Genomic DNA, 72,089 nt, shown 5'->3' with positions numbered 1-72,089 from the left:
CTGCTGCGGAGAGAGATCTACCCCCAGCTCGTTGCTTCGAGAAGCGGCTGACCATGAGGGAGTTGGAGACGGATGAGCGAAGGGCTCGTGAAGGAAGATATTTAGGAAGAGAGAGTTGAAGGTATTTAGGCCCCAGGCCCCAGCTGGCCTTGTGGACAATGCAGAGGGTTTTGAACTTAATCCTCGCAGCCACTGGGAGCCAGTGAAGAGATTTCAGTCCTGGAGAGATACGGTCCCTGGGCTTGAGGCCAAGGACAAGTCTCGCAGTTCTGTTCTGGATAAGTTGCAGAGGGCGGAGAGTGGAGGCAGGCAGATTAAGATAGAGGCTGTTACAGTAGTCCAGCCTTGAGAGAACCAGGGCTCGGGAGACAGCGAGCTTCTGGGGGAAGGAGAGGAAGGGAAGAATACCTCTGAGGAGGTGCAGCTGGTAGTGTGACTTCTTAGAGACGTCAGATATATGAGGAGAGAAGGAGAGTGTGGAGTCGAAGATGACCCCGAGGTTTTTAGCCTTGCAGGTAGGGGCAGGAAGGGGGCCAAGGGAGGCCGGCCAGAGAGCTGCAGGGAAGGAGGGAGTGGGTGTGCCGATGAGTAGAATCTCAGTCTTACTGGCGTTAAGGCAGAGGTCATTGGCGGCACACCATTCCTGGATAGCAGACAGACAGTCGGAGATGAGGGAAGAAGAGGAGGAGGCCGAGGGTAGCCTGAAAATGAGCTGGGTATCGTCCGCATAGCACTGGAAGTGGGGGCAGAGAGCGGCGATGGGGTGGGCAAGGAGTGCCAGATACTGGTTGAAAAGCCAGGGAGAGAGGTTGGATCCCTGGGGGACACCACAGGTGGAGAAAAAGATGTCGGAGAGGAAGGAGCCCATTTGGACCTGGGAGGGTCGACCGGAAAGGAAAGAGGTCAGCCATGCCAGAGCCTGACCAGTGATACCCAGATTATCACGGAGACGGTTGAGCAGGATGGCATGGTTGACAGTGTCAAAGGCAGAGGAGAGATCGAGCAGAATGAGAACACAGGGAGTGTTGGAATCGAGGTTCAGGAGCAGGTCCTCACGGATGTTCAGGAGAGCAGTTTCCGTGCTTCTGGCCGCTCTGAAGCCGGATTGATGGTCATGAAGATTACCAACATATTCAGCATGGAGGTTAAGCTGGGAGATGGCCAGTTTCTCCAGGAGCTTGCCCAGGAAGGGAGTAATGGAGATTGGGCGGTAGTTGGCCGGGCAGGAGGGGTCGGAAGAGGGTTTCTTGAGGAGGGGGTGCACAAGGGAGTGCTTGAGGGGGGATGGGAAGACTCCAGAGGCGAATGAGTGGTTGCAAAAGTCAGCCAGGGCAGGAGCCAGGGAGTCGATGTGGTCCTTGATGGTTTTGGAGGAACAGGGGTGAACCTGTTTAGACGAGGCTTTCATGGATCGGACTTGTCTGGAAACCTCATCAGCAGAAAAAGGTGAAAAAGCAGAGAAGGGGGGCGGAGGGCCGGCTGCAAGAGAGCAAGAGGAAGAGCCGGGAAGAGAGGGAGGGAGGTGAGAGGAGGAGAGCGAGGACAGGATGCTCTGCTAAATTCGGTATCAACCAGTCTTCAGCGAGTGTTGCTGCTAGGTTCTCTTTTGTCATGTGCGCCGGGTAATGTAACTGGTCTAGTGCTATTTTTAATAGGGCTACAGACATTACTGGTTTACCAGTGCTGTCTTGTCGTCACAAGCTGTCAGAGGGGTTTAAAGAACACCCTCAACGTTTCCACAGGTTCTTCTCTTCCTGTGGCGCCTCCCCTTGGAGTTCCATTGGCTGTGTTTACCAAATTACAGTAACTTTCAGGTGCAGTTTGTGTAACATCATTCGCTTGTTGGCATGGATAACTTCCACTTCCATGATTGTTTCGCTTTTGGATGCCATACGCTTGGCTTCCGTGTCTGCTGCTTGATTCCCACGTGAGATAAAATCTGTCCCCTTCATGTGGGCGTCACATTTCACGACCGCTATGCCCGCTGGGAGCTGTAGTGCCTTTATCAGCCTGTCCAATAAGGCTGCGTGCTGCACTGGCGTGCCGTCTGCTCGGAGGTAGCCCCTCCTTTTCCAGCACACTAAGCCTGCGTGCACTGTTGTTGTCACATAGGCAGAGAAACTGTACACCATTACTTCCTGGTCTGCGTCATTCTCAATGGCGAGTATTAACACCAATAATTCTGCAGCCTGTGCTGAATAATGAGATGGTATTCATGCACTAAGAAACACTCGAAACTCTCCATTCATTGTGTGCTTCATCACAGCAACGCCTGTGCATCTTTGCCCATCATTTTGGTCGATCCTCAAAGACCAGTCAATAAAGACAATCTCTCCTTCTGCCAAGGCATTTTCTTTCACCCTAGGGATTTCATCATAGAATTCTTCATAATTTGCACAGTTATGCATGGGCTCTCCTTCCGTGACTGGCTCTGCTGTGAACATAGCGGGTTTACTATCTTACATCAGACTATTTTAATCGATGGATTTTATTTGATCACTTCATAAGCAGAAGCTCTCTGAGATGTCAATGTGCCCTTTGGTTTCTCTAGAATGGTAAATAGTGAGTGCTCGATGTACAATGTCATTGTGCAACCCATCACAATGGTTGTACCCTTCTCCACGGGGAATGCAGCAGCAGCTAAACTTTGTTTGCACGGGAAATTACCTCTCATTACTAGGTCCAAATTCCCACTGTTGTATGTCAGGGGCTTGCACGCCAACGTGGTTCTCTGTGTGAGTACTGCCTTATAACGCTGCCATCTGTGTGTGAAAACAGGTAAAATTCCTCTGCATAATTGGGGATCACTAGAACTGTGCTGTGCAGATGGCTCTTTTGAGTTCAGCAAATCCTTTCTCCATGGTCTTAGACCATTTGATATTTTCTTTCGTCACTTGGGCCCTCTTTAGGGCCTGAAGTAAAGGCTTGGTGTAAGAGCTGTAGTCGAAGACCCATGCCCTGACATAGTTGCATAGGCCTAAAAAGCTCTGCATCTACTTTATCGTGTGTGGCTAGGCCATGTTAAATATGGCTTCAGCCCTTTCTGGGGTTACTTTCTTTCCCTCATGTGAGATCAGCTGGCCTATGTACAGCACTTCTTGTTGACAATATTGTAACTTTTCTTTGACAACCTTATATCCTTTCTCAGCCAGTATAGTCAATAGCTGAACAGAATCGTGCCTGCATTGTTCTTCTGTTGTGCTTCAAATTAAGATGTCATCCACCAATTGCAAGATGACACTTTCTAGTGCGATATTGCTCAAATCCATCTGCAGGACTCTGTTTAAAATAGAAGGAGACTCACAGTACCCCTGTGGTAGCCTCGTGCTTTTCAGACGCATTTGTCTGAACGTGAATGATGTCAGATCTTGTGAGTCCCGGTGCAACGGGATTGAGAAAAATTCATTTTTCAGGTCAATCACCATGAATTATTTTGACTCAACAGGTATATTACATAGAATTGTAGCCGGGTTAGGGACTAAACGGAACTCGGCCTCAACAATATCATTTATTGGCCTTAGGTCTTGAATTAGCCTCCACGACCCCCATTTACTTTTTTTCACAGGGTACACTGACGTATTACATGACGACTCTGACATCACTAAGATGCCTTGCTCTATCATAGCAGAAATTGTCTTATAAATCCCCTCATCTGCCTGTCTGGACATGGGATATTGTTGGGCTTTTTGTAGAATTGCTCCTGGTTTCAGTTTAATCTTCACTTCTCCAACCCCCTCCAAGAGGCCTACGTCATAGGGGCCTGTAGTCCATACTAAGACAGGCACCTTGGCTATGTCGTCATCAAAATATTCAGGACCATTTAGTGTCATCATCATTCTTTGAGGTACTTCTCTTTTAATCATCTTTACCCCAAAGGTGAGACTCACTTCCACCATTGTCTCTCCCATATCTGTTTGCTCTTCAAACAGATCGTCATCGGTGACGTCACTCACTCGATATCCTTCTTCCATGGCGATTACTGCTCACCATTGTCGGCCCTCGTCGTCATAACCATCAATCAAGGCCACTCTCCCTCGCACTGCAGCCGTGTGTATCATCAAGGGAAATACGTGTCCCTTCTCCTCATGCATTGGTATTCTGGGTCTGAATAAGAACTCATCAGGGGTTCTCATGACTTTGTCTGCAAGGCCTGGCAATCCTGCCATAAGCACACTCATACTATATGCGAACATTTCTGGCTCTAATGGTATGGCTCTCATGGCATGTCTCCTGAGTATGCTCTAATAATTTCGCATACATTTGAGTAGTGCATTCCTGGAGTGGAACATACTATGCCCTCCTCCGTGAACAAGATTGCCATGTTTAATTTTGTCATTAAATCTCAACCCAAAATGTTTACTGGGGTCTGCCGAGAATATAGTAAAGGCACATTCATTTAACATTCTCCTATGGAGACTGGAAGTGCATTTGTGAAGGGAACACGACTGGTAGCTCCTGTAAAACTCTGAGTATCTATGGCCTCGCCGGACAAGGAAAACTTGCCTTCACGTATGCACGAGCGTGTTTCACCCGTGTCAACTAAGAAGGAATATTCTTTATCCCCTACAATGACATCCACCCTAGGTTCCCTGTGAGGGTCTGGTGTCACTGATAGGATAGAACACATCAGGGTTCCCAGTGAACTGTCCTAGTTTATATACAAATTTGGCCCACTGTGTGCTGGTGAATTTCCCCCATTCCCATTGGTACTTCCCATTCCATGGTTCATGGTCTGCCCCGTGTTCATCATCTGCGATAGTTGCAATGGTGCCTGTTGGGATTGCCCTTGTGGAAAATTCCCCATGCTTTGCAGTTGCACCCCTGGTTGTGCTTCTGGCGCTTGTTGTTGCACCGTGTGATTCTGTGCACCACCCTGCTGTAAAACTGCAGGTTCATTTGCCATGCCTGCTCCTATTCCTTGGCCGTTCTGCATCATCCCTTGATTTCTGCATGTGCGCGCCAAATGCCCTGTCATTTCACGCAGCCAACATACTGGCAGTGGTCGGATCATTTGCCCGTTTGACATATCTTGATTACCATTTTGCATATTTTGAAAAACTCCTTGGTTATTTTGGTATCCTCCCTGATTACTCTGCCATCCTCTTCCCCTAAATCCTCTTCCCCCAGTGGTAAAACCCGGTATTGCACTGATTATTCTGATGTGGTTTAGTCACCTGCTGCATGCTTGATTCAGTTGTGCTAGTTATCATGGCTCCCTCAAGAGCATATTTTGACAATTTCTTTTGCACCAATTTCGCTTCCTCAACCATTTGAGCGGCTTCCTTTTTGCAATTCTTTTCCTGCAGCAGTCTACAATAATGTGCTATGGTCAACTGTATTTTAGCCCAAGGCTTGGCTTCAATTCCCACCAACTTCTTGAGCTGTTTCTGCACACCGGCTCTGGCACCCTTTGGCACAATATATGGTAAAACACAGGTATAGATTTTGTCCAAGATTCATGAGTCTCGAGCACTCATGCGTCTTGAAAATTCTGTATGTAAATTAACGGATCTTCAGACTCCTTAATTTTTCGCGTCATTTTAGCTCCCATATCTGAAGTATCTGGGTATAGTACTCGTAGCGCTTTCCATACTGCAGCCCTACAGTTGTTAAATGGAGCTCCGCCATGCACGGAATTAATTGTGGTTACGTCAGGGGAGCCTGCTCGTGGCCACACATTGTCTGCTCTCTCACCAAGTATGGCGATTAGGAGACCCTTAATGTCCCTATAGCTAATGTGTTTCCTCCTGTTATTTTGTCTAACTCATGTATCCGTTTTCCGGCTGCCGATGTCAGCATTGGCACCTTGTTTTTTAAATGTTCTCGATCCATGTGTGGCCATGGAATATATTGTGGTCTTACTCCTCCCTTCTCGAGCAATGGAAATTGGGATGCATAGCCCTCTCTCTCTTCTCTCACTGTTCTTCTGTCTATAGCAGGGGTAATATTCCTGCATCGCTGTCTGCCTGGCAATGTCCTGAGCCTGTCTACATAGGGCGGCGAGGACACCCCTTTTCTGACCATGAAATACTTCTTCATGTCGGTCAGACTGTGTGGCTGACTCTGATACCCTTGGTGCAGATTCGCTAGTGTCTGACCATCCTATTCCTTTTTCCCTTGGGAGTCGTCTTTAGCTCTGTCTATCTTCCTCATTTTCCTTGTGCTCTTCCATTTCTGGGTCGGACATTGTCTGTCCCCAACAAGTGCCTCTCCTTGTGTCCTCCTTACTCCTACTTATTTCTAATCTATCCAGGGATAGGTCTCTATTCCCACTACTTCGGGAGACATCCTAAGTGTCATACAGCTGAGTGTTCTCCAGGTGCTCGTCTTCCCCCTCCCCTTGGGGTGTTTGTTCTAACCCCATCTCATCATATATTCTATCGATCGTTTCTCCTATGCTTCTGGTGTCGAAGTCATCTTCCATATTTGCCATAGACGTTCCTAGTACTGAATCGTATGCAGGAAAGAATTCTTCTATATCTTCCCAATCTACTACTGGATCAGGTTTTTTTACCTCTCTCTCCAGATATTCAGGATTGTGTGCTCTCTGTCTTTGCTTACGTTCTATATCGTCATCTATTTCTTTGCATTTCCTTGCCTCTTCTCTGACCCTATCTTCTTCCTTTCTCTTTTCATTTCTACGTTCATCTGCCCTTTGAATTTCCTCATCTCTTCGTCTCTTTATTCTTTTCTCACGTATCCTTTGCTCTTCCTCTAACCTCTGCTGTTTCTGTCTGTCTTGATCATTGCCAGCTCTTGGGTTGCGATCGAGCTGTCTCTCTTGCTCTTCACGATATAGCTGTTCTCGCCTTTGTCTGACTTTCTTTCTTATTCTTTCGTCTCTTAACTCCTTCTCTTTTCTCTTTCCCTGTACATCCTCTATCCTTTCCCTTGGTTTTGTGTCATCAATGCCTTTGCCATCAAGTTTCAATATAATTTGCTCTCCCATCCATTTGTCTTTTGTGAATTCTCTCTCATCAGTTATATCTTCGTTTCTTTTCCATCTCTTCCCTTCTCTCTCTTTGTCGAGAGATGCACTTGTCTGTGCCTGATCTCTTCTTTCGTCATCACGTCTCCCTTTGTCCTATGGGATTGTGGAGGCAATATTCTTATCCTTATCTTTCCCTTGATTTTCGTCACTACTATGTGTAGGTGACTCATATGCGGTGTTGCTGTACCCCGTGGCTGCTTTGAGTTCTCTCAGTGGGTATAATCCCTCATCCTTACTTTCTTCAACTTTCGTTTCAGGAGGGGCAGGTGGCGTGTTAGGCGTCTTACCCCCCTCTGTGCATACATTAAGTATCCAATCTGTTGGCGGCTCTTCCTCCTTTACCTGCTCATACATTTTCCAAAGCTCCAGGGCAGCGAGGCGTTTTTCTAGCTTTTTGCCCATGTATGTGGCATGCAAATCTGTCGTCATATATTGTAAGCCGGCTATAGATAAGGACCCACCTTATGGCCATGGAATAACCATCTTGTGGTCAGTCCCTTTAACCCACTCTGTATCATATTTCTTTAGTTTGGGTGCGTGTTTGGGCAACTGTTTACATAAGTGTGTCAATGGAGTTATATCCTCCATTCTTTAAATATGTTCCTGTTCCTCTTATATAACACTGGTCAACACTTTTGTGTGTCTTCAACAGTTCCAACAATGTGAGCGAGCACCAAGCACCACAAGTTCCAATCCAAATTTTCACAAAATTTTATACCTTCTGATTTACTCAAAAACATCAATTCATATGCGATTTTAACTCAGCTATTAAATCGCATAAAATTTAAATCAGTTTTCTCTAAGAATTTATTTGACATATGACGTCACAACAAAAAACATGTAAGACAGATGCTTGACAGACTAGACGGACACCAGCTGGTCACAGTTATCTCTGCCTCTAATCATTACCCCTTCATGGAGTCTAAACGTACCCCTTTCACAATGTCTTTAACCGGCGTCGTAGTCTTATCGTTCCCTCTTTAGCTGGGACACTGGGTACACGTTTCTTCTAGCCACTTGTATTAAAAGCGTAGGAAATATGCGAATCCTCTCACTTCTCGAGTGTTGGCCCCGGTAACCTCTCTCTTCTCGGTTGTCCTCCCTGGTAACCTTTACTTATTTAATTATTCCCAAGTCATTATCCCCCTATATATATACAGCCTTCTATACTTCTAACTATATTTATTTTTTCCCGCCTCCCTCATTTACCTTTTCCCGTTACTTTTTCTAGAGCATGCACGTTTGCCAGAACATTCGTTTTTTTCACTCACTATTCACATGGTTTCTCTCTGGACCTTCGGGATTACCGCCTTCGTTAACGCCTTCTTCGGTTTTTCACCCGTTCAGCTACCCATTGGAATGGGAAGGGATGCGTGGGGAACACGGGTCCCTTCAGGCCCTGTCTGCAGTCTCTTTACACTACCACTGTCTACGGGGAGTTTCACGGTCTACTCGGCCGAATGGCAAAGGACACGTGATATTGCCGAAGACCTAGAGTTACTTTATGTCGACGTTCAATAGGTGTCTTATTCAAATCAATAGTCGATAATCAAAAATCGATAACCATCAAATCTCTGCTACCAAGTGTACTCAGGAGACCCCCGGCCGGCCAATAGAGCCAAGGTTTGCTCCGAAGTACTTTAAGACGAGATAGCTGCACCTTGAGATGGATGGGGGTGCAGATTTATTACTCCAACACCAATCAATAAGGACAACTCAATGGTTTGTCAAAGGGAGTCCGTTTAATGACAAGTACAAAAAACAGGGAGTCAATCAGCAGTGATGCGATAGTCCGTCTCGCTTCAACTCCAACAAACTTCATACAGACAGTGACATTTATACTCAAACCTCGTCATAATGACGTGTTACACTTAAACGTTAACATGCAATTCTATTGGCTAGGGATAGGTAACTTTAATATAGGTACTATATCTGTATATGGTAACAGAGTAATGGGATTGGGTAAATACTGTCAGGTGGGCGTCTAAGCCCTTCCTTCAAAAATGACTACTATAGACGTCACTAAAAGTACGACGTCCCATTGGTTCTACCAACTATAGGACCCTAGATTATTTGGTCCATTGTGATTGGGTTGGCACCAACCACGTGCATAACTTTCCACTTTACTTAGGAGCACGCAGAATGGTCAGACAGGTGCAGGGTGCCCCCTCAGCTACCCAGCCTTCCTCCAATTAAGGTTACAATCAATCATCACTTCAACAACTATGTGTCAATTATGTTACTGTGGTTGGCTCCGACACTTCATCTTCTGTCTGGGAAAGTTCTGATATCTCTTCCTGGGCGGATGCCAAGCGTAGGTGTGAACTTGTGCTTCTCCTCGCTCAGGTGGTCACATGATGCAGACACTGTGAATTTGCCTAGTTTCTCTCAATTTGTGCATTTATTTCTTATTCGGCTTGCCACCTGCCTACGCTTCCTTATCTTGACCTTTCAAAGGCAGGATATTCTGTTCTTAAGTTTCAATTAGATGTAGCTACTGTTCGTTCCTTCTATTGGTCTGACCTTGGCTCTCCTGGTGTGAAAACAAGGAAATAATATGAGGCAGGGTAACCAAAAAGGAAACACACCAAACACAGGTTACAAAGGAACATACAAAGTACTTTATTTTATACTGAATCAAGTTACAAAAGAACAGAACAAAATTCAAATAGCTATCGACCCTCAGTACAACACAGCGAACTCCGGCGTGGTTCTGTGTGCTCAGTGAGTGCAAATATTCATTGAAACAGTCAGGCTTTTATACATTTCTCCAGCCTGTTGTCCAGCCTTTCTGCAGTTTAACCATTCCATAAATAAGTTACTGCTCTAGGGTCCCTTGCCAGGTCAAGTCTAGTTCATCTTAGGTTTATACATTAACAAGAAGAAATGGTAATAATGTATGCTCTAGGCCTAACATTACAATGCGGGACTTAGTTGATACAATGTAGTTAAGCAGGTGTTCTCATTCAATTATAGATCAGTTTTGGTGATACAGGTAATCCATTGCACACAGGTCAGCAGAAGGACAAGGTCTCAGCTCATGACCCTAACAAGTGGCCTGCAGGCAAGTTATACATTAGCTGTACAGAGGTCATGACAATCGAGTTCTGTTCTGAATAACATAGGCTACCATTTTAGCTCACATGGTGACTTTATAGAGCAAGAAAACCTAAAATGGCGGCTTGACCCAAAATGACAGTTTACACGGTTTCTAAGGTCAGGACCTTGCAATGCGAGTTTATTCACATGTAGTTTATAAGCAGCTTGTTAGCAGCTTGGCGTAGGCCAATATACATATATTCATAGCAATAGGAGGCACAATATAATTTCTAGTTTGACAAACCCTCCTTTTGGCCTATGCCAAGTGCTAAACTACTTCTGATCTCCCTGCAAATAACTCCATGTGTCATCGTCCATACACCCTGAATAGCTGTCAGAAATATCTATCGCCATTAGATCTTTTACTAAGATCTCTTTCAGTACATACTCCTTAGAGGTTTTATCCGGGGCATACACTTTATGTCCTATTGTACCTATCGCCTGAGCGCAACATCCCCCTAGCATTGAACATATACTTGGTAGACATTGGATACAACAACAAAGAAATAGCAGAATTCCCAAAATAATCAGCAAGACTGAAAGCACTTTCCAACCCCAAGACCGCAAGAAGTCCCAGAACCAAGCGCTAAGATCCCAATTTCCTTCGGGAATATGCACTTATGAACTAAGAATGTGCAGGTTCTGTATTGCCTTAAAAATTGTCGGCGAGGAATCGGTACGAAAACACAGCAAGCGGACCCCACTAATTTGCATACTCCACCTCGTTCTGCCAGAATGACATCTAATGCCATCCGATTTTGGAGTGCTACCAATCTTATTACTTTTTGTTCTAGTGTCATATTGTAGAGTATGTCCGTGGTCCGGTTGATCGTTCTCTCCAGTACCCTTGCTAATCCCCTAATGTTCTCAGAGTTTGTTATTTGTCCCCAAAAGGGCACAACTGATTTTGCTATATCTCCCAATACTTGCCCAGGGGTATCTCCATTCTTGTCCCGCCGTGGGCGAGCCTTAGAAACCTCCAATGTAATAGCTACAAATACCCCGGGTAACAGGATTCCTAAATAACAGGTTCCCTGCCAATCCTTGGGCAACCAGGGAAATGTTAAACTACCACAAACAAAATAAACAGGCCCCCCTACATACAGAGGCCTGTTTTCTCCAGTCAAATTTACAATGTTCATACAACCTTCAAAATCTCCCATTGGCCGAGTGCCATTTCTTTGTACACAAAAGGGGACCGAGTCAGGGCTATGATTTATAGAGTAAGAAGGAGGCACGGCGTCCTTATTGTCTATCGGAGCCATTTTAAAGGAAATTAAAGTTTGAAAAGGAAGAGACAGTTTATCAGACGGCCTAATAGAAGCGACATTAGGTTTACTTCTATTTGCAAAAAGCGAGCATCCCAGGGGAGTTAATTCACGTTTCTCGAAATCATTCAAATTAGTTCCATCAAAGTTCCCTGAGATGCTATCATTCCAACGGCCAAAGAATAGTGCTCTAAGAGAGGCATAGCAAGCAGTCGGTAAAGGTAAAGGGTGAATATACCATCCCAGTCCCTTGTTCCCATGTTGCGGTAAATGAGTGCAAATCCAACAATTACTCTTATTAAAAATGGCATGCGTTGCATTCATTACTATCATTAGAGTGTTATTATGATACTTTTGTCTATGTTGGGAGTCTCTAGGGGACAGAGTGTGAAGGTGTACAGAGGGAGTCAAAGCAGTTGGTACAATCTCGGTCGGTAGTAAAGGTTTTAGAGGATAGATTTCTTCAAAGTACCAAAGTCCTACAGCAGTAATTGCAAAAATAACAATTATCGTTATCAATACACAGCAGTACGTTTTCGGGGCCCAGGCACATTGTTCATTGTCCAAGTTGGTCACCCCCTTATTCACAAGTCCAGTGCGGGGAGCAGCAGTGGAGGTGGCAGGCATTGTAGTTCCTCAATCGACGACCCCAATGTTCATTGCCGGCGACGCTACGGTTGCGCAATTTCTTAGTCCTTCCCAACCTTAGCCAGCAGAATCCCTTTTTTTCCCTTTTGTTCAACAGAAACTTTCTTATACGAAGGAAAACTTTCGATCACTTCTCTTTCTCAAATGCACGGAAAAACCTGTGCCGTAGTTCTATTTTCTTCGTCGAAGGTTGTACCTGGTGGTACCCAAGATTGTTTGGTCCGAAAATAAGGTGTCATCACTTCCTGAGGGAAGCGACGTATCGGAGGCGACAGAAGTCGCAGAGCTTGAAACAGTATTTTCCGGAAGTGATTTTTCAAAAGAGTGCAGAGACGAAATGGACTGTTTCCCAAGCTCCACGGGCTCAGAGAAATTCTCCGACGCACTCACAGCGCTGTTTGCTACTCCAAGATCAGGGACTGTAGCATCAGCGAGGGGTTCTGCTTCTTCTGTAACGTGTGGCGTCGGGTGAGGAAGTTTCTTGACATGCGTCGCGTGGATCCAGTGTTTCTTTCCAGCCACCCGCACTGCTGTCCGAGTGACCAACAGCACCTGGTAGGGTCCCTTCCAACGAGGAGCGAGACAGGAAGACCTTTCGTAGGCCTTCACTAGGACCCAACTTCCAGGCTGTATATCGTGTCCTGGGCCCGTGAACCGTACAGGTAAAGCTGAAAACACCCGGTGATAAATGAAATACAGGTTTTTAGTTAACTGGTTATAGTAGTCGGAGAGAAGTACATTTTCTACATCGCGCAATGCGCAGCTTTTAGGCAAACCCCAAATATTAGCAGGTCTCCCCATTACCACCTCAAAGGGAGACAGCCCAGTCTTAGTTTGAGGGGTTGTCCGCATTGAAAGTAACACGATCGGTAAGGCGTCCGGCCATTTTAGTTTGGTGCCGGCACACGTCCTAGCGAGCTTGTTTTTTATGATACCATTGTGTCTTTCCACTAATCCGGCACTCTGAGTATGTCTGGCCGAATGGAATCGTTTGTCAATTTGCAATGCCGTACATATCTGTAGAATTACAGCAGCGATAAAATACGGACCATTATCCGACCAGATAACTCTCGGCAAACCGAACCGTGGGAAGAATTCCTTTAACATGGTCGTTGCAGTGGTCATGGCTGTAGCATCTTTAACAGGGAAAGCCTCCACCCACTTACTAAAGGCGCAAATGACCACAAGGACATATTTTAGATTGTTACATCGCTCCATTTCAATAAAGTCAAAGTGGATCACTTCAAACAGGACAGAAGGAGGCCCAAAGCTACCTCTTGGAGTTGCTGTCCCCTTTCCCACATTGTGTTGTAGGCAAATCATGAAATTCTGGACATAATGCTGGGCAATTTTTGAAATCTTATCATTTACCCAGACTTTCTCTAACATTCTCGTGATCTGTTGAGCGCACACATGTGTGGGACCGTGTGCCATGGTAACCATCATTACTATATAGGCATTAGGAAGCAACCATTTCCCTTCAACCATGTCCACCCAACACCCATCATCATCAAGTTTCCCCAAGCCCTCAGCCCACCTCTTGGATTCTTCTAATGTGGCATAGGCTTGGATATCCCGTACAGACCCAACACCTTCATCCATTGCATAGGCATCTACAGTCTCCTTTGAAACATACATCTCCGTGAAGAGATCAGAGGCAGTTTGTCTAGCTATTTGATCAGCGAAAGCATTCCCTTTCCCTACATCATCTATAATCTTGCGATGTGCTGCGCACTTAATGATTGCTAACTGACTAGGGAGCGCAAGCGCTGAAAGCAATTGTACTATCAGGGAGCCATGTTGGATCTTGGTGCCATGCGAAGTTAAAAACCCTCTCTCTGACCAAAGTCTCCCAAAGTTGTGAGCCACCCCAAAGGCATACTGGCTATCAGTATATATGTTTATGTTAGCCCTTCGGAAAGCTCACAAGCTCGAGTCAATGCTATATCTCTGCGGCCTGCGCAGAGTTATGCGTAATTCTCTTGGTCTCCACAACCGTACTCAACGTAGTGACTGCATAAGCAGCTGTGGATGTACCATCCAGTAGTTTGAAGCAGGAGCCATCACAAAACAGCTCCCCTTGTGGGTTATCCAAAGGAGTGTCCCTCAAATCAACTCTGCCTTTTGTATCTTGTTCAGTAGTATACAGGCAGTCATGTGACTCTTCGTCACTGCAAACAGTATTTTGCGGGAAAGGTAGGAGTTCAGCCGGATTAAGAACGCAGCACCTCCTAATTTGAATGTGGGGAGCAAACAAGATTAATTCATATCTTGTCAGTCATGCGGAAGTGAGGTGTTGCGTTTGGGTTTTGTTCAATAGAATATCTACAGAGTGAGGCACCATCAGGGTTAAATCATGGCCTAGGATCATTGCCTCACTCTGTTTTATAGACGCAGCAGCAGCAGCGACAGCGCGCAAACATCTTGGCAAAGCGCATGCAACAGGATCAAGGGCGGAAGAGTAGTAACCGCATGGCCTATTCTTCCCTCCATGTTCCTGCGTTAATACAGCCAAAGCACATCCATCACATTCATGCACAAACAACACAAAGGCCTTCTCATAGTTCGGTGTGCCCAAAACTGGCGCCGAACATAATGCAGTCTTGAGCAACTCGAATGAATGTTGATGCTCCCTATTCCATGGCAATGGCGAAGAAATACCCTTCTTCGTCAAGGCCAACATCGGTTTTATCACTAGTGAGAAGTTTGGGATCCATAACCTACAGTAAGAAGCCATACCTATCAAGGCTCTAACTTCCTTTTGTGTATTTGGGACAGACATGCCAGAAATGTGTTTTATTCTTTCAGGTGTCAATCTTCTTCCCTCCTTTGACAGGAGATAGCCTAAATAGGCGACCTCCTGGCAACAATATTGAAACTTTTTGAGCGAAGCTTTGTGACCATGCTTAGCTAGATGGATGAGCAACAACACAGTGCCCTCTTTACAAGAGCTCTCAGAGTCAGCGGCTAAAAGCAAATCATCAACATATTGAAGCAACGTACAAGTAGGGGGCAATCCAAGGGTATCAAGCTGCTCTTTCAAAGCCCTACTATAAATACTAGGACTCTCAGTATAACCTTGAGGTGCACGAGTAAATGTGAATGAGCGTCCCCCTAAGGTGAACGCGAACAAGTATCTACTATCCTCATGTATAGGAATACTGAAGAAAGCATTCTTTAGGTCCACAACACTGAAGTGAGTAGCCGTAGCTGGAATCATGGTTAATATTGTCGTCACATCAGGCACAATTGGAAATTGCAGAGCGACGACTTTATTAATGGCACGTAAATCAATTATAAAACGAAATGGAATTGCATTATCACCTTTTTTGTACACGGGTAAAATCGGACTATTGCACAAACTTCCTGCAATCTCCTCAATCACCCCACGATGCACAAAATCGGAAACAATGCTCTTCAAAGCTCGCTCGCCTTCAACTGAGATCTTATACTGTGGAATACGGGGCAGCTTAATTCCATGTTTCAAAACTATTTTAACAGGCTCAATCTGCAAAACAACAACATCATTGTCATCAACTGCCCACAAACACTCTGGTACATTACTGAATTCTGGCGGCAAAGGTCTAGTCAAGAATTGCGAAACAGAACATTGCTGTGGTGAAATCGTCAAACGCACTCCATCAGAAGAACAATGAATTACCGCATTTAATTCCTTCAACAGATTCAACCCCAGCAAATTCTCTCCACAATTCAAAGTCAAGAGAAATGGAGAGTGGTCCGTAAAGGGACCCAAAGAAATAGGTACCGGTGAAGAAACCGGACAAACAACTGGTGTGCCAGAAAACCCTACAGAAACATTGGTTTGCCCTGACAGTGGAATGTTTGGAACCTGAGAATGAGTGTCTATCAAAAATTGATGTTTCCTATTTCCCACTACCATTTCAACGTAGGGACCTTTCTGATTAACGGGAATAGGTGTAGGTTCCAAACCCTGCTTCGGGCAATCCTAACGAAACAAAATGTCATCAAAAGGAAGCTCTTCAGATAGATATGCAGCAGAAGGATGATCAAATATGTTTCTAGTATCCACACTCGAAGTCTGATTATCCTGTGAAAAAGGTTGTTGGGGATCCTGCGAAAACTGGCCTCTACCAGGGCCCCCTACACCCGGGCGATCTCTGGATCATCTACCCATATTTCCAAATGTGTTATTCGACCTCTGTCGAAGGACGGTGCATTGTGCATGCCAATGACCCTCCTGGCGACAATAGGCACACTGGTTAATATTCACAGGACCCAAGGGCACATTCCCTTGTGGAACATACTGACCTCTAATCTGCGAACTACCCCCTCTGGGGCCTCTAACAATTTGCTGTAACAATACTTTAGTCTTCAAATTACCTTTTCTCTTCTCGACTCTATCTTTTTCATTATTGACACGGTTCTCGTAGTACTGAGCCATGTGCAGTATTTCTGATTGGGATTTCGCCTGCCAAGTGCTCTCAAAAGACATAATTTGTGACTGGATGTCAGGCAGCAATCCACGTACAAATTTGTCCACAAATAATCTTTTCCCAGACTCTGTGCCTGAGTCTTGTCCACTGAAATCCGAGAATACCTGTTCGAACCGATTAAAGAACTCGGTAGCACCCTCAGATTTTCCTTGGACACAGGCCGTAAGCTTGTCCCAAATAATTCTCTTTTCGGGGATTATAGTTTTCAGTTTTGCAATGATTCTGTCAGGCAAAGTAAGTATCACCTGAGGTGGTCTCTCACCAGCTGGCCTTTCCCCATCAAGCCTAACTATGTTAGCCCATGTATCTCCCAACCCTGGTACATCGTCTATAGTTCTAACTTGTTTCCACAAATCTACAGGCAGGAGTACAGGGAATAACAAATCAATGTCGCCTAGGGTAAACACTGAGGACTGCAAAACGGACTCTATCTCTTTATAGAACCCTGTCGGATTTTTCCTAATGTCAGGAATAGTTTGCCTAATAGTATTCACTTCCTGTCGTGAAAACGGGACGTGAACAAACTGCGATACATAATGTGCAGGAATGTCCACAGCAGGTGTACCTGCTGCAGCATTAGCAGGAATCTCAACCTTTGGGACAAATGTCGGAGGAACCTCTCTCATAGGCAACTGAGATGTAGGCAACTCCGAACGCTTACTAAGCAACAGAGCAAGTCGAGCGCTAAAGCAGTTGAAGAAGTGTCAAGTGAAAAAGCTCTCTTATAAATGCTCAATAACTCTGTGGGACAACTAACCTTTCTCTTTAAACATTCATCCTGCAGGTACTCTACCATTACCTGTATCACTTTCCTCTGCATTTCTAGCGTATATTGACTGTATGTGTCATATACCTCAACTGGAGTTATCGATATGTCTGAAATCCATCTAATCGCATCTTTTGTACAAATTCGCGCCTCCTCAGATGTCGATTTACGACACGGAAGAAATAGTTTCTGTACATACATACTCTCTTCTTCGTCATCCTCATTCCGTAACCTTTCCAACTCCTTTCTATACTCAAATATCCTCTCAACATGCTCATGTACCTTCTCCACAGTGTCTCTTGAAAACGCTAAAGTATTCAGGTCCCTCAACCCTTGTGGGAGGTCTGCATTATTTAATTTACCCCACATTACACATAAATGAATCCCTAAACCTTCAACGAAAACATTTTTCTCAGGAAAATTATCCATATTAGAAAGTGTGGCAAGAACATTAGCTCGATCATCTCTCTCCATACAATGCTTAGCCCATGCAAACAAATCCTGTTTCTTTTCTGTAGGAACAGTATTACGAGTAACAATCCTCGACCCCGCACCCTGATCAACTACAAGCGGTACAGAACTACTTGGGAGTGAGGGTGCAGGCAAATTCAATGGAGGTACTATTACTGGTGCAATGGGAAGAGGCAGAGGAGCAGGTGGAGGAACAACAACCGGAGGAATAGGAACAACAGGTTGAGCAGGAAGAGAAGGAATAACAGCAGGAAGAGGTACAGCAGGAGGAAGAAGAACATACGGAGGTGGTGCAGAGGCACCAGGCCTTCGTTCATTTAACAATTTGTCGATAGACTCATCAGAAACATGAAGATCTTTAGAAGGATAGATTTTCTGAATACCGAGTGAGAAAGCCCTGTCCATATTCCTAACCGACTCAGACTGTTTGTCCTGATCATATAACAACGCCTTTTCAGCATTTGTTTTATGACGGCGCACATGTTTTTCCCTACTTTTAAGCTGCTGCAACGCTTCTCTTTTCCAATTTTGCAAAACATCAAATGCTGCAGGTCTGGCCTTCTTTTTTAACAAGACTGACTCTAAATATTCAATACGAGGGATCTCAAAACTACCATTGACTGGCCACTGAAGTTCGGAGGCATGTCTGGTTTGTCTGTGCCAAATTTTATTAAATACTACACTTCCAATGCCATGCTTACAGTACATAGTACATGCCGATGACCCCTCCTGTGGTGCCGGACGGCTAAATTCCAAAGATTGTCTATCGTTGCGGAATAATGCCCTAAAGCAGCTAGACAATTTCCCAGGCATTTCTCAAATACTCGGTGTTACCTGGTCAATAATTGTGTCTGCAGATACAATGCGCCAAATTCAAATTGTCAGGGTTGAATTAAGAGTCGGATAACGACTCACCTGACCAAACCTAAGGAGGACCGATCGGTTTACAAAGGACTTACCTAACGAATTTTACCTTTTGTATGGTGATTTCGGCAAATCTGCCCGCCTCAAAAAATTGACCCTCGTCAAGATGCCGTCTCAGACCACACGGCTATCGTCCAGGGAACGGATCGTGCAGCGCTGTTGAGGTGTTGCGTCTCGTTCAGTCGGGCCCGTTATGTCATGCCGTCCGATCCCGGTCCGATAGCGTGCGTCAACCTTCAATAATCCGGCATCAATCTTGAGGGTCCCTATTCCGGGCGCCAACTGTGAAAACAAGGAAATAATATGAGGCAGGGTAACCAAAAAGGAAACACACCAAACACAGGTTACAAAGGAACATACAAAGTACTTTATTTTATACTGAATCCAGTTAAAAAAGAACAGAACAAAATTCAGATAGCTATCGACCCTCAGTACAACACAGCAAACTCCGGCGTGGTTCGGTGTGCTCAGTGAGTGCAAAAATTCATTGAAACAGTCAGGCTTTTATACATTTCTCCAGCCTGTTGTCCAGCCTTTCTGCAGGTTAACCATTCCATAAATAAGTTACTGCTCTAGGGTCCCTTGCCAGGTCAAATGTAGTTCATCTTAGGTTTATACATCAACAAGAAGAAATGGTAATAATGTATGCTCTAGGCCTAACATTACAATGCGGGACTTAGTTTATACAATGTAGTTAAGCAGGTGTTCTCATTCAATTATAGATCAGTTTCGGTGATACAGGTAATCCATTGCACACAGGTCAGCAGAAGGACAAGGTCTCAGCTCATGACCCTAACAAGTGGCCTGCAGGCAAGTTATACATTAGCTGTACAGAGGTCATGAAAATCGAGTTCTGTTCTGAATAACATAGGCTACCATTTTAGCTCACATGGTGACTTTATAGAGCAAGAAAACCTAAAATGGCGGCTTGACCCAAAATGACAGTTTACATGGTTTCTAAGGTCAGGACCTTGCAATGCGAGTTTATTCACATGTAGTTTATAAGCAGCTTGTTAGCAGCTTGGCGTAGGCCAATATACATATATTCATAGCAATAGGAGGCACGATATAATTTCTAGTTTGACACTGGCACAAGTTGCATCTGCTGAGTTTCGATTCAGCCATTGCTTCTCATTTTGCTAGAATATGAATCTTGTCTTGTTTGGACTTTAGTAACCTTAGTTCGTTCTGTTTTTCGTGCAAAGTGGAATCGCACTAATAATAATGTGCTTCATTTTGAGGTGAATTATGTATAATGGCACTTGCCGCGCTTTTCTTCTACTTAGCATAGCAAGCTGCAATGTTTTCTTAGCTTTCTTGCGGTTCCAAGCATATTTACAGGCGTAAACTGATCGACTGTATTCATTTTGCTTACAGCTTAACTCTCTTACGCTTAGATAGCTTTCTATCACTTTAAGCTCACAATCTCTTTTCCCAGAGCGTTTCGTCTCTTTGTGTCATTCTTGGTTCGTCATTTGTTCTATCTGTGAGTCCGTCCTGGCTCTCGTGACGTCACCATTCGTCTTCCATTAGGCCTTTTTGGTTTCTTACGGGACAGTACTTAGGCAATCTTCATTTCGTCTCATTTGTTGGTAGGGTTTTCTCAATGGATACCTTACTGTCCATGGTTGTCTGGGTATTGGTACTTCAATAGGTGCTGCTCTTCTGGTGGGTACTGGGCAGAGCCTACTGCGGCTCTCTGCTTGTTTATTTGCTCATCACACGTCACATATTTTGGTGTGAACATGCCTGGTACTTCAAAATGGGTGATGGGAGTGCAGGCTTTATTTGGGACCTCCTCTACACCTGTTTCCCATGTAATTTGTATTAGCCTTAACAGTAAGTCTTCCAACTTAATGCACTTTCTTCTTTTTCTTCAACTCTGTTGAATTTCCAGGCATAGTGGACACTAATTCGACCTCTCACAATCACCCCTGGGGTAGAGGTTGAGCTGTGTTCACTTTCCACCAATTGCAGGCCTGTGTAGCTATAAATCGAATGCTCGGGAGGATATCTCAGGGGTGACGTGCTCGTCTTGGAAGCAAGATAACACGGAGCAACACAGATTTGATGCCCGACTCCGCGCTTAGAAACCTTTGGGTATTAAGCGCATTATAAATAACCGATTATACAAATGATAACAATTCTATCCATTTCTGGTTAGATTTGCACTGGTGCTTGCCAATCTATTATTTCATTGATGCTGCAGCCATTTCTTTATAGACTGGAATCCCGTGTCTTGTCGTCCCGCATATTCATTGGAGCAGCAGGTAGCGGTGGTGCTGCCAGTTACAATAGCTAGCAGAGCAGCACCAATGACATGCAGGCTGAATGGAGCAGTGTAGGCACGTCCAGCAAAATCCCCCAGCGCTATCACCTTTTGGCGCATTGTTATTAGTGAAAAGGGAGAACTAGCATTGTAGCACGGGTGTGGCTCATCTTGTTTATAAATAAAGAAGAGCCAGCCCAGGATGCAGAAGAATGGGGCCTGTTACTTATTGTGCCTAAGGGCCTGATCACGAGTTGGGCGGTATCCCGGCTGGGATACCGTTCAACTTTATTGACGTTACCGCCCACTCGTCCAGCAGTATTACATCACAGGTTTGGCATTAACTGACAGTCCCCATTCCCCATTGGGTCCATTTGGGGAGTTTTTGGCGCTGGTGGTAATTGCACCTAAAATAGGCATGAGGTGGGGTAAACACGCCAGACTCGTGATAGGGCCAGCCCTTAAATGCAGCAGTAACACCATTACTGATGCATTTAAGGGCTACCGCCGAACTCGTGATCAGGCCCTAAATACCTTCCTTCTAGAGCCCTTTTTGCTCAGCTAGCTCTAACTCTCTGAGGGTTAGATGCTTCTCCAAGCAGAGAGTGTGGGGGGGGGGTAGATCTCTCTCCTCTTCAGGTACCTCCTTCTGGAACGGCCTCCCTGCCCCTCTCAAACTTGAGCCAGACCACCTGAAGTTCTGAAAGAGGCTCAAGGCCCTCCTTTCCTCCTCTGCCTTCTCTCTCTCGCTTGCTTGCTAACTTACCTGTCTGCTGCGCCGACTGGTTGCTTGGTTACCCCCCGAGTGTCACTGGATACCAGGCTGCCCATGACCAGTCTTCCTGCACTGCCTCCGAGCCTACCGTGCATTTAGGGGCTGTAACTGTAACCCCTACAGTCCCCCTGCCTCCTTGCACTTACCCAGAGCAGCGCTGCCCTGGCTGCACTTACTCAGAGCCATGCTTCCCTGATTGCCCTTCCTCCTACATTCCCAGGCACTTTCCCCCTCTCCCTTCCCCCTGCACTTCTCGTTGTCACACTTGCAGGACCCGAATGACACAAGGCCTAGTAGGATCGCTTCTCTTGTCCCCCCTCTGTCTTCCCTCCCTTGTCTTGTGGCGCCTAGAAACACTTGTGTGTGGGCGCGTTATAAATATCACATCATATCATAATCTCCAGCCCATTCAGAGGTCACTTCTCCACAATTCACCAGCTCCCACATAAATGCCAACGTTGTGAATTCCATTCGAGAGACAGTCCAGTCCAGTACTGGTTTTAATGTTGGATTATGGGACGTAGTCATGGATTTCCTCATTATAACCCCAGAACTACATGTCCCAGTATGCAATATTAACAGTAGGGCTGGATTAGCGTCTAGTGAATGGAATTGATCATGTTGGCATGTAGCCAGCTCTGTTATTGTCCTAGTGGGGGCATGGAAGCCCACAATGGCTGGGTAATTTTTTTTTTTAAACCACACTAACTTTTTCTGGAGTTTGCGGTCTGCTTGCCTCGTCCCCCTCTCCCAGTCCTGCCATGCTAGATAATACACCCCTAAAATGCCTGTTTTAGCTCGAGTCCCCGCTTTCTCCCTCAGCACCAACACCTCATGATTGAGTAAAACGATAAGCGCCCACTTTGTATTTCATCCAGTTGTGTTCGTGCGTGCTCCTTGCTCGTCAGTGGTATGGCTGTCTGGCATGCCAGCGGCCCGTCATGTGCCGGGCGCGCTCTCCTGGCAGGGATGGGGGGGGTGCCCCTCTCTCGCCGCCTCACCTGCCGGGTGATTTATGGGCGCCGTCAGCAGAGAGGCGCCTCACTCTGACAGCCCTCCGCTGGGAACCAAATGGGTTTTTCACGCGAAGGACTCGAGCTGTTTAATCCATTACCGGTCAGAAAGCATCCACGCCCTGGAGCGAGGGGGAAAGCGAATGTGAAAAAGCGTTTCATTTGACAAGCACGAAGGGGCGCGCTTCACCCCAGACGCAGCAGCCAAGTAACACTCTGCCCATGAAATGAAGACTACAGGTCCCAGAATGCACTGTGAAGGCCATTCTGTGTAGGGCAGGGGTCTGCAACCTATAGCTCTCCTGATGTTTTGGACTACAGCCCCCATCAGCCATAGCCAGCATAGTTAATGGTGAGGGATCATGGGAGTCATAGTCCCAAAACTCTGGAGGGCTACAGATTGCAGACCCCTTAGTGTAGGGTGACCAGACGTCCCGGTGTTGTCGGGACTGTCCCAGTATTTGGTGGCATTATTAGTGACTCGCACCCACTTTAGACGCTGTGCATTAAGAAAGAAAGCGATCAGCAGTGCTTCTGAGGCCCGCAGCGCCTATTGGACCGCTGGGAGGGTGGGCATTTGTCTCTCCAGCTTCGCGGCAGGGGGTTGCCAGGCAACAAGTTGCCTCACCAGAAGAAACAAAGGAAAGCCACACCTCGAGGGAGAACAGCCAGTTTTGGAAAAGCTAAGCTTCCCCTTCATCATGCCGGCTGCAGCGTGGTGCTGTCCGTGCGCCAACAGTGGACTGCAGCAAGCTTAGGCACTCTGAGCACACAGCCCACGCTGCAGCCTGCAAGAGGACGGAGTCAACGGCACCCTCGGCACGGGGCTCTATGATCGCGGGGCCATGTGCAGCTCCACAAGCTGCACACGCCTAGCGCCGACAACTGGTTGAGTACGCAGGAGAGGCTTCTGCCTGGAGCTCACACAGCTAATTAAGCAATAAGCCCCGAGCTAGGGGGGCATTACCACATCAGGCAATGCCCATAGGACCATAGTTACAAGGCCCAAGCGAAACGAGGGCCTTAAAGAAGGTCAATGGGCATTACCTGAATCGGTAATGCAGCCTGCACCTGCCCAGAGAGGGGTTTATTGCTATTAGTACCCTAGCCCGTTAGACTGGTGTACTAATAGTGTCTATGTTTTAGTTGCGAAACAGCTGTGTTTCACAACTTATTAAAAAAATAAATGGCTGCTGTGGCGGCCCTGCATAAAGAAAAAAAAAAAGAAAACAAAGAAGATGGCCGCCATGGAAAGGCGAGAAGGGACTACATGTAGTCCCTACTCCCTTTCCATTGTGGCCATTGAATTGTGAGTAAAAAAATAAATAATACGTGGCCCGACAGGGATCGGGGAGAAGGGACTGCACACAGTCCCTTCTCCCTCTCCATGGCGGTCAATCAGAAAAGGAACACTGAGGAACGCGGCTGTGAGCAGAGCTTTGTCGGGTTGCTGAGGATCCGTCAAGGGCCAATCAGATAGTTTGTAACAATCTGATTGTCCCTCGCAGGGTACTAATCATTTGTAGTAGGCTGATCTGTAATTCAGTGCCTGACTGTTTCCCATTCCCTTGGCAGCCGCCCCCATCACAGGCTGAACATTTCTCAAGAACATATGAGGAAGTTGGAATGTTTAAATAGAAGTTCCCAAGCAGCTTCTATAAGCAGCTCATTTATCCTTTCAGCATTGAGATAACTGCTTAGGAAATGTTCACTGACTGCCTCATTTACAGTTTGTGTGACCTATCCATGCCTGGGTAGGGCTTAGTAAATAGTGCGCTCAAAAATATTATTGTCCTGAGGCATCGGGCATGAGTTTTTAAGCATACGTTGATCGATTGTACAAACATTTCCTATGCACCTTACCGTAGTTTTCCTCTTTTCTACACATGCAAAATCAGGCAGCAGGGCGCGGCCATCTTGTGCTAATCTTATCCGTTGCCGCATCACCCAAAGTGGACTGCCCTGGCGGCACTAAATCATATTCCCCGCCCCTGAGGCTGAGATCACTAGACGTGTAGCGCCCATTTTACAGTGCCATGTACGTCTCGTGTCAACAATCTCTGCGCTTCAGCTAATGACGTGTATCCGTGGAAATGGCAGGACACCTCTTTCCTCAATAAGTATAAACAGAGCGCTGCTCGTCAGACAACATCAGATTATCTTTTTGAATCGTTTCACTGTCTTTTTTTGAGTATTCTGTGCCTCGTTTCTGTGCTCTGCTCAGCTACCTTTGTTACTCGCAGCCCGTGCAAACAGATACCCCCATAATGGCAACAATACAGCTCTACCAGTACGAGCCGGAGTATTCCGAAGTGGAATTACTTGGAAGAGAAAGATGCGGAAACGATGGGGCTTCGGACGACAGTTGGGAGGACGATTCAACAGATCAAGAGCCTGAGCCTAGTCGCATGGACAACGTTTCCACCTGGTGTACCTCCAATCGGTGCACGCTAATGCCAACCGAGGAGGAGAACTGCTGCTGCCGATGAAACTCTGGATGCTTGTCCTACATATCGGAAGGCGATACACAGGCGCAATGCGTTACCGAGCTGCCTCACTTCCAGGCAGCCTGCCTCACACGGTCCGAGTTCAGGATTATGATGGTGCTTATGCACGAACTTCACGCAACAGTTCGCCCCCGTAATCCAAGCAACGAGTAAGTGTACTCTAGATGTGGTGTCACTTAGGCCGCTAACATTTCATGTTTGTCTCCTATATTGTCGTAACTTTGATCTATCACTGCCAAATGAATGTAGTCTTGCAATTCTATACATCACTCGCGATTTGGGGAAATCAGAGTGGTCTCCTTATGTTTATCTCATGTACAACCATGAAGCAATATTTCTTTGTGTCCCAAATGTAATGGAATGCATAGTCGTTCAATATTATACAGTGTCTAAGTAACATTTGTACTTGCAACAATGCCATTGGATACACGATGTGTCATTGTCAACTAAGGTTTAATACACTTATCTTGTTCATTTGTTCAGTTTGTATCTTTCTCTTTCACAGGTGGTACCGGCTGGTGTCCTATCGTTCGTTTACATGGTGGCTTCATGGGAAGCTTGGACACCGCGTTTGACGAGTAATACTCGCCTCTGTCGTTGGTGCCATTAGAGAAACTTTCCTTAGTGACAGCGGTCAGTACAGGGGATTTTCCCACACTGTGCTGAAACCAGAAGTTGTTAATGTGTAGTACATTTGTGCCCTCAAAATCAGCAACAAAATAAAACACAACTGAACTTTTGTCAATGGTTGTTTCAATTTTTCAGTGAATCAAGTGTGTCTTCATTCAGCAGTGTTCCGGGCCTTGTTTGCACGCCTCATACCCATCCATCCCCCCTCAATTATCAAAGGCAGTTGGTACCAATGGATGTGCGCTGCCAAAGGGGGCTGTCAGGGGTGGGAACGGCCAAGGTGCCAAACACCATGTACACTTCAAAGGTATCTTACGCACAGAGGTCAATGTTCACATGCCCTCCTTAGACCCAGTGTCTCCAGATAGGCTCCCCTGAAGCAGGCAGCGCCCCTGCAATCCACAAAAGTGTGTCTCTCCCTTCAGCGCTGTTCCAGGCCTTGTCTGCACGCCCAGGCCCATCAATCCCCCCTCCATTATCAAAGGAAGTTTGCACCAGTGGCTGTGCCCTACCAAAGGGGGCTGGCGGGGGTGGGAACGGGCAAGGTGCCAAACACCATTTACACTTCAAAGGTATCTTACGCGCATGGGTCATTGTGCACATGTCCTCCTCAGACCCAGTGTCTCGTGAAGAGGAATAGTACCCCCGGTGGTAAAATCAGGTAAGTCTATGGGGAGTATTCCTCTGTGTATTCCCTTGGCTCACCTTGCTGTTCTTTTCTTCTCCTTAGGTGCTGGAGTGCGGCGGGAACATGCAGGAGGATGCGGTGGAATGTGAAGATGCTGCGAAGGCCGGTGAGTTCAGCGCGGCGCTGCAGCAGGCGAGGCGACGCGCATAAATAGCTTCTTTCTTCCAGCTCGAAGGTGCGGTGGATCTGGAATTCAGGTAAGGATTGAAGGTTTTGCTCTTATTCTAACCTCTTCTCCTTCTGTTCCTCCCTTTTTCTAGGAGCTGCAGACTCGAGGCGGGCGTGGCAGAAGACTGGATGCAGGCTTGCAGACACGGTGAGCGTTACGCTGCTGGATGCAGAATAACACGAAGCCTATGCTGCTCTTCGGGCGTGGTTTAAATAGCCTCCAAAGTCGTCCCAGGTAAGTTTTCCTCCCCGACCCCACCCGAGTAGAAAATAGTCCCAAGGTAAAGTAGTCCCTTTCAAGCCTCTTTTGGCTTGGAGCTCTTGCAGCATGGTCTGCATCAGGTAAGTTTGCAGCATGGTCTGCATCAGGTAAGTTTTAATCTATGAGCCTGGTGCCTGTGGCGCCAGGACTGACTCTCCATATGAGCCTGGCGCCATAGACGCCAGGACTGCACCCAAATGGCCCCTACAGGGGTTGTTGGGCTTGCTTGGAATAACTTGATGCCTGCTTCCGGGGCTGCTGGACTTGACCTGGATCCCCGGGGGTAGGCATCATGACAGGTGCCGACAGAAGGTAGAAAGTGGGGAATCACCCAGGAGCGGGTGGGATGGTAAACATACAGGAATGCCTGTTTTACATGTTTCATTTGTTGGTTTACGACCCGTTGTAAGACTCAGTGGTCATGCGGGTCACTTTTCCTTTGTCTTGAGTAGTATATGACTGAGCCGGACATAGTGACGTGCCTCTTGGGAATTGTAGTTCTGATTAACGACACCCACCCTCAGAACTGGGTGACTTATTGACTTTGAAAGTGTATGTCCACTGGTACCAGCTGCAGTATCTGCTGAGGGATGTGGCTCATCCTTTCTGTCCCGTCTGATTGTGTTTAAAAGCTGCCATGGCGACTTTCTTCAAATGATTTATTTCATAATGGAAACATGCCTTCAGGCTCTGTGTAACTGCAGAGGTGCAAGACTTGCACTTTTCCAAGAAAGCAGTAGTGTCTCTCACTGTATGACTACTACTTTACAGGAGAAGTGCGATTGCCATTAAGATCACTCAGAAACATGCACTTTTCTGGTTATTTGGGAAAAGTCATGCTGAAATGTGTAATTTTGATTTTCAAACCTTGACCCGTACCCACCTGTTCAAGTTCAGACTCCCTCGCTGCGCTTGCTCACTACATTGTATAATTACATTAATTACAACCAACCCCTTTTATGCCCACTAGCACTATCTACCGCCTGTCCGTTTATCAGCCCAACAACCAGCACTAACGACTGTAGGGTTAACTTGGCAAACAGGTAGCTCTCCAGCTGTTGCTTAAATACAATGACCCTCACTATAAGGTTGGCGGAACGGGTTTACCGGCACCGGTAAAGGTGCCGGTGCCGGTAAACCCGTTCCGCCCTATTACGAGGTCTCCTTGCGGGACCCGCAATGGGCGCCTGCAAAAACCAGGCGTCCTTACCGGGTCCCGCGAGGGGACCTGGGAGCTAACAACAGGCCCGTTCTTAACGGGCCCGTTGTGAGCTCCATCCCCATTCCCATTGAGCCCTACGGGGACTCGAATGGGAATGGGGATGGACCGGGTCCGGGTTCCTCGGACGGGGAATTACCGGGTCCGCCAAGGTTGCGATGGCCCGGTAATTCCTCATTCGAGGTACCCGGGCCCGGATTGCGGTATGGAGGCAGCCATGTGCTAATAGCACCATGGCTACCTCCATACTCGTAATGAGGCCCAATGTCTCAATCCACGCCAAGTCTTTGGCTGTCCTGTCCAAAGGCTTTTCTTTGTCTTATAGAACCTCATAAAGTATCACCTGGCAATACTGGATGAATGTTACCTTGGAGGTGGCAGTATAGCTACATGTTAGCAGTACTTTCAAATAAGTATGAGTAGTATATTATGCAATGTTAACGCTTAAAAATGCAATGCAGTGCGCACGTTCAAATGATATAGTTATGTGACGTCCAAACTTGCAATGGGCTCTAGCCCCGGAATTTGCAGAAACCTAGCAACGCCCCTGTCTGCCTCTCAGATGGTTCATCCTCAAAAGCTCCCCAGCCCAATTGCTGCTACAGCGACTGCCAGCATGGTTGTGTTGGGAAGTGGGTTGGATGTGGGTGTAGTCCTTTTGTACATTGCCAGTGGCAAATGGTGTGCAGCTGGGCTAATTTACTACACCTGGGGCCTGTTGCTGCTCACCTGATACTGTTTAACACCTGGTCCATGGTGCCGGTATTACAGACGCGGTGGTCATGGTACCACTGCCATTTTTATGACAGTATTTCCGTGTAGGCAGAACTCTGAATGTGCCCGTACTACTGATGTGCCTGTAATTCAGGGATGTCTGGTGACTCATTCCGCTGTTTACAGTCACAGTGCTACCAGGTGCGGTAGCACCGTGGGGGTCCCTTTGCGGTGACAGTGTTTCTGCACTTGTGACTCAGAATGTGCCGGTCCAGAAAACGTTGCCGGTATGGTGCTACCGGCACCGCTATTTCCCGACCGGCATACTTGTAATGAGGCCCACTGTGTATGAGGTGTGGTAAAGACGGAAAGTGCACTGTTAATCTTTTGGTATTAGCCCTTGTTTCCCTCCCTTGCCCTGTCTACCTGCTCATCCCTTTGCCATTCTCTATTCACTGCGCTTTGCATTCGCATCGTTACACCGTTTTCTATTCCTGTCCCTTTCTGTGCATCAGTGCAGGGATGTCATTTCACCAAAATGCTAGGGGCAGCAGAAGTGACATCACACTAACCTTGGCCTCTGAGGACATCACAGGAAGTGATGTCATTTGATCCCAACCCGAAGTGACATCACAGGAAGCGATGGAACAAGAACTGTCATCCCTTGACAAAACAGGAAGTGGCATTGCATAGCATTGTTCCTAAGTACACTAAGAAAAATATGGTTAAGATATCACTGTAATGTGATATACATTTCACACATGAATGGATCACCACACATATTGTTAATATCAGTGTGTATAGGCCCATATTACCAATTACTGTAAATGTCCAAGGCCAAATTATAATGATGTGTTATTATATAGCACTTACGTGTAAGCACTTTATATAGAACAAATACACATACACTATCACCCAACCTGTGTTGGTACTCATTTATCAACCTCATAAGGATGAAAGGCCGAGTTGGCCTTGCTGGGATTCGAACCTGCAACCAGCAGATCGCACAAACATGACAGCAGTGAGCGCTCAACCACTGAGATATCTTACCGGCTAGAGCTATTTTATCGGCTATAGTAAAATGAGCAATTAAATGTCTGAATGTTCTCAAAGTCAGAAAGCAAATTACACTCTGTAGTGGATACCATTAAACTGGTAACTGAGATTTAACAGAAGGCCAGTTCACCTGCAGGTCTGGTGCAAAGTTGGCTACATGTCAAGCCTGCATGGATCTACTTTCATGCTTCAGACGTTGGCAAAATGCATACCATTGGGAGGGTTCATAATTGTGTATTAAAGAATTTAGAGGAGTGCAGGGAAAGCAGCACACTCACATGGCATCCCGTACTCTGGGCACTCGTTACCTCATACATTCAAGCAAACATCCTGAACAGCATGCCAGGGAGATAGGAAAGATAGACACATTACAACAAAGCATTAACTGTGGCACAATGAAATCAAGGGCTACTTTATGTGCTATGGTCAAACATCTGTACACCGTACACAAGCTTTTAGGCACAAGGATTTTGTCAAATGACTGAGGACACCGAGATGGAATGTCTTTTGATGATCGTAACAGAGACAACGGTAGAAAAAAAACATGCTATAATTGCAACCTGAAAAAAAGCAAAATACATATGGGCCTCATCACGAGTTGGGGGGTAACCCTTAAATCCGGCGGTAGCGCTATTACTGCCGGATTTAAGGGTCCCCCAAATCAGGGCTTTGGCGGATTTCTCCCCAGCTCTGAGCTGGGGGGAAATCCGCCGAAAATTCGTGCTATTACCGCTGGTGGGAAATCCGACGGCAGTAAGAGCGCGAAAATTCCCCATTGAGCCCAATGGGGAATGGGGGATACCCGATTGGGCTCAGTGGGGAATGGGCAATACCCGTTCCGCCAAACCCATGATCCCGCGCTATAAGCGCCAGGGGGTTTGGCGGTAGGGCTATAAACGCCGGCGGTAGGGCTATAAACGCCGGCGCTAATAGCGCCAGCGTTACCGCCCAACTCGTGATGAGGCCCATAGTCCGAAATGGATGCTTATACTACTCTAACTGCTTTTTGGAAGTTGTTGTCTGCATTGTGAATTTGAGGTGTTTAAGAACAGACTAAATAAGTCCCTAACCCCCTGAAGTGTGCCTGAAATAAACCTTTAATGAGTCGAGCAATTATTGTATATAATTCCAGAAAGACAAATTATTTGTTATTCCTATTCTTTCTTATTTAGGGTCACTGCTCAAAGTGTTACATTCGTGGAACCCCCTGTTTTTTTAGGAGGCCTGTACGAGAAAGCCAGCCACTCCAGAAACAAAGAACCACATGGCACTGGCCACCGTCCAGGAGTTTCAATTTTTGAAGAAAAAAAAAAGTTGTTTATTTTGGGGTTTCAAGGGAGACCACAGTGGTAGTAAGGGAGTCCTCAGGGGTCGCAGCTGCGACCCCTGGCAACCCCCCAATGACGGCCCTGCATCAGTCTCCCTTTTCTGTAGCTGCCCATCTACAGCGCTCTTGTTGCTCTTGTCCCTCTCTGTGCCCTAAAGCACTCTGTTTTCCGATATTCTGCCTCTGCGGGTGCCATTTTCCCTTCATTTGACTCCTTCCCTCTCTCGGTTCCCTATTTCTCTGTGCACCTGCCGGCCTCTTTCGTGGCATCTTCGAACCTCCTTTTCTCTCTATGTGCGCATGTCCGTCCCTGGGAGACTGCATCTCTCTCCCCGACTTTCCCCGCACACACACTTTGCATATACACCTCTGCTTGCCTCTGCTTCTGCTCTGCACACCGTGCTCTCCTCATATGTCCGTCTTTTTGTGGGTGTCCCCACTTTCTTTTTGTGGCTGCCACTGTAGAGTTTTGCGCGGGCCCCTTAAACCGCGTAGGAGAATTATCACGCGGGAGCCGGGCTACGTGCGACTGTCTTTATTTCAATACAACCGGAAACTGCCCAACATCCCATAGCCCCCTCCCTAGCCCAACGTCACTTCCCCCTGTCAGGGAGAGTAAGACCGCAACGGCGGTCTGCCCACACAACGATGTGGGCGGGCTGCAGAGCCCTCATGAACAACCTGACACCTCCCCCCTTTTTAGCAAACGAGGTGCTGGCCCCTCCTCACTCCATTTCTTCTATGAGTCTGTGCGGTTTGATGCGGCTTCTCTGGGGTCGACCACTGTAACCGGGCATCCGCTCGGCCGGGCCCTGTGGTGACGAAATGTTCTCACCTTCTGAGGCCTCGCTCTCCTCCATGTAATAGCTGTCCTGAATGTGGTCGTCCTCACTGTCTTCTTCTCTGTCCTGTACGTCCTCCATGTAATACCTCTTGGGTTTGAAGTACGACACATTTCGAGTGACGGAGGATTGGTCGGTTCTCTGGGCCGTGATCATCGTCCCTTTCTTGTGCGTGACCGCCAGCGGTTCCGGTGCGAACGTGGCATCCTACTTGCATTGTTTGGGTTGCCGCAACCACACTTGGTCTCCCAGTTCAATATTAGACTCCTGTGCCTTTCTTTTGTGATCAGCAGTGTCCTTCATTTTGGCTTTGGCTGTGTCGTCCTTGTGTCTGGCCTCCTGTTCAAGGGGCGTGGCCACTGCCGAGTGTGTGTCTTCCGGCAACCGTGTCTGAATTGGTCTGCGAAACATCAAGTCGGCTGGGCATATGCCCGTCGTGCTATGAGGGGTGTGACGATAATCCCTGAGGAACTGATAGAGTGCTTGTTCGAATGGTTTATGGAGTATGGTCGCTATTTGCAGGGTTCTTTTAATATTGGCCATAAACCTCTCGACCATCCCGTTGGCCTGTGGCCATCTCGGTGTTATCTTCCGATGGCGGAACCCCATATATCTCGCGAAGTTCTCGAAGTCCCTGCTTATGAACGGCGCTCCGTTGTCGGATTTTATGATCCTGGGTATTCCGTATGTGGACAACATGCGGTCCAGTACGGGGATGACGCTGGAGGCTGCGGTGCTGTCAACAATTTGTGCGTCTGGGAATCTGGAGTGTTCGTCTATTAACACTAACACATAGGTGCTATCTCTGAGGGGTCCAAAGAAGTCCACCGCTAGTTCTTCCCATACGTGTCTCGGTAGTGTGGAGGCGGTGCTACCTGCGCACACGTCGTGCATTGTCCTATCATTTCCTCCACCATAGTGTCCAGCCTGGGGAACCACACTTTTTCCCTTAGTAGTCTCTTGGTGGCAACCACCCCTCAGTGGCTTTCGTGTGCTACTTGGATTGTTCTGGTGCGCAGCGATTTCGGGAGGAGTACTTTGCACCCTTTTAGTATTACATGATCGTCGACAATGGAGAGTTCGTCCCGGACATGGTCTATTTGCTTGATATCTTCTTGGATCTCCTCCGATTCCTGCTGCTCCTGTTGACGCATGTGTGCCCTTCTGTCCTCCTGTATACAGTGTCGCACGATTCGTAGAGCCGGGTCTTGTTCTGAGTGTGCTATGATGTCTGCCCACCCCACTGGTAAGGGTTGCAAGTGGTGGACAACGTAATTGAGATATTCATCGGCGATGGATGGTTGAGGGTTGGCAGGGCCGGTCGGGTGGCGAGACAGATAGTCCGCTGGGTTGTCTTCTTTTTCCGGTCGATGTTTGATGATGAACTTATAGTCCTAGAAGCGTAGACCCCATCGGGCTATCCTTGGCGGCATTCTTGACTTGGGGTCTCCGTAGATTGTAAGCAACGCCTGGTGGTCCGTTATGATGGTGAACTCCTTGCCATACACGAACAGGTGGAAGTACTCGCATGCCCATACCACCGCTAGGCTTTCCTTTTCGGCCTGGGAGTATGCTTGTTCTGTCAGGGTTAGGCTCCTGCTGGCATATGCGACTATGTATACTTTTGTGGGTTCATGTGGGTCAATTTGTGTTAATATGGCGCCCAGACCGACGGGGCTGGCGTCAACGATTACCTCGGTTAGTCTTTTGGCGTCATAGTCGGCCATGTCCTCCGCTCTCGAAATGGCATCTTGTATCGCCTCAAAAGCTTTCTGGCAGTCTGTGGACAATGTGCAGGGTTGGTCTTTACGCGTCAGTAGGCGCAAAGGGTTGCTGATAGTTGCATAGTCCTTTAGGTACCTGGAACAGTAACTGGCCAGACCTAGGAAGGATCAAAGCTCCGTCGTGTTCGTCGGGGGTGCAGCTGAGTTGAGTGCCGCGACTTTCTCTGGGTCTGGTCGCATCCCTTTGTCGGAGAATATGTGGCCGAAGAACCTCAGCGAGCCTTTCCCGAACTCGCATTTGGCCTTGTTAAGTGTTAGTCCGGCCTCTTGCAGTGCTGCACACACTCTGTGGAGAGCTTTGTCGTGCTCTTCTTTAGCCTTTCCAAACACGAGGACGTCATCCGAGTAGTTCAGGCAGTTGGGCACGTGCCTGATGACTCGGTGTATTTCCTCTTGGAAAATTTCGGCTGCGGAGAATATCCCGAAGCTGAGCCTTTTATACTGGAATAGACCCAGGTGTGTGACGAATGTCGTGATATATCTGGATTCGGGAGCGATCTCGATTTGATGATAACCTTTCGTGAGGTCCAATTTGGAGAAAACCTGTGCCCCGTGGAGGAGGTGGATCATGTCAGTGATCCTGGGCCCCTGATGTCTTTCCCTTTCAATGGCCACGTTGGCTCTCCTCATGTCGACGCACAGGCGTATCGATCCGTCCGGTGACTTTTTGGGGACGGGAACAATGGGGGACAACCAGGGGATGGGCCCTGAGACTGGTTCAATGACGTTGAGCTTAATTAGCTTGTCTAGCTCCTCTTCGACCTGGTGTTGTATGTTTACCGGAATGCCCCGGTAGTGCTGGGCGACAGGCGGTACCCTCGGGTTTATATGCAGCTGTACCTTTCGGTGTTTCAGTTTTCCTAGGCCTTTGAACAGATTAGGAAATGTCTGTTCAATGGCGTCTGGTCTGGCGAAGTATTTGTGGGCCATGAGCTGGTATAATATGTGCACTAAACCCATCTCGACGGCGGTCTTAAAGCTGAGGATGCACCCGCTGTTGGCTTCCGTCTTCAGGATGTGTAGCGGGATCTTTGTCGCGTGCGATTTGTGCACGCACCATGCGGATATAGTCCCTTTGCAGGGTAGCGGGGTTGTAGCTCCGTATAGGTATATGTCCACTGACGCCTTTCGGATCTTTGGGGGGTTGGTGAGTGAGTTGTACGCCTGTTCACTTATTATGTTGACTGTCGCCTCGTATCAATGAGGAATTCCAGAGGCGTGTTGTTGACTTGTAAGGTGAGCGTCGGACTATGTTGGGTGGCTGTGGCGTTGTTGAGTGCCCACACGTACCGTTTTTTCCATTGGTCGTCTTCTGATGACTAAGATTCACTGCCTGATGGGGATCTCATCTCGATGTAACAGACGAACCGTCTTCTTTGTGATCGCCTTGATCCGTCGGATGGCCTTCTGTCGTCTCTGATGTATGAGCTCCTTTGAGGTTTTTCTTCTCTCCGGGGTCCCGTCTGTTCCTCTTCTCCTCTCCCTGCTGGTGGGCTGTGTCGCGAGCTTCTCCTTCTCTCCAGTTGTCTCGGTCTGCTGGGTCCTGGGCCCGGAGGATTCTTGCAGACTGCTCTGTAATGGCCCATTCCGCCACAGGCGGCACATTTTTGTCCTACTGCTGGGCAGTCACCCACGTGTGGATTCTCGAACCCGCATCGGTAGCATGTGGCGTCTGTGCCTTTCCCTCCATGTGAGGGAGCAGCATATAGTCTGTTAATCGCGTCTGCATTCGGTGTCGGGTGTTGAATGGTGACCTTGCCTAGGCTGTCAAGCTGCGACTCAACTGCGGCTTCCATCCTGGCGAGTGCGAGGATTTCCTCGAGGGACCTTTGCTTCTGGAGCAGTTGCTTCCTGAAGGGTTGCGAAATGCAGCCGGCTATGACTTGGGATCGTATAGCCTCGTCATTTGAGTATTTATGGAATTCACAGTACTTTAGCTTGATGCGTAGGCGCATCACAAAGTTGTCGAGTGACTCTCCTTTTTCCTGTCTAGTAGTATGAAAGACATGGCGCTCGTAGTCAATGTTTGTATGGGGTGTGAAGTATTCTGATAGCTTCCCATGCAGTTCTCCATAGGTGACCGTGTCTACGTTCATCAGTTCGCCTGCTATGTCCCTGACAGCGGGGCCTACTGTCATGAATAAGGTGTTTTTTAGCATTGCGTCATCGGTTAAGCCGATTGCCCCCGTGTAGAATTTAAAATCCCTGAGCCATATGACCCATCTGGGTCCTAGATTGGGAGTGTCTCTGACATCGAATGGGCCCGGTATAGGTAGGTTCTGTGAGGCGGTACCTGATGCTGGTGCCTGTTGGGGGTCATCTGCCACGGCTCCAGATCCGGCAGATGATGAAGCTGCTTGGCTCGTTGGGGCAGACATGTCCGCTGTGGCTGTAGTGCTCCGGTGGATGCCTGGCGCGCCTTTGAAATTTTTTGTCGCCGCTGTGCTGCAGCCCTCAGCACGTGCGGCTCTCTTGCAGCGCACGTGTTGTGTGCTGGTGGTAGGCTGCTCTGCGTCCCCTTGGCGGGCTGTCGTGTGCCCCTTTGTACTGTCCCCTGGGTTCCTGGGCCTTCGTGGTGCCTCCCGCTGTGTGCGGGTTGATGTGAGAGGGGGGGGCGGGACCAGCGCCCGCACCGGCCTGCGGGTCTGCCGCGTTTGCCTCGTGGAGCGCGAACGCGCCCACGTGGTGTGTGTGAAGGGCGGCACCCTTCCTCGGCACTTCGTGCCTGCGGCTGGCCTGGCGGGTCCTCGTTCACCTGAGGAGCGCCGATGTGCCACGCCGCTCGACCACGGTCCTCAGTGGATCTCCCGGGCCCCCGGGGCGGAGGTGCGCCAACGCGCTGCACCTGCTCGCCTGCGGGCCTCCTGTTAACACGAGTGGGTACGATGTATCCCTCGTCGCCAGTTGTAGGGTTTTGCGCGGGCCCCTTAAACCGCGTAGGAGAATTATCACGCGGGAGCCGGGCTACATGCGACTGTCTTTATTTCAATACAACTGGAAACTGCCCAACATCCCATAGCCCCCTCCCTAGCCCAACGTCACTTCCCCCTGTCAGGGAGAGTAAGGCCGCAACGGCGGTCTGCCCACACAACGATGTGGGCGGGCTGCAGAGCCCTCATGAACAACCTGACAGCCACCATCTCTCTTTGTTTGTCTGCATCTGTAACTGTAACATCTGTATACCTCTGTGAAGCGCTCTGTTATTTTATTTTTTTATTTATTTAACATTTGTAGAGCACGCCTAACCTGTGGGCATCTGTTTTATATCTGTATTGGTGTATACCTCTGTAAAGCGCTCCGTTGCTTCTCGAAGCTAGGTCTGTGCTCAATGCATACAATAATAATACTAACTATTGTGATTCCGAAGGTGGAGCTGAGCTTGGATGAATCTACATTTGGAGGCTCTGGACATAAACGATATAATAGCACATGAATATAAATACACTTTCATGGGCATATACACGCCCCAAAACACCTTGGGGCTGTGTCTGAGGAGAATTACTGAGTGGTAATTCTGCTGATTTTCCACCGGTGGTAATTCTGCTAAAACATGTTATTTGGCAGAGGGGGAAAAATGGTAGTAACTATTTTTTTTCCTGCACCGAGAAACTTGCAATACGGACTGGATGGAGAGGTGCTGATGGAGAGGTGCCAGGGGCGAGGGGGTCTTGGAGTGGGGGGCGTGGATCCGTAGAAGTACAGAAGCAGAGAAATGAGCTGCTAGGTGGACAGAGGCCGAGGGCGCGGTGGAACTTTAAGGTACAGGATGTTCAGCCACGCATTATGTGTTTTTGTTTCAGGCGTGGTCTTCCAATATAGACACCGCTGCCATCAAAACCTGGTGAGGAGGCCCAGTTGTTTCCAGCCAGTCAGACCCAATATCACAGAAAACAGTACAAATAGTAAAAACATGAAATATTTGTCCCTAAAGTTCCTCATGGTATGCTCACGATCGCCATTAACGTCTCTCAACATAAGCTCCGCCCCATGACGCACCCACCTGGGGCCCTCGGTCAATTCTGCCTATGGGCCCTTTTCCTTAAATCTGCCACTGGTTGTAGGCCTTAAAGTTGTACACAAAATGCCAGTATTTTAATACTTGCCGGAAAGTATTGCGCAGCAGAGTAAGAAACGCCAGTGGCATGCCAGAAGAGGACTCAGGTGGCAGCCTGGATAGGGAAACATTGAATAAAGCTGCACCAGTGGTGTGGGGCAAACAGACAAGCAAGCCAGGCTCCGGGCAGATCAACAAGCAAGGCTGGGTGGGTAAGGCACGTTCAGGGTAGGAGAAAACAAATGGGGTTCTAGGAGAGACCTTCAAGTGAGCCTGATGAGGGGGAATTCTGGGGGAACGTGTGCATGAGTGCAATAGTTTGTCGCCCTTGCCCCCACAAAGATGTGGAGAGCGGGTGGTGTGGGGGTTAACACAGGCATGCCGGCAGCGCACAGACCGACTTGGTGCTCCCAGAAAAGCTCAACAGTGCCATGAATAATGTCAAAATGAAGTGCCACCCTTATTTAGCAGACATATTCACCTACATCCATGCAGTCTGGCCTGGCTGACCTTGTTCCTCTTTAATCGACCTTCCAGGTCCAGTTTGGGTCCTTCCTTTCCACTGTCTCTCTCTCTACCTGTGGTTTTCCCCAGGGGTCTAGCCTCTCCCCCTGGCTGCTCAACCAATACCTGGCACCACTCGCCCACCACATTGCCGCTCTCTGCTCCAACTTTCAATGATATGCGGTTGAAACTCAGCTCGTTTTCAGGCTCCCCTCTGCCACCTCTTCTCCTTCTCTCATCTCTGACTGTCTGTCTGCTATCCAGGAGTGGTGCGCTACCAACAATCTCTGCCTTCACGCCTTTAAGACGCAGATTCTCCTCATCAGCACACCTGTACCCTCCTTTCCTGTCACTCTCTGGCCTGCCTCCCTTGGCCCTCTTCCTGCTCCCACCTGTGAAGCTAAGAACATCAGGGTCATCTTCGACTCCACACTCTCCTTTTCTCCTCAAATCTCTGACATCTCTAACAAGTTAAACTATCAACTGCACCTCCTCAAAGGTATTCTTCCTTTCCTTTCCTTCCCCCAGAAACTCACTGTCTCTAGTGCTCTGGTTCTCTCTAGGCTGGACTACTGCAACAGTCTCTTTCTAAATATGCCTGCTTCGACTCTCCGCCCTCTGCAACTCATCCAGAACAGGACTGCAAGACTTGTCCTTGGCCTCAAGCCCAGGGATCTTATCTCTCCAGGACTGACATTTCTGTATTGGCTCCCAGTGGCTGCAAGGATTAAGTTTAAGACCCTCTGCATTGTCCACAAGGCCTTCTGGGGCCTGAGTTCTCAATACCTCCAACTCTCTCTTCGTAAATACCTTCCTACTCAAGCTATTTGCTCCTCCACCTCCAACTCCCTCAGGGCAATTCGCTTCTCCAAGCAACGAGTTGGTGTAAGATCTATTTCTTCGGCTGGGGCCTCCCTCTGGAACAGCCTCCCTGCCTCTCTACAACTCAAGGAGAACCATCTCCAGTTCCAGGGGCACCTCAAGACCTTCCTCTTTGCTTCTGCCTTCTCTCTTCCTCTCCCCTGCTGATTTCCTGTCTGATACTGCACTGGTCACCTGGCTACCCTCTGATTTTGGGCCCAGGTCCCTACCCACCCAGTCGCACACCCGCACTGCCTCCCGGCAACACTTCCACTTGAGTCTGTATCTGTAACCCTGCAGTCCCCCTACCTGCACTTTTGGACACCTGCTGTCTGCACTTACCCTTGCACCTGCCATCTGCTGGTGGCACTTCTTTTTATTATTTTGATCCCATGTACAGCACTGCCCCCTCCTCTTTCCCCCATGCACTTTTCCCCTTCCCCCATCACTGCACTTGCACAATCTCAATGTTACTTGGCCTTGTAAGATCGTTGTCTCTGTCTTCCCTCTGTTCCCCCTTCCGTGCCTCGTCGCGCCTTGACACACTTGTGTATAGGCGCATTACAAATGTCATATCATATCATATCAGTCCAGGTGGCAAGGTAGGAATCCTACTTAGAAAAGGCCTCACACACATCATGCACTGAAAGAAGTATATCTGTGGGAGCAGGGCCAGCCTTAGAAGATGTCATGATAATGATAATGATATTTTATTTATAATGTGCTCGTACACAAGTGTTTCAGAGCGCGACCAGGCAAAAAGGGAGGGGAACAAGGGAGAACAAAAAAGAAAACTGCGATCCTACTAGGCCCAGTGACATTTAATAAAGCGCAAGTGCATGGAAAAGGGAAAAGGGGGAAAGTGCATGGAAGGGGGGAGGGGAAAGTGCGAAGCATAGGAGAGAAAGCAGAAATAAATATTTTAAAAAACAAACAAACAAACAAATAAATAAATAAATAAATAAATGCGATAAACCATGGTAGTGCAGCCAGCAAGTGGCAGGTGAAAGTTAGTCAGATGAGGTATATCTGATAGGTGCAGGAGAAAAGTGGGAGGGGGACTGTATGGGTACAGATACAGAACCGTAGTGCAGAGAGTGCCTGGAGGCAGTGCAGGAGGGTGGCAGGGTGAGCAGGTACCTGGGCCTGAATGAGAGTGGGTGGCCAGGTGCATGATGCCAAGAGAAGAAACAGATCAACAGGGGAGAAAGGGGGCAAAGGCAGAGCCAAAGAGGAAGGTCTTGAGATGATTCTGGAAGCAGAGATGTTTTTCCTCTAGTTTCAAGGTGGCCGGGAGGCTCTTCTAAATGGAGGCACCAGCCGAAGACAGAGATCTACCCCCAGCTCGTTTCTTTGCAAAACGACTAACCCTGAGGGAGTTAGAAGTAGAGGAGCAAAGGGTTCGAGAGGGGAGGTATTTACGGATGGATAGTTAAAGGTATTTTGGACTCAGACCCCAGAAAGCCTTGTCGACAATGCAGAGGGTTTTAAATGTATTCCTTGCATCCACTGGGAGCTAATGAAGGGATTTCAGGGCTGGAGAGATAAGATCCCAAGTTTTGCAGTCCTGTTCTGGATTAGTTGTAAATGGCGGAGAGTGGAGGCAGGTAGATTTAGAAAGAATGTCATAAAAGGAGGTGAGGGTGGATATTGGCTAGATGTAGTTGTAGAGCACTGCCGTTTGAGACCAGGACTGACACCTTATCCATGAACATAGCTAAGGCAGCTTTGGGGGATGCCAAAGGCAGAGAGCCACCAAGTGACAGTACAATAACACCCACAGCAGTGCCTTCAGTGGGATAAGAAATTGAGGAGGGGTGCTTATGTGTCGTTATGCAATATTTGGGTACAGGGACTAAAAAGGGTCTCACACAGCCTCAAATCCCAAGTTGCTAATAAAGCTTTAAAAGAGGAGTGGCCTGTATAATTAAAGGAGTGACCTAACAGAACCAATAATGTTTACACATGTGCAATAAAAGGGTTTAAAAGTTGTATTTAAATATGGTTAATGTGTGTACAGAGAAGCTGTATATCTCTGCTGGAGACTCCACCCTCCTCCCTCCCATATGTTGGAGAAATGAGACTGTGCCGTGTTTGATACCTGCCGTTGTGCCGATAACACAGCATGTGTTCTAAAGAAGATACCCATTGAGACAACCCTACTGAATGTATCCCTGAAGTGATGACAACCTAAGGGAGGAATTCCCTGAGGGAATATGACAAAGAACAAAGACAGAAGCTAGTGATGTCACAAGGGGCATACATGACGTCCCCAGATACTGGCTGAAGAGAATGTATAGATTCTAAAGAAACTAATGAGGAAGTAAAGAATCAAGTGAGCTTTGAACTACGAAGAAGATTACACTTGCACAAAGTGCTGCAGAAAATTAACCGTTCAATAATTGTCCAGATGCTGAAACGCAAGCTAGACTAAGTCATCATAGAAGCTGGCTATATGTAGTGAATAGGACGCAGGGGAACCTGGCATTATAGTATGCCCAGACCCATGAAGCAGGAGGGGAAAACTTTGTTGCAGCAAGAATAATCAGAATCTTGGAGCTGCATGGCGAGGTTGTCTGGCCTGATGTCAAGACCGAAGCGGCTACGGTCATCTATCTATTCTGGAAAGGAGCCAACGTGTGGTAGATGAATCATCCCTTGTTAAGGTGCAAAGAAAGAACACCAAGAGTGCCAAGTTTAATTCATTGAAATCATTTAAAACCTGCAAAATTTGACCAAATCTTGATCTCCTGTCATGTTGGCGAAGGATGAAAATAGAGTTCGAACTTGGAGTCCTCGACACGATAGTGAGTGCTATCACTCCTGTACATTCTCAAGACAAGGATACTTTTGCAAGGCCAAGTACAAAAACAATCTTCATGGCAGAAGGCATGGGTGATGAGAGATGCTGTACAAATTGTGTGTGGAGCTAGTGTCATGCCCTTCTTCTTGCACCTGGGTCTGGGCTTATGTGCTGCTATGTCAACCGAATGTTCCAGACCTGGCACAAGCGTGCCAACCAATTGTAGTAGTCCACATAACGAAGGACCTCATAGTTTGAAGACCAAAAAGAACCTGTGTATCTAATGTTTCTGAAGATTACATGTTTTAGAAGTAGGCATATGTTGCCACCCTGATAGTGGTCAGCCAATCACAATCGTAGTTCCTATAGAAAGAATACTTAGATGATCCCCTTAGCCAATCGCTACCCTTGATAGGTTTTCCATTATTGCCACGTTGTATGACATCACCTCTGACTTATTTTTGATATAAAAGCTATTGTCTGTGTAAAGATCACTGATGTTCGTTGTAAACTCCCTGTTTTAGATACTTGTTAATAAAACAGTACATTGCCATCTTCCTGAGTTGGTTCGGTTATTTGGACTTGGAGTTATTCTGTGTGATCCCATCCATTACATGCATGTTCCTAAAGGGCCCTAAACTAATGTGTAATAATGTTGATCAAAATAAATGTATTCAAATATGAAACAGAACATCAAATCAAAAGGCGTCAGTACACCATGCAAGCCCACAGTTCTTCTGAACAAAATGCTTTATTCCTACATACTAATTAATGTCCTTTTAATGATAATACTTCAATACGTGTGGAAAAAAAATCAAACAATTTATTCTCATATAATTTCCCTTTCCTGTTTGAAAAGTAACTAATTTCACATTTGTTTAACTGATGTTGTGTTTCTAAACATTACTAAAGGCGACATCCACTGGCAAAGAGCGGTAGTGCCACTCATATTTTTTTAATGAAATGTGGTGAGGAAAGTCAGTTTGGAGAGCCCTGGCAGAGCTCTGGCTCACTGGCAACATTTGGAGACTTCCATGGCTGAGCCCTGGCTAGCCATGGCTCACTTAAAACCCTGGCTCACAGTATGCTGTGTGCAGCTCCATGGTCCGAAGGAGACCAAGGACTGTAGTTCAAGACTAGTCAGAGTAGGAAAGGATTGGGGATAGGGGAACTGATAGCTCTGGCTCTGGCGATGGCCTCATAAACCGTCAAAGCATTAATTTGTTCCCATCTTCTTGGACGGGCAAGATGGCCGCCAGCGATGTGGCTCCAGACTCTTTCAAGAGAAATGGCCGTTGAAATGAATGAAATATGCTCTCAGTCAGCGCTATCACAGTGGACGCGGAGTCCATCCAGGCTGCTGCATCAGGCCCTATTTATAAGCACTAATTGGAAAAGCAGCACTTTGATAGAAGGGCTGTCCCCAGGGAGCTAATTAGCAATTAAGGCAGGTTGTTCCTCCGCAGTGCGCCTGTGCTGTGTTTCCTGTGTCTGGAACATGAATCCAGAGCCATTACCAGACAGGTAGGCGGATGGGAGAAAGCGTGGGAGATATCCACAAGGGTGCGCCTGCCTGAACGCACTCCCTGAGTGATAGGGTCACGGAGTCAGCAATCATGGCGGCTGCTGCCACAACAGCTGGCTGCATCAGTCCCAGCTCTCCCTCTACCTTCTGCCCCCCCGCCCCCCCAAACCCCAGCTGCCTACCCCTGCTTCAGTAACAGTGCCAGCTGAAAAGGTATTTCTTGTTGCTGAAATGTATAATGGAATAAAGTGAGCAGCTGAGTCAGCGGCTGGGAGCGCGTGAGCATGATGTACGCGCCAAGGAGCCGTAGGGTCTAGGCATAGGGGAGGAATCTCGGCTGCAGTGCCAATGTCACCTATTTATGATGATAAAATGCCAATTATCTCACACAGTGCCTGGTTGAATGGAGCACGCCTTGCAGGGATGCCTGATGCCACCTCGGGCCAGCTGCCATGCTGGCATCCTCCAGGGTGACCAGACGTCCCGGTTGTGCCGGAACTGACCCGGTATTTGGTGCTCTGTCCCCCTTTCTCGAGATTATGTTTCCAATGGAAACTGCAGTGGTCCCGGTGTTTTGTAGTCTGTCTTTATTGCTGGCAGCCAGGAATGCACAATCTCGCACAGAAGAAAGGTTGCATTTTTCAACTTAAGATAGTGTTTGTGATAAATTAATTATAATAAGTGTTTATTTGTACAGTAACATTTAAACCCCCTTCTCATCCAAACGCTACTCAAGTGCAGTGGCTTGACGACCACTTTCAAGAGTTAGTCCTACTTTTATGTTAGTTGCCTTGTCTCGGTTTTTTGCTTTTTAAATCTGGTCACCCTATGACCTCCACTCACATGCAATAGTGCATGATTTTACGTTTTTAAGACCACCCACGTGACCCTACCATCACGTGGCTGCTTCCCTGGTAGGTAGTTGACATAGAAAGCGGCATGTCCCCTCTACGCTCTAGCACCCCATGGTGATGTCACTCTTGTAGTGGGCTGCCTTACTGTACAATCCACTTGGTCAGGGGGGCGTTGGGAGCTTGGACTAATATGGGTGTTTATTTGGGCTTGGGAGGTTCGTCAAAATGCGCAACTAAACCTGTGTTGCTTCCTTGATATGAAAGAGGGGTCGGCCTGTTGTGAGGGAACAGGAAGTGGTAAGTTATGGAAGACCTTCAGCGTGCTGCTCAACCCTTTTAGTTCCCGGGGCGGGTGAAAACTGAAAATTGTACTTGGTTATTTATAACGCGCTTAATACCCAGAGGTTTCTAAGCACGGACCCAAGGATCGAACCTGTGTTGCTCCGCGTCGTCTTGCTTCCAAGGCGAGCATGTTGGCCCAGGGCTATCGAGTAAGGGGCTTGGCGGGTGAGTTCCTTCCTTGCCTCATGCCTCTATTGATGCTTTTACGTGGTCGCTATATTTCTCGTCATGAGCCGCTAGACTTGCACTAGGCGTTCACTTGTTTGAGCTCTTTCCTAGACCCAATGCTCAGATGCCCGGGCCCTAATCTTCCCTTCTTAGCAAACTGTCGTAGGTTGCATCCAAATCGCCCGATGCCTTCGAACACTGCTGAGTCTCCTAGTACAAGATCTTTCTAAGTCCTTGTGTAGCCTCCTAAAGGACAGAACTGTAACCCTACGCGTCTGACAAAAGTCCAGTCATTGGCAAACACTACCTTTGATCCCAGGCCCGGGTGAAGTTGTGTAGCTTATCTGGGTCCAAGTCCTTCATCGTCCCTGTATGCCATCACCCAGTCCTCTAGTTTATTCCGTGCCAATGTCATCGGCAGAGGGCCAACACCAGTCTGGCAGCTCTCTCGCTGTCGTCGTGCGTTCAAGCTTGGGAGGCGTGGAGGGCAAAGTCAGGCATGGCTTTCAGAATGCCTGTGTTGGTGTGAAGGATCAATAATCCAAGTAGGCACGGTCAGGTGGTTGGGAAGGCCCAAAATGTGAGCTCCCTGATAATGCCAGGAAAACGGGCAGCTCTTACCTGGTTCTACAGCGGTCGCAAAGGCATACTCCTTCTCTGCACCCTGTCTCAGGAACAGGTTACCAGCACATCTGAGACCGACCCCCTCCACCCTACACTTCAGGAAGGACTTGAAGACCATACTCTTATAAGACTATCTTGCCAGTGGCTGATCACTCCACTCAACCCTACCTCTCCCCATCTGCAGTCCCCACCTGCCCCGCTCCTGTGGTTCCTCACACACCCTGCGTGTAACCCGCTGGGTGCATCCCCTGTGTACAGTGCTGCATTGCTTCCCAGATGGGCTGTTCCAAAGCCGTTCTTTCCTCTATCGGGGATAGCGGCAGCTGTTCTGGACGCGGGTTTCCTGAGATTGAGGCATATCATGGGGACTTTGTTCTGAATTGGTGGCTCAGCGTGCACCCATCATGGACAGGATGTCACGTAAAGGAAACACTTGTGTACAGTCGCGTTATAAATATCATATCATATCGTATCGAGGATGACATTGATCGAAACGCGCTTTAGAGAAGCAGCATAGCAGCAGGCGGAGCATTGACACAACACCCCGTCACTGCCCCTCTGTTGTATTCCTGAGACATATGCCCAGAAGTGCCTTGCTTCCAATTGCACCCTACAGGGCAGGAATTGAGCTACATTTTCCCATTGCGCAGTCCTGCTTGGGGCCAGATGTAATGAGCTCTGTTCCCTGGCGGACAGGGCAACGTGCTGCGCGCAACGCACTCTGTGCGGGTCTTTTTTTATGTAATGGAAGCGTGTGCCTTTGGTGGCAATTGTCAATGCGCCAATAGACACCACTTGCTGTGTGCTTTGATAACGTTTCCCTAGTTATGATATGGGGATTTCTATGGTCATTAGACAAGCTCTTTTCACGGAGCACTTCAGGGAAGTTCTTTTTATTCTCCGACTCACACATTGGCCCGTCCTCCCATCTTTCCCACACTCTTCCTCTCTGCCACAGAACCGCTACCCAGCCTTTGCTCTGCCAACCCATCTGTGCTCCACTTGACCCACAAATTGAAGAGCTTGCAGCAGTTACCGCTGCTCACCTCTCCGCCTTAGTCAACCCATCTCTCTCAGCTGGTGTCTTCGCAGCCGTTTACAAAACAGCCACCGTCATTCCTCTCCTAAAGGAACCAACAACCCCTCATTTTACAGACCTGATGCTCGCCGTCCCTACCACTCTGAAATCCACAAGAGGGTGTGATATGATATGATATGGCATTTATAACGCGCCTATTACACAAGTGTTTAAAGGCGTGTTTCAAGGGTTGTCTTTATTGGCATAGTTTACTATCTTGAGGTGCACTCATTTGCTGCCCCCTCCAATCTGGAGTCCGCACCAAGCCCTTCACCGAGACAGCGCTCATCCATGTTGCCAATTCTGTTACCATGACCGCTCACTCTCCCATCACCTCCATTATCATTCTTCTAGCTCTTTGACACTGCGGATTATACCTTCCTCCCGCAAATTCATTCCCTCCTTCACTTCAAGGACAGCATACTCGACCGGTTTTCCTCCAACCCTTCTGACCGCTCCTGCTCCATCTCATGGGACTCCAGCACCTCCTCCCCACCCCCCTTTCAGTGGGTGTTCCTCTTCAAACTATAAACCTCCTTACGTGGCAAAATTATTTCCTCTTTTTTATCTTGAACTCTCACCTCCTTGCCGAAGATATTCAGCTATTCTTCTCCTCCTTCACCCCCCCCCTCGCAATCTCTAGACACATAACCAACTGCCTAACCACCATCCGCCACTGGATGGCTTGACGTTGCCTCATGCTAAACTCTTCAAAGACAGAAGTCCTCTTTCTCCCTGCCTCCAACACCAACCACTCTCTCTTCTCCCATCTCCGCCTCCATGATCTCCTGATTCCCTTGCATATGGCTCGCAAAATTGGGGCTCTCTTTGACTGTGACCCGGTACTCTACCTGCTGATCATGGCCTCTGCCCCCACAGCCAGATTCAACCTCCTAAACATTAGAAAAATCCACCTAGACCTCATGCACCAATCAACTAAAACTCTTCTCTCTACTCGTGTGTTTATCGGATTTAAGTACTGCATGAACCTACTTTTTGGACACCTGCAATAAAGCCCTCACCATTGCGACACGCAACCCCTTTTCGTTCTATCCAGATCCTCCCCCATCTCTACCTACCACCACCACGCCGGACGGCTCCCCATGCAAAATCACTCTCTTCAAATTCCTGCTACTCGTTTATAAATCCAACCATGGTCGTGCCCTCCACTACCTCACTGAGTGCATCTCATGGTACTCTCCCTCTCAAACTCTCCACTCGTCTCTCTACAACCTGTCATTTCTCTGCTCCTGTGCCTCTTGCCATTTTTCACTCCTTTTCCCGACCTGACGCACAACACTAAAGCGCTCCCCCCAGACATCAAAGCCATCTCTTCAGTGGAACTCTCCAAAATCGGGATTCAAACTCTACCTGCTAAAATTGGAAGTGGCCCCCATGAAATAACCCCACCCTCCTATTCTAACCATCAAACCCACCTCTACTGCCTTCTGCTTTCCGAACTACTCTATCCAATTTCAGAATATATTATATCTGGCCACAGGCTGTTAATGTCAAAGATATTTGAATGTCCACCAATCACTGGCACTGGTGTATGCTCCTAGTCTCACCCTTTCACCACCCGGTACACCTGATTCAGTACCCCCCTGCTCTTCTGTAAAGGCACCTTACCCTAGGGCTGCCTCTGCTCTCTGTTACTGATGTCTTCTTAAGCCATTTGTATGAAATGGCGTCCTTTTCTTTGATAAACACAATAAAAAAACATTTTAAAACAATTTCTGGCATGATTTGTACCTCAGTCTGCACCCTTTTCAGATGGTGCTAAAATTAGGGCATATGAACTGGCCATGCATCTCTTTTATCTTATTAGCACTTGCAAATCGTTATTGACATCCTCTTAGCCAATCCAAATGTTTGGTAGCAGTCAATAACTACTGGTATTGACCGCATCCCTAACATGCTGCCTTCAGAAGCAGCCATCCAATGAACAGAAAGTATGTTTGGTAAAAAGAAGAAAAAAAATCAATGCATTTTCCAAACAAGATTTCTTTCAGAATGACAATAAAACCTTCCTTAACACACCAAAGTGAAAGCTAAAACATGAGATTTGACTTTTTCAAAGAAAATATGTTCACTTTAACATTGCACCTAATGCAAGCTCCTTCTAAAAGTATTCTAGTTCAACCAAGTTTGCATTAAAAATGATTACCCTTTAAAGAGAACTTACATATTTAAATATTACAACATAAAACTGCATTTCATTTAATGTTTTGTGTGCTTTACTCATTACTAAACTGACATATTTTACTTCACCTCGCCAACTCCAAAACCTTTATTGCTACCTATCCCCCCTCGGCTTTGCTTCAGGCAATAACATGGTGGCGGGGAATTATCCCGTGATAATGACCCTTCCCGCAGTCTATAAGGCTACAATAAACCTTCTATGGTGTGTTTCTTGTAAAACCAAAGTAACTACTTTCAGAGTGTCCAAGAAAACGAAAAATGACCCACAACTCTACCAGCATGCTTTATAAATACTTAAAGTTGGCACCAAATTAATCTAAAACCGAATTACCTGCAGATGCTTGCGGGCACCTTTTAAACATCATGACATGACATTTTTTGGGGGATAAAATAAACACAGTGCTGACCCCTGCTCAGCGCTGTCGATCACTGCAATCGTCACCCTGCCCTCAACCAACCGGTGCCCGCCAACCTGTCTCCTTGTCAGTGGCCTGTTCAGGGAGTGGCCTGGGGTGGTACATGGTACCCCCTGAATCTAACTGGATACCTTAGGTGCCACCCCAATATCCTAAACTATGGAGAAAGAGAGAGAGAGAGAGAAAGAGAGAGAGAGAGAGAGAGAGAGAGGGGAGAGAGAGAGAGAGAGAGAGAGAGAGAGAGAGAGAGAACGCGCGCGCTCGTGCGTCATGCTACCCCTGCATAAATCAGCCCATTTAAAAGAGCCTGGACACGCCACCGCTTCTTGTGCGCCTCCTAATTTTGCAAATTGAGGTAAACAGCCAGCACTTCACCTGGCTTCCTACTATGATCTTTATTAAATATGTGGCAGTCTGCAGCCCCAGATAAGGGCACAGCGCAATCTGACAGCGCCCCACGCAATGTCTGTGCCCATTAATTCTGCCAGCCTCTTCTGTGCACATGCAGGTGTTATGCAGATAGAAGGAAGCGTTGAGCAGAACATTCCTGAATATGCCACCCTGCCTTCTTCCTGCTGAGTCCGACACTTTTGAAAGCAATTTTTTTAATGCAGGTTATTTGCGTATTATGATTGTGCACAGTGATCAAAAAAGACCAACCATGCTTGTGAAAAGCCAATAATGAGAGTTCCTGGGAATAGTGCGTGAAAAGGAGCAGAGATGCTTGTGCAAAACCACGGACATGAAGAAGGCAAGGTCCAGGCGGGTGAAAGTGATGGCGGTAGGGGAGAATGCGGGTGAAAGTGATGGCGGTAGGGGAGAATGCGGGTGAAAGTTATGGAGGTAGGGGAGAATGGGCGTGCAAGATGCTTGTGCAAAACCACGGACATGAAGAAGGCAAGGTCCAGGAGGGTGAAAGTGATGGCGGTAGGGGAGAATGGGCGTGCACGATGCGTGTGCAAAACCACGGACGTGAAGAAGGCAAGGTCCAGGAGGGTGAAAGTGATGGCGGTAGGGGAGAATGGGCGTGCACGATGCGTGTGCAAAACCACGGACGTGAAGAAGGCAAGGTCCAGGAGGGTGAAAGTGATGGAGGTAGGGGAGAATGGGGGTGCACGATGCGTGTGCAAAACCACGGACGTGAAGAAGGCAAGGTCCAGGCGGGTGAAAGTGATGGCGGTAGGGGAGAATGGGCGTGCACGATGCGTGTGCAAAACCACGGACTTGAAGAAGGCAAGGTCCAGGCGGGTGAAAGTGATGGCGGTAGGGGAGAATGGGCGTGCACGATGCTTGTGCAAAACCACGGACGTGAAGAAGGCAAGGTCCAGGAGGGTGAAAGTGATGGAGGTAGGGGAGAATGGGCGTGCACGATGCGTGTGCAAAACCACAGACATGAAGAAGGCAAGGTCCAGGCGGGTGAAAGTGATGGAGGTACGGGAGAATGTGCGTGCACGATGCGTGTGCAAAACCACAGACATGAAGAAGGCAAGGTCCAGGAGGGTGAAAGTGATGGAGGTAGGGGAGAATGGGCGTGCACGATGCGTGTGCAAAACCACAGACATGAAGAAGGCAAGGTCCAGGAGGGTGAAAGTGATGGAGGTAGGGGAGAATGGGCGTGCACGATGCGTGTGCAAAACCACGGACATGAAGAAGGCAAGGTCCAGGCGGGTGAAAGTGATGGCGGTAGGGGAGAATGTGCGTGCAAGATGCGTGTGCAAAACCACGGACATGAAGAAGGCAAGGTCCAGGAGGGTGAAAGTGATGGCGGTAGGGGAGAATGTGCGTGCACGATGCGTGTGCAAAACCACGGACATGAAGAAGGCAAGGTCCAGGAGGGTGAAAGTGATGGCGGTAGGGGAGAATGGGCGTGCACGATGCGTGTGCAAAACCACGGACGTGAAGAAGGCAAGGTCCAGGAGGGTGAAAGTGATGGCGGTAGGGGAGAATTTGCGTGCAAGATGACAAGGTCCAGGAGGGTGAAAGTGATGGCGGTAGGGGAGAATGTGCGTGCAAGATGACAAGGTCCAGGAGGGTGAAAGTGATGGCGGTAGGGGAGAATGTGCGTGCAAGATGACAAGGTCCAGGAGGGTGAAAGTGATGGCGGTAGGGGAGAATGTGCGTGCACGATGCGTGTGCAAAACCACGGACATGAAGAAGGCAAGGTCCAGGCGGGTGAAAGTGATGGCGGTAGGGGAGAATGTGCGTGCAAGATGCGTGTGCAAAACCACGGACATGAAGAAGGCAAGGTCCAGGCGGGTGAAAGTGATGGCGGTAGGGGAGAATGTGCGTGCAAGATGCGTGTGCAAAACCACGGACATGAAGAAGGCAAGGTCCAGGAGGGTGAAAGTGATGGCGGTAGGGGAGAATGTGCGTGCACGATGCGTGTGCAAAACCACGGACATGAAGAAGGCAAGGTCCAGGAGGGTGAAAGTGATGGCGGTAGGGGAGAATGGGCGTGCACGATGCGTGTGCAAAACCACGGACGTGAAGAAGGCAAGGTCCAGGAGGGTGAAAGTGATGGCGGTAGGGGAGAATTTGCGTGCAAGATGACAAGGTCCAGGAGGGTGAAAGTGATGGCGGTAGGGGAGAATGTGCGTGCAAGATGACAAGGTCCAGGAGGGTGAAAGTGATGGCGGTAGGGGAGAATGTGCGTGCAAGATGACAAGGTCCAGGAGGGTGAAAGTGATGGCGGTAGGGGAGAATGTGCGTGCACGATGCGTGTGCAAAACCACGGACATGAAGAAGGCAAGGTCCAGGCGGGTGAAAGTGATGGCGGTAGGGGAGAATGTGCGTGCAAGATGCGTGTGCAAAACCACGGACATGAAGAAGGCAAGGTCCAGGCGGGTGAAAGTGATGGCGGTAGGGGAGAATGCGGGTGCAAGATGACAAGGTCCAGGAGGGTGAAAGTGATGGCGGTAGGGGAGAATGGGCGTGCACGATGCGTGTGCAAAACCACGGACATGAAGAAGGCAAGGTCCAGGCGGGTGAAAGTGATGGCGGTAGGGGAGAATGTGCGTGCACGATGCGTGTGCAAAACCACGGACATGAAGAAGGCAAGGTCCAGGAGGGTGAAAGTGATGGCGGTAGGGGAGAATGTGCGTGCACGATGCGTGTGCAAAACCACGGACATGAAGAAGGCAAGGTCCAGGCGGGTGAAAGTGATGGCGGTAGAGAGAGAGGACACGGGTCTGAGAAAGCAGAGGAGTGGGAGGATATGGAGACCGGATGAGGGGAGTTGACACGGGTCTGAGAAAGCAGAGGAGTGGGAGGATGTGGAGACCGGATGAGGCGAGAGGACACGGGTCTGAGAAAGCAGAGGAGTGGGAGGATGTGGAGACCGGATGACGGGAGAGGACACAGGAGAAAACAGAGTAGTGGGAGTAGTGGGAGGATGTGGAGACTAGAGACCGAATGAGGGGAGAGGACAGCAGGAGTCTATGTGCGCAACGAGAGAACAGAACGAGACGACCAAGGCTGTCATTTTAAGGGGCCAAGGGTGTTTGTCCTGCCCAACTTTCGTGGCACACCATTTTGTCCCCCTCATTTGGCAGATGCACCTTTCTTTAGATGTCATGTCCCCCACTGCCCTCAGTTACTCCACTGTGAGGGAAAACACGGAGAGAATGCAGTGCAAAGTGGGATGAGAAAGAGAGAGACTTAGAAGAGAAATACAACATAGACAAAGGAAAAGATGTACGGGGAGGGAGGAACCCTGCACTTACTTGATACACATGTAAGTTGGGGGAGAAAAACACCAGGGTATTCGGAGCTAGGAAGTCGTGGACCCTGGATGCACAGCCAACACCAAAGGCCCATGAAGGTGCCACACTGAGCATTACCGGGGAGCAAAGGAGGCCATTGCGTACTGTGCAAGCTCAGCATATAGTACTGAACAAGGAGAGGCGGGTGTACACACAAGTGGAACCGGAAATGTGCATTGCTGATGGGTAAAGATGTCTATCCAAGTCTTGTGCATGCACTGTGGCTGACTGCACAATGCCACCATGCCCACGCGCATGCGCGGTGATCCTTCATCCTGGCGCATGCTGCTATGTCCTCTGACCTAGTGAACACTATGGTATGCCAAGGCCGTAATAAGTGTCACAAACATGTCACCAGCCTTCACCAGAAATATCATAGCACAGAGCAAACCCCCCCCACTCACCGGAAGGAGGCCGCTCCAGCCAGACACCCACCCGAAGCACAACTGTACCAAAAGCCAGAAGTTCCACCATCTTCAACCTTTCCTGTGTCACTACAGAAGGCGGTCAGCCTAATAATCCCAGCTCACCCTAAAATGCGCTGCCTGGCCCTCAACCTCTAGACCATGTCCAGTCTTGGCGAGACAACAAGAAGGTCTAGAGATGTCTCACTCTTAGGGGGTCCCTCTGGGTGAGCTGCGCCTCCAGCCTGTTGCATTGGTATTTATTTGAAGAACAAGGTTGTCAATTTCAATCAGAAATGACTTACAATCACACATTTTACAGATGGCGGAAGCATTGCCAGGATGGAGGCCTGTACAATAGCACAAAGATGAGAACAAGCCGTTAGCCCGTTCATGAGGGTGTAAAAAAGTGGCACATATACCAGGGACAAAACTAAACAAACAGAAACAAAATGTATATAAGAAAACAGGTGACTTACAAAGGTAACATTAAACTAAGGATAACACATAAAAACAAAATAGGTGGAGGTCCAGCCTTGTATGCACGGGATTTATAAGGCATGAAGCTAGTCGGGACATATGGAACGCACCCGCAGTGTTGGGATAGCATAGGAGTGGGCAAAGATAGAGGGAACAGGGGGAGCCGGTGGGGTGCTCTGGAACGGGAGATGTAGCGTTGAGAGGAGTGATCAGGAGCGGCGGTACACTCCTGAGAGGGCATGCATCGGAGAGTGACGTGTGAAAGAGACCAGAATAGCTAAACCGCAACGTGACGTAAAGGTGTAGTCGAGGCAGCCCTAGACAGTGCCCTTTTACTTATTTACGTTATATATATATACATTTGCAATTCGAGACACAGAGACATAAGGTGATTTGCCCTGAATCACACAATTTGTTAGTCGTGTGCAGAAGCCGTGATTAGAACCCAAGTCGCTAGGTAATCTACGAGATGTTAGACCGCAGCAGCTGTCAGAGTGAATTAATGAGAAGAGTAGTTGGCCAATACAGGACCGTGCACTATATAATGATAGAGATGTGTTATTTATATAGCGCCTTTATCTAAAGCGCTTTACGGAGCACATATTTACATACAATATCAACCAACCGAAATTGGTACTCAGTAGTATATCTAGTCCAGGAGCAGGGGGAGGTGGGGAGGTCTACGTTTTTCATGTTGTCGTCCTCTAGTTTGTAGGAGGTAGGACATGGGGTATCCAGTCATTAAAACAGCCATCATTGGGTAATTGTACATTTGGTGGACTCATTTGAGTGAGTTGACCGAACAAATACATATATTTTCATTGGTTTTAGTGATTTATAGCGGTTGATGGCGAGGGTTGGGAGGAGGTGTGAGTTCGGGTCAGAGACATGAGAGGACCTCCCATCACAGGAAAAAAGGGAGGTTGACCAAGGTGACTCAAAGTGAGAAAAACAAACGGTCATTGACCTACTGGAGGTGGTTTTAATCGCATAGGGCCGTCTTTGGTACTTGTTATAAGGCATGGCGCGAGGAGGCGCCGCCAAGATATCGGGAAAAAGTTGGGGTGAAGACTTGCAAGGAATGTGAACGATCCAGAGACGGGTTTGGTGCAGGAAGGTTTTAGAGCAGTCACGACATTTGGATGGGAGAGCATATGGTGCATGTGGGGATGGAGGGTGGCAGGCTTAGTAGTAGGAAAGAGACAAAAGAGGAATATGTATTGGTGAGGAATTTACCACGAGATTTGTAAAGGAGTCTTTGATGCAGACCGTCCTTGCACCTGAGGGAAGAGGTGAATCTACACCTTGGTGGGCTATAGAGGGAGCGGGTGGGGAACTTTAGTACTTGGATGGGTTGTTGCAGAGGTCCATGGGGGTGCCAAGCCCATGGGACTCTCTAGGTGTAGAGCGCTACAGTGCACTCATGCTAGCTGCGTGCTATAACCAACAACATGACAAATACACCATATGCAGACACTGGCCACCCGCCACAAGGAACGATTTTGATTCTGTTGCAACATAACACTTTTAGTTCATTAGCACTGAACAGTTGAAGGGCAGGGCACCAGAGGTGTTGCTAGGCCTGGAAAAGATCCGGGCTACGCTAATGTCGGGTCTGTTGGGACTCGAGACTAGGTAGCCTTTTGGCTGTAGCCACTGAGCTTCTAGCCCGGGCTACGACCAAAAGATCCAGGGCTATATCTCACTCCCTCCCCCACCAGCAACGCCTCTGCTGGGCACCACAAGAGATGGCCTCGCAAAGTGTACAGAAGGGAGCAACCACAAGTGCGCACTTTGACCCACAGTATTGACCCGGTCTCCATAAACAATATTAAGTGATCGCCTACCAGAGGAATCAATTATTTAAGACACAAGGGCCGTTTCCTTCCTTTAACATAATTCCCTGCGTCCCTCGAATGCAGGCCTCTATGGGGAAGAGTTTTCAGGGGAGGAGAGACCCCCAACGCAACGGGCAGAAGGTCCCCTACTCCTCTGCCTGTAGGGCGGTGCCACTGCACTTGACCTGGTCAGGCAAGCCGCTGTGTTGCCGGTGTGAGAGCTGGTCCATTATGCATTCCAAATAAGCAGTTGGCAAGGAATTACACAAATTGACCTTTTACACTTGACCTTTTGTCCCAATTGACCCAATTATAGTGGTCCTAATTGACCTTCTGCAGAATTGCCCTTTATATTATTGTAGTTATTTTATATATGTATTGGGTTGGTTTTGGATTATAAATAATATAAGGGGTTCGGGTGGGGGGTTGCAGGGGTTTTTGGATTGGGAGGGGTGTTGCGGGGCGTTTCCCCGCACATATATGTCCTAATTCACTTTCTAAATTAAGTCCATTCTCCCGAGATTAATTCTCCCGAGGTGAATTGTGAAAAGGTCAATTAGTATACATCCTTCAGCAAAGCACCCACCTCCCCTGAGATGGCTGAGGGCAATCGTTGTGGAGTGTTAGAAGAAGACCATTAAGGTCTCCCCGAGATTTGTTGAGGGTTTCAGGAGTTTTGTGGCTGATGCTTTGTCTCGCTGTCAAGAGGAAAGGTTCCGGAGATTGGCACCAGAGGCAGAAGAAGAGATGACTCTGTTCCCACCCGACCTTCCAGTGACCTCACATCAAAAGCACTTTCTTAACCCCTTACCTGCTGAGCTATTATGCATGTCTATGCAAATAGGGCGAGCATACTCGTCCTCAGGACGCCCCACATATGTGATACCAGGCTGGTGTCTAAGATTGCAAGCATCGGTTTGATGTGGAGGAGCACTGCACAGCTCACAGGCTAGAAGAAGAGACAACGGTGAGTTGTACACACTATTGGCAGGCAGGGGAGACGCGGAAATATGGGGCTTGAGTGGCAGTGTCATTCATAGCAAAGGCTGGGGGCAGAGAACAGTATCTTTCTTTTGTCTCGGGAGGATAGCTCAGGGGCAACGTGCTCGCCTTGGAAGCATGACGACACAGAGCACCACAGGTTCCATCCCCAGGTCCACGCTTAGAAACCTCTGGGTATTAAGCGCATTATAAATAACCAATCATATCAAACCCTAGATGCCTCATGAGTTCCTGGTGAAACCAAAGGTTTAGGTCGAATTGACCGAAAATAAAATGTCGAAAGGACCAAAAGTTCTAAAAATGCTACCACCAAAGGTACGAACACCAAAAGTTCGATCCTTCGGTGGTAGCATTGAAAAAAAATGGGGGCTGCGGGGGTGTCCCCTGCATTGCCCCGCTCACTATACTTTATGGTATAGTGAGCGGGGTCTGTGGGGGACAACCCCGCTGCCGTCTGTTTTAAAAAACAAGAAGAAAAGAAAAGGACCGTGCTGCGCCGGTACCCAATCACGGAAGTGAAAGGGAACTTGCGCTGCAGGAACCAGCGTGAAGGTGAAGGTAAGTGGGGTTTGTTTATGTTGGTGGTGAGGATGGGGGTGTGCTGAGGGTGTGGGTGGGGGGTGTTATACGTGTGTTGTGTGTGTGTGAGAATGTTTGTTTTCACAAAATATCGGGGCTGAAATGTCCGAAAACAAAGTGTTCGAACTTTTGGTCATTCGAGCACTTTGTTTTCGGATATTTCAGACTCGATAATTTTCCCTTCGGTAAAATCACTTGGATTCAAACCAAACATGGGTGGGGGTGGGTGCTGAGTTTGGCAAGGGAAAACAGGACACGGGACGGATATCCATGGCACAAGCTACAGGGAGTGTGACGGATGTTTTTGCCATGGTGTTCACAGAACAGCTATTTGCTGGCATTGCTAGGGGCCACACGGGCAAGCGCGTAGGCACATTCTAGGCGCGAAACTGACTGCATCAGGTTGGCGTGGGATAGGAAGTTTTTGCCGCAGGAGATTTCATCAAAGTAGAGCTCATCAAAGTTTGTTTTATCAGATTTTGCCCCAAATATATGTGGGGGTTGGGTTTTGACTAATAACTCACGTAGGAGGGAGCGGGGTGCGGGTAGTCTCCTCCCACATATATTTGCAGCAAAACAAATGTGATGAAATGTTTTTGAGCAGATCACATAGAACCGGTTGACGCAACGAGACAGTTTTGGATAGAGAAAGTCTGGATGTATTTTAAGATCCCCAGTCCTAGACTAGGACAGGCTGGAGTGGTGGGGGCTCTGTAGTTTAGTAACCAACAGAAAGGAAGTTTCTTGTCCAGTGATGTCAACTAGAAACTAGAAACTGTCAACTAGAAACTGGACACCTCGAGGTGGAGACGTTTGATTGGTTCACGAAGACAGGGTTTTGCATTCGCATTGGTTTGGAAAAAGTCAATTGTGAAACTGACTTTTTAGTTTTTGTTATTGCGTAACACTTTTGCCACCTATGAGCCAAAACTATTGCATTAGCGTGTTGATAGGCAGAAATGGCATATGAGGAGGGACACACAGCTTGTAGGTGTTGTTTGGTTTTTTACACACCCATTAACTGCACATGGCCATGCTGATCCCTATGACCGTTCCCACCCAGTTCTTGCCCTCTTCCCACCCATAACACATCCTCCTGGGATCTCTTTGAGCTAGCTTTATCAAGCCTTACCATCAGGGACATCATTTTGACCCCTGGCACTGGATAGGGTATGGTTAGGGTCACTGGTTAGGGTCACAGAGGCAGAGCACCGAAAGTAAAGCGGACTCAGATGAGAGCCCTTTTCTCGTTCACTGGCACCCTTTGGCCCGCTGGCACATGTCCTACGTGGTGGGGATAGGAGCACTTCAAAAATAAATATTACTTTTTTATTTGTGTATAGTTTATTACAAACCTTTCACATTTAACACAACTCATGTTATATTTCATCATGTACTAAGTATACAATGGAAAATGTGTATACAATTGTTCAAAGAGACAGTAAAAGTGAACAGGATTAAAAGATTGACTGTACAACAATTAATTATTTAAAATTCAACATCCAAGATCTTATGCAGGTAATTAATAGCTATGTTTATTAACACTGTTTCATTACCGTTCAGAATACATACTTTGCCAGAATTAATTTGATTGAAGGGTTGCTTGGTTGTGGACAAAAAGCTAATACGAATTGAGTGCAAATCAGTGCAGTCTATGAACAAATGCTCCAGGGTTCCAATATCTAACGAACAACCTCTGCAAAGCCTCAGATCTCTGGGCACCTTTTGGTGGGAGTACCAAGTCAAAAATGTTGGCTTTGCCAATGCTTGTTTTTAACAGGGCTTCAGTGAAGGGCACCCAGAGTGCTTATAAATGGAGTGACTGAAGGCAGACCAGGAAAGACATTTCTAGTACACCAGTAACACGTTTACTGCTCAAATTAAGTCATTACCTGTCAGAAGATTTCTTTAAATAAACACTGGCAGGCCCTTTGTAATATAATACAATGTGATGTGTAATTTGTCTTGTGTCTTTGCATTATAGCCAATATAGTGCTATGGAAGGGTGGCCAAGTCCCTGCTAGCCACCCATGTCTAGTTGGCATGTGGATGGGTGGAGAGAGGTAGTCTAGAGGGCGTATGTGAGAGGACAGGTATCATGTGAGTAGCTACAGTTTGAATGTTTCTCCTGAAAGCTAGCTGCATTTTAATGGCAGAAGTATTGTGCAAAGTGTCATTCGAGTTGTGTATGAAAGCAGATGCGTGCGGAATGGCGGCTGTGTAACAATAAGAAATTATTCCCGTTACGGAAATTCCATAAGCATGGAGTGAGAAAGGGGTTAAATACATTGGCTACACTCTAATGAATGCCTAGATTTCGTGCATTCACGATATTTTTTCATCAACTAGGGCCAGATTACAGATACTTTGCACCAGTGCAAGAGCAACACTTGCACAGTATTAGCACTAGGGGAAAGTTTGGCCTATTTTTTAAAACACTGGGACACATAAAAAAAACATTGCACCTTGACAAGTGCAGTTTGCCATATTAAAAGCACCAGGGCTAAAATTGCCGTAGCGCTGATTGGGGAAGTTTTGAAGTTCACTGGTCATTTGAATACACTGAAGCCACCCACGTAGGCGGAGAGGGAACAGTGCGGCCTTGGTTGTGGTCCCTGCCCCTTTTAATCTTCACAAAAAGCACTGAAAACCAATTTCCACTTACTGTGTTCCTCCATCAGTTACAATTTTAAGGACAGCACGAGCTTGTTTCCAGAAAGATCATTGGCCAATATCTCATTCCCGTAGAAATTGAGCAGTACAGCAGGAGAGTGGAATCCAGAGATTTGTCAGTGTTTTTTTTTCCTTCTCCCTCTCTATGTCTGTATTTTACTATTGACTGTTCTGATTGGCTGGCTAATGAACAGTATCTTCATTGGTCAGGGGTGAACAGGCGCACTAGATAACTATTGGATGCAGTGATGCCTGGTTTCTCCTCTGTTGAATTGCCTCTCAGGTGCCCTTCTCATGCCATCTATTTACTGGTATCTATTGAACAGAAGGTTGAGCACTTTTTATTTAATTTATTGTGCATTTGTAAGGCGTTTATACATCAAGTAAATTGTGTTGCAAAGCGTCCACAGGGCAACGGGGAGGGAACATGGGAATGAAAAGCAAATATAATAACAATGAAGAGAACGAAAGAAGCAGTCCTACTAGGTCTTGTGAGCATTCAGAATGTGCAAGTGCAGAGAGAGAGAAGGTACAAGGGAGGGAAGTGCTTGGGAGTACGTTTGCAAGCAGCTGTTAAGTGCCTGTCAGAGATCACTTGGTAAGAGTGGTCAACTACCATTACAATAAGTGCATGCCTGTGACAGCACAGCACAGGCCAGTGGGTGCCCAAAGGCAAGTGCTGCGAGTGGGCGGAGGCTGAAGGCGATGGGGAAGGAATGTCAGGACCCAGAAGGACACACAAGAACCCTGGTAACTAATCTCAGCGACTGAGGGGTTTAGCAAGGGACAGAGAGGGGGAAGGAGGAGGTGAAAAGGAAAGTCTTGAGGAGCTTCTGTAATTTGAGGAGATTCGGCTCAAGACGGCGAGGAAGAGATCGGCCACCAGCTCGCTGTTTAGAGAAGCGCTCGACACGCAGAGAGTAGCCACCAGAGTGGCGTAAATATCTGGACAGAGAGTATTTGATGAGGGCAAATTATAGTTATAGATAGCGTGGTCTCTGGCCCCAGACAGCCTTGTGGGTGATGCAGAGGAATTTAAATGTGAACCCTGCATCAACTCGGGAGCCAGTGGAGGGATTTTCGGGTTGGAGAGATGCAGTCCCTGGGCTTGAGGCCAAGGATAAGTCTTGCAGCCCTATTCTGGATAAGTTGGAGGGGGACTTAGACAGGGAGAGGGTAGATTAAGGAAGAGGCTGTTGCATTAGTCAATAGTAGAGAGTACCAGACCTCTGGAGACATTGAGCTTCTGGGGGAAAGTGAGGAAAGGAAGGATTCCTTTGAAGAGGTTGAGGTGAAAGTGAGCCTTCTTGGCAAGGTCCTGAATGTGAGGGAAGAGGGAAGAATTCGAGGTGAAGATGACTCCAAGGTTTCTGGCTTCAGATGAAGAAGGTGGAGAGCCCATAGATGGTAGCCAGAGTGAGGGGAAGAAAGAGGGAGCAGGAGTCCCAATAGGAAGGATGTCAGTCTTGCTGGTGTTGAGGCAGAGATCAGTGGAGGCACACCAGGACTGGATGGCAGATAGTCCGTCAGGAATGATAGAAGAAGTAAGGAGAGGGTCAGAGGGAAGTTTGAAGAAGAGTTGTGTGTCATTGAACACCACTGGTATTAAGGGGGGGAATGGAAATTAGGTGTGCAAGCGGAGCAAGTAAGATGTTAAAGAGTCAGGGAGAAAGGTTGGAGCCCTGGGGGACACTGCAGGTGGAGATAGATGAGGGAGAGGAGAAAGAGCCCAGGATAACCTGGGAGGGTTGGTCAGTGGGGAAGGAGGTCAGCCAGTCCAGTGCTGGCTCTGAGATACCAAGGGTATCGTGGAGCTGTTTTATGAGGATGGGGGGATGAGCGTATCAAATGCAGAGGAGAGATCAAGTAGAATGAGAACAGCTGGAGAGTTAGAGTCAAGAGATGCAAGCATTTCCTCATGGGTGTTCAGAAGAGCAGTTTCCGTGCCCCTGGTTGCTCAGAATCCAGATTGACGGTCATGGAGGCAACCAACGAGCTCAGTGTGCTGGGTCAGTTGGGGGAAGACCAGCTTCTCCAAGAGTTTCCCAAGGAACGGGGTGATACAGATAGGGCGGTAGTTAGCTGGACACGAAAGGTCGGTGGAAGTTTTTTTTCAGGAGGGGGCACACAAGAGACTGCTTCAGGGAAGAGGGGAAAGACCCAGTAGCAAGAGAGCAATTGCAGAAATCAGCAAGTTCAGGGGCAAAAGAGCCAATATTGTCCTTAATAGTTCTGGAAGAACAGGGGAGAGCTGTTTGGTAGAGACCTTCATAGAGAGGACAACTCTAGTGACCTCATTGGATGTGATCGGAAAGAAAGGCAGAGGATGGGATCCATAGGTGGCAGGGGAATGGGGGAGGGGAATCAGAAACACCAGAGAGGGTAAGACAAAGGGTATAGAAAGCAGAGTAATCCCTAAGACAGGTGCCACTCCGTAAAGGCTCTAAGTGGTAGATAGGAAGGGGGATGGCGCAGGTGGTTGAGGGGAGCAAAAATAAGTGACAGCATCTAATGGCGACATCACCGAATGAGGACATAAGGTTTGGCCCAATGCCTGCCGTCCTACTGCATCACAGACCTGGTGTGTAGCTGAATGGGTAAGCACTTTCCTGTGACATGGGGCCTGCAGGGAGGTGTTGCTTCTTTGAAAATGCTCTTATGACAATGAGCAAAAACTCCCTTATATCTAATATGGATCACAGCGTACAATTTTGAAAATGTCCAAACAAATGCACATGGCTTTAAGTGGGCCAGGGCTAGCCGGGTCTGAGCCTGAAGTATCCAAAAGGGACTCCTGAGGCGGGGGCCTGCCGGGGCCCATCCCCCACCTGAGGCAGCCTGTGTAGCCAAAGCACTGCGGTTACACAGCCTGCTTGCAGGTGTCAGCACTTTGGATTAGAAAAAAGAATAGGCTCTGCCTTTTCTTTTTTCTTAACCGAAGTGTTAGCACATGCAAGCAGCCTGTGTAACCATGTAGCACTTTGGCTACACGGGCTGCTTGATGTCTCTGTACTCAGAGACAGGAGGGGGGCTGGACTGCCCAGCTCTCCTTTTGTTTCCAAGTAAATAGTCATCACGCAGCATGAAGCCCCTTGGCTTCATGCTGCATGATGACCTTACTTGAAAACAAAAGGAGAGCTGGGCAGTCCAGCCCTCCTCCTGTTTCTGAGTACAGAGACATCAGCAGCAGGCAGCCCTTTCATTCATGGAGCCCGTGGTTAACGTGTTGCACCACGTAGCTCCTTGAATGAAAAGGCTGCCTACTGGTTGCGAGCTGGGATACACTGGTGTCACACCTTTGGTGTGCCCAGTCCATTCTTTTGTTGACAAGGAGGGGCTGGGCGCATCAAAGGTAATGCCAGTGCGCCCCAGCTCTACTCCTGTTACCAGCCCTTGGCCCCACTTGGGCGAGGGGGGGCTCTGCTTTGCGGGCGTGGCCTCGGTACGGGTGTACTTAGGGCATGCCCTTAAGGAGAGCCCCCTCTCCCCGATTTCTAGAGTTCTAGATTTTTAATCCAATTTAAAGCACTGCATATGCTTATGATCAGGGAAAAGAGTTACTAATGGTGGGAATTGCATGTCCCCCATAAATGCAAGGGGGTGATGTGAGCTAGAATTTTAGAAGCGAAAATTAGAAGAACCCTTTACTCGAAATAGCAACATAGACGCAGCCTCGACACCACTTAGCATGTTCAGTCCTTCACCTTTCCAAGGCCGGGAGATTATCATGAAATTAGGTAGTAATGCATGCTACGATTCCAGTGCTTAGAGGCGTGAGAAATCCAAGGTGAGGCACTATATAGAAACCTAATATCATCGAGCTGTTACTCATTCCACATGAGGCTGAAGGCATTGGGGGTAGATTTTCCCGTGTCTGCGGTTTCTTGTGATCTCGCAAAGAGGTGACGTTCCTAGTGGTTCAGACTAGATGGCACCTCTCGGGGAGGAGTCCGATGGATTTGCATATGGGTCACCACTTCTGAAATGGCAGAGATGAGGCAGCAAATGAAAGGAAGGTCCGCCCGGTGGATTAGAAACAAGGCACACGTCGCCATCATTTTTAGTTTTGCCTATTAGTTGACGTTGTAAACCTTGCCTATAGACAGGGCTTTAAGTGGGCCGGGGCTGAGCCCCGGCAGGCTCTGAAAACTCGTTTTGAGGTGGGGCCCTGCCGGGGTTCACTAGTCTCCCCTGGCAGCCCTGGCCACTACATGATAAGGATTTTTTTTCTAAAGCCTGAAGCTCTCGCTCGTGTGCAGAGATGTGTTCCCTTTTTGAGGCCTATGGTTGTGCAGCGCTATATAAGAAATAAATTATTATGTATGTCTGTGTCCAGAAACAGGGAAGTCATTGCATATTTTTTTTTTTACTCTCAAAGAACTGTACATGAAGCAGATAACCATTACCCAACTCAATTGTACTCATTTTATGGAATGTGGAAGGATGAAAGGGGTGAGTGTCCCCCATCAAGAGTCAACCCTGCGACCAGTAGTTTGCGTGCAGATGTCACTATGTTTTGTGTGTTGGAAGTGCGGAGTGCCCATTTTCACAACGCCCTGAAAAAGTGAACATTTTTTAGTTTCTTATATTGCACCTTTGTTGTGTTTTTCCTAATGGGCATTTCCGGTCTCCATATTGCCCTTTGCCCCTCCCCTATTCTCCTTTTTTTGCCTTCTTCACGCAACTTTTGCTTTCTTTTCCATATAGCCCTATACACATGAGGTTGGTGTGGGAAGTCGTCACAGGGGGCAGGGAAATATGGATTCTCACATTTTTTTGCTTTGTTAAATGCCACTCCTCAGGGGCCATTATGGGTCATTGGGGTCATTAAGGGTCATTAGATGTCTTTTTGCTAAAAGTGCAAACACGATGAAAACAAACTCCCTTTGGATCATCTGTTTGCTAGCGGGCAACAGCCACAGGAATATGGCCTTATATAACATGTGGGTTACATTAATAAGGAAATTGGAGAAAGAAAATAAATAGGCAATGAGCAATGTGCTATTGCAATGTATGCTATTATATTTGAATAAAAAGATAATATTGTATTGTATTTGGTTATTTATATAGCACTCTTTCCCCATTTGTTTGGCCTCAAAGCGCTATATGTGAAAAGTTATATTTTTTAAAGTGAAAATTGCACTCACAGGACAACCGACGTTAGCACTTACATGTGGTGAGTCCCCAGCATGCAGTTCTAAACATTTGCAAGATTGGGTGTAATAGTGAAGAGAAAGACAAGGAGAAATCGCCTTTACTCTTCCCTCTTACGCCCCGTTTTGCAACTAAGTAAGCAGCGCCTGCAAAACCTGTTTTGCAGCGGAGCTTACTAATGGATTCCTACCGTATCCGCTTGCTCATTATCAGGTGCAAATGTGAGGCGGAATCTGCAGGAAACCATTGGTTTCCGGCCTGCGTGAAAATGCCATGCATGGCGAAACCGTGATGGTCCCTCAAGACGGAGGAGGAAGGCACAGCAGTGATGCACATTCCACTCCGTGCCCCTCCAACGCTTTGGAAAGGCACGAGAATGAGAGCTGGAGGGCGACATGGAGGCGTAATGGCATTACGCCTTGATGTTCTGCTTTCACTTAGCACTGCGCTTATTGCAAAACGACTTCCACTGTCATCAAATGCATGAACCCACCAAGCTATCTCGCCGGGATGGAACTGCTCAAATCCGTGCTGTGCACCTGAACGTCGAAAGAGCAGTAGGACTCCTCTTCCCCGCCTATTAAGATATCCCCTACTCATTTTAGCTCCTGGCAGTTTACACAAGTTCATATTCTCTCCTAAAAAGCTACATTTTGCCCCAGTGTAATGGCTTTGGAACCCGGAGCGCTATGAGCCGCATTTTCGGGCTATGACGACTGGCTGCAGTGGGTGTGCACAGTCCAGCGGTTCTCTGATCCATTTACCAGAGGACGGCCAGATGTTTTCCAGTCTGTTTTCCGTGCAATGGCGGCACACCGAGCACTTCTTTCGAGAAACACAAGCCAAGAAAGAATCGCAGAAACCTAGACAGCTTTGCCGTCCTGTCCCCAGAGGTAACAGGAGAGAACTTGGCGAATGTGCGAGAATGTTCCAACCTTGCAAGTAGCCAAAACAACTCAGACTAATGACATTTTCATACCCTTACGTGTGTGCCAGAAAGTATACATTCCTGCTCCCAACTGCCATCTACAACTCTGCCAGCCCGACTCCCTAACCCCAGACACCCAGTCTTTCCAAGAACTCCATGTGAACCCCCCACAAGCCCAATGTCAACAGGGGCAACATTGGGCACCCCCAGCCTTTTAGTCAACAGATCTTTGCCTACTGGGACTTGTCATTTCGCTTTTTGCATTAATCGCTTAAACCTACATGTCCCAGAATGCAACAGTCAGGACTGGCTGAAGTTGCTCCTGATGTCAAGGGGCTAGTTACACCCGCTCCAAGAAACTCTCGCTTTATAAAGTCATTGATTGCAAGCACAAACTCATGCTGAAAGACGCGTTGCCCGATTCACAAAGCATTTTCCCGCCAGTATGTAAAAACGTCAGTTAAAATGATGTCACGTCTTATAATTTTTCATCTATTAAAATGGGGATAGAAATTAGTTCCTGATTCTCTCCCATGTAAAGTTAAATAATGCAACTATAGTAATGTGCTCCGCGGGCTATACCGGGGTAACGAGCCGCAGCCTGAGTTAAAGGCCCGAGAGAAGCGAGGGCGATTAACAAGGGCACCAGGACATTACCCCCGGTATAGCCCATGGAATGTGTTGCTATTGCTATTAGCACCCGGTTTAGCAAAGCGGTAACCTGGGGTGTTAAAACAAAAGCATTTTTATTCAGGGAACGGGACACACGCAGCATCCCTTTCTTTGAATGAAAATACTGTGCAAAGATGGCCGCCATGGTTATGGAAGGCGGGGCTCCATACAGAGCCCCTCTTCCATTTCCATGGCAGATGGAAAAGTGGGTAATGGCCCAAAATGTCGCCCTCACAATTACGAGGGCCGAAAAAGCAGACTTTTTTTTTAGAACCCCCTTACACCATATATATATGTGGGGGGTTATGTGACATAATGGTAATATGGGGGTAAAGAAGGGGGTCTAATTATGGGCGTCGCAATAATCACATGGATCCAAAAAGTGAGATGCAGGGAAGCTGCTGTGGCGGTGGTGGGTGCCACTGCAACAAACAGTTAAGTGAGTTTGGGGTGGGGGGTTGGGATTAGTAAAAAAAAAAAGAAGGGGAAATGGTGGGTGGGTGTGGAGAAGAAGGCGGACGAGGGCGGGGGAAGCAGCCATCGGGCTCCATGGAAAGCAGGTTGAGCTCCGGAGTATCGGCCCGCAAACCAAGTTACCTGATTGGCTGCATCATCCCCGTTTCGGATGCCAATATGAGAGAGATACTTGAACTTTATTCTATAGATATGTTACCACGTGTTGTTGATCACCAACTTACATACCCATCAAACTGGAATAAATTAGAAAACTGGCAGATTTGATATGCATTTTTAAGAAACCTGTGGCAGTGTGCAGTGCAAAATGGTAGGCATTGAGTTGTAACATTGAATATTTAAATTAAAAACTCAAATTTATCTTTGATATTACTCCACAGAACAATTGTAACGCTCACCTGGTATCCACGGGGACGTCACTTATCCTGGTTCTGACCTCTTACGACCTCAAACCCTTCCCTGGAGTCTACTTGACTGGAGACTGGGCCTGAAACACATGATTGGTAGAGTTTAACTCCGTTTGGTCTCTGTGTGCTTGAACTCCTTCTTCCCCGGGGTCCAACCCTTCCCTTTGATCCACAGCTCACCTTGTTTTCTTGGAAAGTGTGCTCTCCGTCCTGCTTTCAGCGCAGGGGCGCGTTGATTGATGCAGGCTCATTGCTGCCTAGTTACTTCACTGGCAAGAGTCTGACAGGTAAGTGTAATGAGTCTTTTGAACAGTTCTCTAACTTCGTTCCTTTTCTTCCTTAGATGATGGCCGCGGTCCTGGGATGGGGACGTGCTGCTGAGATGAGTAGCGCTGAAGGTGAGTGAGAGTGCGATGCGCGATGCAACCCTTTCGTATTTGTATTGAACCGAGTTCTTTTTCTGTGTCTTTTAGGTGCCGCAACGTTTTCAGCGTGGATGCCGTTTATGAAGAAGAAATGCAGTGAGTAAGCGCGGTATGCGGCGCCTCTAGATGGTTCCACGCTAACCTGTAGTGTCTTTTCCCTCTTGCAGATGGATGAGAAGTTCCGGAGACAGAGTTCCCTCAGAGCGGCTGGAATTCAGGTAAGCGTTTGAAGCTCGTACAGTCTTGAAAAATAAACAAGGATTTGCTGAATGCTTACTAATGCCTTTTTTATGTTCTTTTCCCTTTTCCTTAGGATGTGGCGTGCCGGGATGGGAATGACACCGCTGAAGATGCCCGCAGAACAGAAGGAGCGATGAATGATGGGCAGAAGTGTCGCAAGGTAAGGCTGTTCCTAACGGTGCCCTTGTTCTTGCAGGAGCCGAGCGCAGAAGAAAGATGCAGGCCTACTCGAGACCGATCCGAACACAGTGAGTGTCACGCTGCAGGTGCAGAAAAAAAAAGCATGTTTCTCAGCCTGGGCGTGGCTTAAATAGTCTCTGGGTATTCCAGGTGTCTCTGGGCTGAACCACACCCAAAAGACTAGACTGCACATGCAGTTCTGGGAACCGATACATGTGGGGGCATCCATCTTGTCTCCATCAATGCACTACAAGTCCAATCCCCATTGTTATCCTATTGGAGTGAGTGATTCTGGTGCCACAAGTGCCAAGTCTGACTCCGAGTGGGTCTTTGGAGGGATGGAGAGGCCCTTGAGGGCCATGTAGGTGATCGTGGCCTGGCTCCAGCCTGACATCTTGGAGGGCTGGGGACATGAGGGGCAGGAATCATGACACAATTTTGCAGAATAGCTCAAACGATTTCATATGATCCTGAAGAAGGCTGGGAACAAAAGATGGAATTCCTGCTAGCCGAAAAACACGACTTGATCTTCAAAATGTATTGCATATCAGCATTTTAAGATCTACTGTAGTGACAGCGCTATTAGGCAGGTTCCCATGCATACAGCATTGTTCCTTTATCAGAGTGGCTTCTTGTAATTCAGGGTCGCCAATACTGGAGCAGTGCTGATGGCAGCATTGAGTCCCCATTTCCTCAGACCACTCTAATAGACCTTTCAAGTGCTGTGCCTCCTTCAGTCCCTGCAGTAAGTGCCTCACATAACTAAAGTAAGCAAAGATCTATGATCTGCAAAAGTTACTGAGCCCCAAAACCTGCTGTATCTGTTTCACCGTGTCTGGCTGATGCATATTCTGAACTGTGGTGGCTCTCTCTGGAATTACCTTCCTTCCTGGATTCTCTGCCTTCCTCATCTGTCCCTGAGAGAACCACCCCGTTCCTCCTGATCACTACGGCCTCTAAGAGAATATTAACAATGTTGCCTGTTGTTACTTCCTCTGGCACATCAGGCCGAAATAAGAACTCAAATGGTACCCGCCAGGCCTCATTTTTATCCCTGCGACCAAACTCAGCAAAGCCATCACCTCTTGTCTAGAGATTCGCCTGTTTATATAAGGAACTTGCTTCTGGAGGTCTTTAGCAGTCACTGGAATCATTCATGAAGGGAAGACGTTGATGTCTGTTGCGGTTTGAGAGGTGGTGCATTTTACTTTGGGCTGTGCTGAACAAAATATAATTGTATTTATTTTTTCAGTCATCTTTGAAAGGAATGATCGGCAGAAGGGTCAGACTTTGGTGCAGAGCAACAAGATTGCGGGTAGAACAGCAGTTGCTGTAACACTGAGCTAACAATGGCATATTGCTCACAGGTGTGCGCAACTGCAAGTTGACACTGCTGCAAGCACACTTAACCTCCTGACTGTGGTCTTTGCATGGTTTGATGAAAGGCAAGGCTGTACAGACTAATATAGATTATAGACTGGTGTTTGGTTCTGCATTTCATTAGTGAGGCATGCTGATTAGCGCAAAGTGCAGGGCATGACAGACTGAAGCCATGACCCAGCACACCGCTCGCAATTGTAAATGATCCAACATTTCTCAAAGGCAAGAAGCACAATGCACCATTCTGGCTCCACAAGATCTGGACCTGGATTCTGGAATTGAGTTGATTTTGTAAATTAGTACTGGATCTTTGTGGCTGTGTGCCAGGATACTTGAACAGTTATAGGAAATAACCAGCTAATGGCTGGGGCCCACATGCCCCTTAGGAGTCCCCTCTACTGGCAGGATGACAGGATCCCAACAGTGGAGGTTCACACCTGGGATGGTTTTGTTCATCAGAATATTGCAACTCCATGTTGTCTCGCAGAGCAATGCACCGCCAGGGTCATGAAAATGCGTGCCCAAACATGTGCACGGGTGATAATTAGTTTCAGGTGTGCACAACGAGTCTCGGGCTTCTGGCTTGCATTAGTAAAGCAGCGCCTACGTTACAGTTATGTCTTCAAAGTGTTTTGTCTGCAGCAGCTCATCGCAGACCTGTCAGTTTCCATTTCAAGTCAGTCATGTGTCAAGAGTTGTGTGAGTCAGATAAATGTATGTCATTAGGAGAAGATAAATGATAAGGTATGGTGCTTGGGTCGATATGACTACTCTCGGTGCACCGGCAATACCTAAACGGACACTGCTGTCAAAACAAACCATTTTTGTAACTGACCCCCTGAGGATTGACGTGAGAGGAGGGGGGAGAGTCTCTGGGAAGTAGCCACCAAGTTGATTCGGTCTTACTCTTACTATGGGATAACTACAATTAGTGCACGGTGGGGGGTGTCAACCTCGCAGACAATCAGGAGGCTCAGAATGGGGGTTTTACCACATGGCGAACCGCTCGCTATGAGTCTCCTTGGAGCTAGAGGCCACCATCTCCCCCGTTGGTATAGAGGTAAGAGCGCCCTCGCCCTCCCCCGCCTCCCTTTCCCCCCACTACCACCCTTTTCCACATATTCCCCCCAGCCCTGCCTCACTTACCTGCCGCTCCCTTGTCCGTCGGCACCGGGATCATTAATGTTTTAGTTTAAGCCAATTGACTGACATCGATGGCTTCAAGAGAACCCCGAAATCTGGAAGTTATCTCCTGACCGGACAGATCAAGGCGAACGAAGATTTGGGTGTCGCCAGCATAAGAATAGCAGCTGAAGTCGTGGGAGAAAATGAGTTCAGCCAATGGTTGAATATAGGTGTTAAACAAGACACCAGAGAGGGTTGAGCCCTGAGGGACACCACATCTGAGCATAGTGGAGGAAGAGCGAAATGGGGGCAACGAGAGAGATATTGAGTCCTATCGGAGAGAAAAGAAGAAAACCAAGAAAGTAAAGTACCAGGAAGGCCTTATAATTTTATTAGATTGCCCTTTTTAAAAATAGGCACTATGATCGCCTCAACCCAAGAGCTGGGAAGAATCAGGTCTGAAGCAACTTGTGTAAACAAAGCATACACAATTTTGGCCCATAGAACAACATTACCCTTTACAACCTTGTTAGATACACCGTCCAGGCGGCAGGCCTTGGAGCTGTTTATAGCCAGTTCCAATTCCTCAAACTCAAAATTCAGCTTCCAGGGAGACTAACCTTATCTGTCATTTTACCTCCATGATTCAAAAACAGGGTGGAGAAATTTTGAACCCAAGAGGTTTTAGAACGCAATTGGCTTGAAAAGGCATCTGTTTACCTTCATGTTTGTTTAATGTTTGCCAAATACCCATACAGTCCTTCTCAATTATTAGTTTTATCATACCTTGATTTATTTCTATATGATATTCTTTTGCGTTAACATGTTTCTATATGGATTTAGCTATGTTCAAGTTGCTTTACTATGTGATTTGCATATTTTGCCAAGTGATCACTATAAGCCATTACCTTTGTAGTGCTTGAAAGATTTATTTTTAATATTTGTACCAAATAAAGCTTGGGAAGTATGTGGTCAAGTGCCTACATTGCTGAGTGTGTTAAAAATCCTGGCTTTCCTGCTTAACCAAACCATGTGGTCCT

This window comes from Ambystoma mexicanum, chromosome 4p (assembly GCF_040938575.1).
Source record: "Ambystoma mexicanum isolate Mex_15411 chromosome 4p, UKY_AmexF1_1, whole genome shotgun sequence".
In the NCBI taxonomy this organism is placed as follows: domain Eukaryota; kingdom Metazoa; phylum Chordata; class Amphibia; order Caudata; family Ambystomatidae; genus Ambystoma; species Ambystoma mexicanum.
The sequence above is the reverse complement of the archived record's forward strand: the minus strand, read 5'-3'. Positions refer to the sequence as shown.